Source organism: Melozone crissalis, unplaced genomic scaffold, assembly GCF_028551555.1.
Source record: "Melozone crissalis strain CALT ecotype California unplaced genomic scaffold, PUWL_Pcris_2 ptg000057l_1, whole genome shotgun sequence".
Classification (NCBI taxonomy): Eukaryota; Metazoa; Chordata; class Aves; order Passeriformes; family Passerellidae; genus Melozone; species Melozone crissalis.
In genome coordinates this window covers 9,520,448-9,591,857 of record NW_026535835.1, presented here as the reverse complement: position 1 = coordinate 9,591,857, position 71,410 = coordinate 9,520,448, and the positions used below count along the sequence as shown (strand labels likewise).

Here is a 71,410-nt window from a genome sequence, read left to right as displayed (position 1 = left end):
GCCCATAGCTCAGTGCTTTCTCCCCTCACACGCTGTTTTTCACCCTCCATTGGGCTCTATCAGTGAAAAGAAGCACACAGTAAATTTGGTGTCACACCAGGAGCAAATTCAGGCCACCACCCACTGAGTCTGGTTATCCCAAATTCCCTCAATTTTTGCCTCTGGCACAATGGGAGAAATATTTCCCCACAAGGAACATGCACTCTGAGGCTTGGAAAATATTCTATCAGTTCCATCATTTAGCTTTGTCTAACCTACAAATAATTGTTTAGTCTGCCAACAAGCAGGCATTGTAAAATCCCACAATAAACTGGCTTGTGACAATCTGACAAAAAATAGTGGAATGTGCCAATACACTCTATGTTAGTACACTCCTTTATGGAAAATACCAAATTTATTGAATCACCATTTACTTATGTCATGTTGCCACTGGTAATTTACAGTTAATGGTGATCATATACACATTTGAAACTGCAAACACATCCTTATTTCACTTTTTGCTGTGTATTTGCCAAGAAATATTTAATGGTTTTAATAGACCTACATTTATGCAGACACACTTGCAGTCTGCACAATTTTATTTAAATCACATCTTTCTTTTGGCAGACACAGGGCTAGGTAAGGTTTTTCAATTCTCTTTTTTTTTTTTTTCTTTTTTTTTGTCCTCCAAGCCTGGGAATAGCAGATTTGGTTTTAATCAACCCCTTTGCAGTGTTGAACTTTGTCCTCCTGGAATACAGAGCCATTCATTGAAGGATTTCCCCCTGTCTAATAAACATTAATGAAGCACACTTTACAATTCCCCTGTGATCTTATCTCAGTTTCACAGATGGGGAAAACAGAAACAAATTACAGGGTCTGCATACACCACAAATCAAAGGCAGAGCTGGGGGAAGAACCCAGGAATCCCAGCACAATTCCCTGCTCCAATAACTGAGAAATGTGCTCCCATCCCTGCAGCTGCTCTGGCACAGGGCAGCTTTGTTACCTTCAGGCCTTCCAGGAAAACTAAAATTGCTCTTTTTCCTGAGGTTTAGTTCCCCACAGAACTGCAAATCCTGCGAGGTGGCAGAGGGCTTGTGGCTCTGCTGGATTATCCCTCAGGATGTCTTTATTCCCTTCTGAGCAGAGGATCTCTTTTCTTTTCTGATTAGCAGAGATCTAGCAGGATGTGGGGAATATTCCAGCCCCTGCTGGTACACCGTGGGGTTTATCCATCTTTCCCAAGAGAGAATCCTGATTTCCTGGGGAATTTTCATCTCCTAGCTCTGGCCAATGTGGTCCATTCCACGTGCCTGTGAGGAAAACCACATCTATTAATTACATCCAGCAAGGAAAGGCAGGTAATTGCCTTGAGCCTGGAATCTCTAAGTAGGGCCACTTTTCGAGCAGAACAATCCCAGAGCTGTGATTTCAGCAGAGACAGAGGAAACCAATGTTCCCTGCAAGCTGCACTCCTGTCAGACACCCAGCAGTTTTTCTGACAGCCAGGATTTTTGTGGCACTGGCTGTGAGTCATTATTGAAGAAGTGTTATTCTTAAAACAGAGGAAGAATACTGGAAAAAGGAGGTGTTAGACAGGAAAAAACCCAAACCCCTTTCACACCTCCATCTGCTGTCTTGCAGTGCCTTGCTACCAAACATTTACAAATTGACATGTTTTATTGCAAATCTTGCTCTGCTTGTTAAAAATTGCTTCTTTTTGAAGACACAATCAGACATTTAGCCTTTCTCCCCTGCCATGAATATATTTTCCTTGTGTTTAGCTCCATGGAAAACAACAATTCCTACTGTGCAGCCTTCTGCCAGGACAGCCAGGTTATTCCTAACTGCACTCCCAGGTTTCTGCTAAAAACAGGCTGCAGGAAATACAGCACTGGCAGGAACCTGCTTTAGTTTGTTCCGCAGGTGGGCAGTGTCCAGCCAGACCCAAGCTGGGAATTGCTCTGGTGGAATTAAATATTTTTGTGCTGGAGAGGGATTTGCAGTTCTGTGCTGAGAGCCCATCTCAGCACTGAGAAGCTCCTGAGCCAGGTCTGAGCGAGCCATGGCACGAAGGGTGACAGAGCTGCCACAGCAACTGCTCATCCTCTTGTTGGTGGCCTCACAGCCCTGCCCAGCTCAGCCCAGGCTGATCCATTCCCCTCCAGCTGCTCTGGAGCTGTGTCTGCACATGGACCAGACCTGCAGTGAGTCACAGTCACACTCTCAGGTCTCTGTGCCCCAGTTCTGCAAACCTTTCTGCACAAACATCATTGTAATCAGCACAAGAGACCTGGTGTACTCACTGCAGGCCTCGACTGATGTTCTTACGGCCCTGCTTTCTCTTTAAAGTTGGTCTAGGAAGTGATTTTGTTGATTGACCCCCCTCACACGTCCGCCTGCTTCACCCTTTTTAAATTTAACTCCAGTGTCAGATGTGCAGCTGTTTCCGAGGCCACATCCATGGATGATTGCTGCTCCTGCCAGGTGCAAGCCTGAATAAAAAGGTCACGGGCTGGGGAGAGGATTAAGCTTTGGCTCAGCTGTTTGCATTCTCACACAGAGCGCGGGCTGTCCATCCATCTGTCTGTCAGCCCTCACACACCATGCAGACAGGTGAGGAGCTGAATGTTGGAAACAATTCAGTGACGCTCGTACAAAGCCACTACGCCGTGTCTGTGGTTTATAAAAAGCTCCCCCAGCAATCCCCCAAGCAGCCCTTGGATCAGTGAAATGATCTGTGCAGGAACATAAATGCAGAACGGCATGGGAACAGTCTCCCTGGAGACTGGGGCAGGGCAGACTGGAGAATACCTAAATCTCTAAATGGTGTCTGAGATTTTTTCATGTTAAATTGGAACATTTCCTTCCCACGCTTACCTAAGGAGATGAAGGGAGGCAGCTTATGGGCACTTAGCACATACACTGAGAGCAAGCAGGGAAAAAATCCAGGAGGCGGGGAGCAGATCCATCCCCCTGGATCTCCACCTGAGGCATTCCACTGATTCAAGGCCTTTTGTACCTGCAGCAGTGAAAGCTCTTGGTTATTTTAAGACCTCCTCACACTTGCACTTCTGTTTCAACCCATGGGAGGCTTCCAATCTATTTCTGTATATTAGCAATCCTTCCTCTTCTGACTTCCTTATCAAATGTGCAAAACAATCAATAATCCACTTAGGCCCTCCATTCCCATTAGAGTGCACCCACAGCTGTGATTTAAATATATTTCTGTGGCTGTAGAATGAGCATATACCCTAAAGTGCCCTGGAAATGCCCTCTTACACATGACAGCATCTCCTGCCATGCAAAGTAGTTTTATTTCTCCAGCTGTTAAATCTAGGACAAAATACTACTCTTTTGTTCTATATTAAGACCATGGAATAACAGCAGCTGACTTTCCAGCCTGTGTCCTCATGAAATGGAACAGCAGGATGAAGAATTAACCCCTGGCATGAGCTTTTGTCTTGCTAAGTCATTAATAAAAGCCAGATCTCCTTGATGCTCTCCTGCATAACAGAAAACTGGAGGTTGATGAGCTGGGGGTTGCCTTCCTCCCCTTCCCATGGCCCTCACCACACACTGTAGGTCCAGGCTCACCTGGGATTTCCTTCCACAGCCTTGTTTGGAAGGACCTGAAGTTCATGTAGCTTAATTAAGGATAAAAAAGCAGATTTGAACTCTCCTTCTCCTTAACACAGATGCTGTCACACCTCCCAGGAATGAACTCGTCCCTTACACCCTCATTTTGGAGGGGAGGGCTGAGCTCCGGGAGATCAAGTGACTTGACCAGGGCTCCAGCAGTCACAGGGGGTCCAGAGTGACAGATCCCCAAGTGCCACATCCCCCACACTTCAGAGATCTGTCCAGACCAAACAAGTACCAAAACTTCTTACCTGGGACAAGGACAGAGCCTCTCAGAGCACAAACTCCCCTCATATTTTATCTGGGAATGCACAGCCTCTCCCATTTCCTCTTTAACCCTTCAGTATCATCAGCTCTGTGTGTCCACAACATCCAGCAAGGAGGGCAGAGCACGGGGCAGCCACACACGTCCTGCTAATGACTTCACTCCTTCCACCAGCTCTGGAAAAAACAAAAACAAACCCAAATCCCCGCTCCTGCATAATTGTGGCTCTGTTATTCATGGATCTTAAACCGTACTCCTTCATGAATTTTAATGTGCAGTCCATTTTCTTCCCACTAATCCTACATTTAGGCTGGAAGCCTTTCCAGACTGAACATTTGCCCTCCTTCGCTTTTCTTTCCCGTGGCTGCCTGTCCCCCGGCACTGCCCCTGTCTCTGCTGGGCTGGCGCTGAGCTTCAAGCAACATGAAAGTGTTTTCTTATCAGATCCTCCAGTTCTGTGCATCCCTGGCAGAAGCAGCAGGGTGGCTGCCCTGGGAACTGCAGCTCTTTATTTTGCCCACGATTTGGATTTGGCAATCTCTGTTGTTCGAGGCAACGCCTGTCTGCGAGTCTTTAGCACAAGCTTTTATAAATCCCTTTTGCCAGCTAAAACCTTCTCCACAAGTCATCAGGAAGGGGTGAAAGCCTTTCAGGAAATTCTCCTTTCCAAGGAATCCCCGATGAGTGGCACACAAGAGCAAACCACAGGCGGTTCCACACCACCACAAGCTCTGAGATGCTGAACAGCCCCATTTTAAATGAAATATGGTTAAAAACCAGACAGGACCATGAGATACTCCCATATCACCTTCTGCAAAATGCAGTTTGAGCCTGTTCTTTCAGTACTAAATTTAATAATTTGTTCAGCTGGAGTGATGCTTCCAAAGGGAAGATACCCAGTTTGGATAGAGGAAGAAGCCACCATTTCCCTTGGAGACATCCCTGAGGAATCATTCTGCCCTGAGGAGTGGAATCTACAACAAATTGAGGCAAGATGCTGTGGCTGTGTTAAATTGCTAAGAATATCTCAAACCCATCCCCTCCATGTGTCTCACAGAACCCTTATTAGATGAAAAAGAAATATGGTACAGTTCTCAGCTCTGAACTTCTAAAAATATGAGAACTTTGATATATAAATGCATGTTGAGGACCTGGCTGGCACTGACTACAAATGTTCCCAATTGCCTTTAACTCCACACACTTGCAGAACCAGTGGTGAAATTTCTTTTCCAGGATATCCAGAGCACACCCAGTGCTCCAAGGATTCCATCCCTGGGGACACTTTGTGTGCCATCAGTGCAGCAGGCAGGAATGAATCAGGCTGAAAATCTGATTTGAACTTAAACAACACTGACCTGATGAGGAGAGAGGAGTCTGAAGCAAATCCCATCTGTTCCTTATTTCTATAACAGGCAAGCTAAAACCCTAAATCCACACAGCTCTGAGCTTTGAAGCCAAATTTTGCAGCTTGAGTCCATTACTAGCAAATGATGACTGCTAGCCCAGCTCCTTTAATTGGAGGCTGGGATTTATAAGTCAACATTAAATGAAGGAGACACATTGCATGGTGACTAACAGCTAATCTGGGAAGGCATTTGGAGACAGAAATTCATGGGTTGGTGAATCAATTGGCCCACCTCTTTGCTCCCCATAAAATTATTATCAAAACCCTCATGGTTAATGATGTTCTGAGGGTTAACTGATGTTTGAGAACCCCTCAGATGCTCCTCAGCTGTTGGGGGCTAATAAAACCCTGCACTAACTCTCTTAGTTATTGTATTGTTACAGTTTTTGCTGGGTTTTTTCCAGCAATTTGATGTCAGGAGAAAATCTAATCCATAAAGCAAGCAGCTTTTTAGCTATGTGAAAAATAAAAGTGAGCATATTCAGAGAGAAAAAAAAGTCTGGTCTCTGTCCTTTAATTCCCAAGAACAAAGCTGGAGAAGGCTGGTCCCTGAGTGAGGGTGGAATTTGGCAATTCCATTCCCATTAGTGCAGAGCAAACCCTTTAAATATATAATGGCTCAAGGACAATGTGGATTGGAAAAATATGCTTGGAACTGTTAAGGCACCTAATTATTTTCCATCCATCTACCTTCACATTAAACCCCAGGGTTTGAGGTTTCCCTGGCTGCTGCGGCAGCCACTGAGTTTACTGAGTTTTTGAAGTGATGCTCTGTTTATAGAACTGCAATTACTCAGTCTTGGCCTTTGTTTGGAGAAGAATCCCTGTCCATCCTCACTAATGGCTTCTTCTGATCTCATCCAGCGTGGAGGATTTCCTGAGCATATTAAAAACATTCTTCACTCTGCCTTTTTAGTTTAGCCAAAGATTTAACGACTCCAGCATAAGAACTGTGTGTTTGAACTGGATTTGCTCCCTGACAGCTGACGCTGAGCGCTCTGTTCCCTCCATACAGGCACAAGGGGACTGCTTGAACTGCTCCCATCTGAGATTTTTTTGGGGTAAGAACCTGTGAGGGTGGGTGAGGAGGTGTGGCTGCCACAGCCCTGGAAGTGCTCGAGGCCAGGTGGGATGGAGCTCTGAGCAACCTGATGTTTTTGAAGAGGTTACAATGCTCACTCATCTCACTCATCTTGTAAAATGTGCACAGCAAAACCAGACTTAATTCCCTGCAGGACACATGAGCAGCTCTTGCAGCCACCTCGTCCTTTGGCCAGGGTGAGGCTGGGATGTAATTGCAGTTACTGTTTGCCAGAGTGGGGCATTTTCATGGCAATTTAATTTTACTTTCTATTACTGACCTTACACAGAGAAAACAACCCTGCAGGGCATGAGGGAGGGCAGGCTGGCAGTGCAGGGCATCTTCTCCTCTGCTGCAATTCCTGGAGGAGAGGAGGTTAATTAGCAAATTGTAATCAGTGCCTGGGGGAGATCGGCACCTGAACACCTGTTGGAGGGTGCTGTGGGGCGATTTTGGGGTGCACACAGCTCATTAAACCCATTCTTAAAACATTCAGAGCACGATTTCAGTGTAGACATTAAAAAAGACACCCCACTACCCCTGCCCACTTCTCCAGACTTCCCTTCCCCTCTCAAAAACAAAAAAAAGGGGGGAAATGGAAAAACAAAATAGATAACTCTCACTACTGAACTGCAAAACAACATTTCCCCCCCAATTCAATATCATCCATTAAGCCTAAACTAACATACATCTATGTCGAGCATAGCAGAAGTGTTTACAAACAAACCGCTAAAGCAGCTGTGTGACCAAAATTTCCTTCAGCCCAAATATTTTTCACCCTCAGACTGATCAGACACATCTGAGACACACGTAACAACTCCCACCGGTGCACACTGACAGGCTGCTGCGGATTCCCCATCATTCCTTTTTTGTGCTGTGAAATATCATCTTCTCTATCTAAAGCAAATTGATCTTTTCACCCAATCTATTTGACAGCTCTACCATTTAGTATTCAATTACCATTTCAAGAATAAAACCCGTTTGTGATGCAGACACCAGGAGCTCATGCTGGGGGCTGGGGTCTGCATCAACCCTGAGACCGCCGTTATTTTTTTTAATGAAGATTAATTCAGAAATATGAAAATAATGGAAATAGGCACAAATATGCCAATTTATGCATTTGGCTCTCCCTCTAGCATTTTTGATTTTCCTCTCCTTCTTCTTTCCCCCATCCCCTTGAGCAGCTCAGGATGGCTGTGTGTCAGGAGCAGCTCAAATGCCTGGGAGTTCCTCCAGAGCAGCCTCATAAATTCCCATCCTGCCCTTCCCAGATGCACAACTGGTTTTTTAAGTGCATTATAGAGGTTTATCCTCATTTAACCACCCATCTCTCAATTTTGATCTCTGAAGGCTGAGATTTCAATATTGAATAAGATTATAAACCTTCGTTTTCATGAGCTTTCATGATTTGCTGCCTTACCACTGCACAGGGATCCCAGACCTTGCTGAGGATCAGCTCCTATAAGCCAAGAAAGTTGCTCAACCAGTTCTTTCAGAGCTGGTTCTTTCATAAAACTTTATTTCTAGAATTCTGGTTTGTTTTGGTTTTTTTCTTTTTTTCTTCAGTTTGAATCCTAGTAGGATGTTTTAGGCAGCTGCATTTTAATCTTTAGCATTAATTAGCTTGGTAAAGTATAAATAAATATATATATTTATTTTTATATATTTTTATAAGTATATATAAAGTATAAATAAATAAAATGACGATCCTAACGAATGCCCCAAAAGGCGGCCCCGGTGTCGCCTCCCACCACCACCAACCCCAGCCAGTTTTAATTTTCCCTGGTACCACCCTTCCTCCCATCACTCCCAGCACAGATGATGAGGCTGCAGGGACAGGGCTAGGATTTCCAGTACCTGCTGCTTCTGTGAGGAACTAAAAATTAAAAAAAAAAAAAAAATCTGCTAAAAATACTGAATGATCAGGGGAAAAAATGTTAAACCCCAGAGATCCCCCTGGGCTGCGAGGATTAATTTTAATTTCCCTTTAATCCGGACACAAATCGTGACGTCGCCGCTCAGTGGTGCACGGCTCAGCTCCATGGACAGAGCTGCAGTTCTGCTTCCCCAGCTTTTGGGTGCATTCCAGAGGAAAATGGACACACGACAAGCAGGAGGCCACAGGGTTCAGTGCAGGCTGCCAGAAATGTGTCCCAAATCCCGTGGCTGCAGCTCCCAGTGTGTCCTTCCCCAGCTCCACACTTGGATCCAGGCTTTGTTCCTGCCTGCAGCCAATTTTGGGGTGCTCTGATCCTGTACCCCGCTGTGGGAAAGAGCAGAAAAAGGGTCCAGAGGTCCCAGATTACAGCCTGGACTTCTGAAAAATAAGATTTACCAATCCTCTCCACTTTTAAGGGAAGGAAAACAGTGATTGGAGCAAATTAATTTGTGTTAATTTGTTCCCCTCTCCCACATCCCCACAGCAGGGGTGGGCTGAGCATCCTCAAACAGAAACTTTGCTCCCAGCTTCCCCCCATATCAGATAGATGCAAATATATGCATGGAAAAATTTACATACAGAGCTCAGTGCTGGGAGGAAAACTCCCTTAATTCCCAGGACAAGGCCAGGGTTTGGTGGTCCCCACATGCAGCAGCTAAATCTGGGGGAGAATTTGGGGATGGAAGGAAGCAGGAAGACATTTTGGGGTCCTTGGGCAGGAGGGGTTCAGCCTCAGGAATATTTTGAGCACTGAGGGCCTGCGAGCAGACAAGGGCTCATAGTTTGAGGTGTGATTTACGTGCAGCAGCACATAAACACCTGAAACGGGGTCTGTAAAAACACCTCAGACTCCACCACAATGCTGCTGTTGTGGGGCTCAGCATGGAAAAAAAATAAGGAAAATGAAATGTAAGCAATTCCTTAAAAGCTGCTGCAAATGCGTTTTCAGCCCAGGAGTGATCAGAGAGGCGAGTCAATATTTTCCTGGAGAGGAAACGCCGCTGTGTTTACACCTGGTGCTGTTTGCTCTCAGTCCTGCTCAGTGTTTGCCCAGGGCAGGATGTGGGGAAGAATTCAGGGTTTGTGTGGAGGAAGCTCTGTGGTTTCAGGAGCTGCAAGGAATCTCTTCTCTGGGTCGTGTCCCTGTGAGCCTCAAACAAGGGGCTGCTGTTGGGCTGGGGCTGGGCAAGGTGGATAAACCCAAATATTTAATTCAGGAGGGCCCAACCTGCAGCTCTGGTCTGCAGGACCCTTCCCACGTGGAGGCTTTGCTCTGATTTTTGGGAAGATCCCCCATGGCTGCCTTTAAGATTTCCTCCTCCAAGTGCCTGAATGACCCAAAATTTGGTGTTTGTGCCACCCTCCTGTGGCACAAGTGACATCCCCATGCCTGGCAGAGGGGAACAGAGACACCCATGGGAATGGGAATGAGCCCTGCAGCACCTTCCCTTTGGGGAAAGCTGTGTCTGGGCAGGTTAGGGCTGTGCATCCTGGAGATCCCACCCAAATCCTGCACCCTTGGGTCCCTGGCACAGCCACAGCCCTCCCACAGCATGGAGCAGAGCTCACCCAGCCCAGAGTGGGAATCTCCACCAGGAAAACTGACACCACCCTGAAAATGGTGGCCAAAATCAAAATATTTCCCTGGGATATGAGAGGATGAAGGCACTGCCAGCTCCCTGGTGTGGGTGACATGGAGCTGAAGGTGCCCCCGTGATCCCTTTGCTCACCAGGCTGGAAAGGAGCACAGAGCTCTCCCCTTCCCAGCACCCAACAGCTGCCAAAGGTCAGGATAAAGCTCCACAGACCTTGGCAAGGGTTTGTGCAAAGAAATCCCCTCCAGCACCTCAGGAATGTCTGGGCTGAGCTTCACCTCCTCTCACTCCTTGGAGATTGGGGTGGTTTGGCCGGGCAGAACAGCCAGGGGACGTGGCCAGGCTGCCTGTGCCACCAGGATCTGCTCCAAATCTCCCCCCACGAGCCCTTAATCAGCTTCCACCTGGGATTAGCTCAAACATTCCCAGCCTCTGGTTCAAAATAGCTTTTCTTGCTTGTGGGCAGCTAATCCAAAAGGAGCCCTGTCCCCGTTAGCCAGCAGCTCCACAAGGGTGGGGTTTCCTAAGGCTTGAGCCTCGCCTGGTTCCCAAATAGTTTTGGATTGGGACCCTCGGGCATGGAATGCTCATGTTCAGGGCTGGGTTGTGATGGGGATTCACAGGAGCAGCTTCACTAAACCCAAGCAAAGCCTGGCCTGGTTCAAGGCAGGTACAAAGAGCACAAGAGCCCAGTTTGGGCTGAATTACTTGTATTTTGGGGAAAATTCAGGTTTGGCACAAGGGATTTCACTCAGGAGCTCACAGACCCTCTCCTGCTGACAGCAAACAGAGCCAAAAAACCCAAAAAAACAAAGCCCTGTGTATCTGAGGCCACCAGGACCTGGGGATGAACTGGGTAAAAACACAGCTTCTTCTGTAGGATGGATCCCAGAGCAAAGAACTACTGAAAACCCACAGAAAAAAATCCCCTCCCACAGCACCCAGAGGAGCAGGCAGGTTGGGAAGGGACGTGCCAGCAGCCACATCCCCAAGTGCAGCCGATGACGTGGCTGTGATTTAATAAAGGACATTATTAGTGCCCTGCTAATGGCTCCAGGCGCCGGCAGTGGAGCTGGACGGCCGCTGGCAGCTCCCAGCCCGGCAGAGCTCGTTCCCACCAGGCTGCTAAAGATTAAATTCACCTCCACTAGCCTGCAAAAGGGTTGGCATCGACAGTCCCCCACCACAGCCTCCTCCTGCTGCCCCCATAGCCGGGCACACGGAGCCACAGCGGCTCAAAGCCTGCAGTCAGACAGAAATCCCCGCTCAAATTAAAGATAACACAGCCCCAGCCCTTCAGCCACTTCATTTCCTCCCCATAAAACCCGCTCCCACCTGGCTTCTTCCCACTGAACTGAGCAGCAAAATCCAGTTGAGGTTCCAGCAGCAGCACCACTCCAAACAAAGCTCCCTCCCAGCAAAAATCTCTCCAGAAACCAGCAAAACCTGGGGGCTGCGGGAGGCGCTGGTGATGGGCACAGCTGGTGGCATTGGTACCTCTCAGCCATCACTCCCGGTGTTTCCCCACCCTTTGCCCCATCAGCAGTGATTGGGGTGTTGATGAGCTGCCCTGGGGGAGACAAGGGCCCCTTGTCTGTCAGAAATCGATGCTGACTGCTGAGGTGTTCATTTTTGCGTCTCAGAGCAGGAGTTTTGGCTGAGCCCCCGTTCTGTGCCACGGAGGCTCTGCTGCTTCCCCCTGGTCCAGGCAGCATCTGCACCCCGGTTCATGTCCAGGCAGGAAACTCCAAAAGAGAAAAATCCCTGTGAGGCAGGGATGGAGCAAATCCCCCATTTGCACGGGGTGAGACATCTGCCAGCAAAGGCAAACCTGCGTCAGAGGCTGAAGCCTCCCGAGCTCCAGCTCCTCCAGCACCACGGCTTGCCTGGGAGAGGCCCTCTGGTTCTGTCTGAAACCTCCATAAAAATAGCACAATTATGGGAAAATCCTTGTCCAAGTGGAAAAGAAAACACCAGCCTGGCTTTCACGGGGAAGCAGAGCTCTATAAAATCTCCTATAGCATTTGCTGTTTCTGTCAGGCATCCAAACCTTGCTCAGAGCCTTTCACCAGGGGCACAGCTCCACGGGGCAAGGCCGGGCCCTGGTAAAGGATTTTATGATTTTTTCCCCCTATTATTTCCCTTCACCTCATCAGAAGTTTCCATACATTGGGAACAAACGTCTGCAGGAGCTTTCCCTGTGGAGCAGCGCGGGGCAGCCCCCGCCGGGAGCAGCTGCTTGATCCCGAGCCATGAATAACAGGACAGCCTGGAACAGCTCCATGAGGGTTTTTTTGTTGTTTTTTTTGTTTTTTTTTTCCTCACAGAAGTCGAGCTGGTGATGTCTGTCACCCCCTGTCCCCGCTGTCCTTCATTCTCCCCGAGGATCCCCTTTACAGGCTTGGGGTGCCCTGATGGATGGAGGGATTTAATCCTGGAGAGGTTTAATCAAAGGTGCCCACCCCTGGACAAAGTCTGTGCTCACAGCACCCCCAGATTCCCCAAAACAGAGCAGCACTCTGTGGTTTTTGGGGTCACATGGAGAGGGGTGGCAGCAGGGCTCTGTTATTTCCCCGAGGGGTGACGACGTTCGGGTGACATTTCCCTCGTGCCTGCCCCGCTTCTCTGGGACATTTCTCGGTCAGCAACAGAGAACGGCCTGGGCTCTATTTATACCGCAGCCTGGAGCCGGGTAAAAATATCCCGGGCGTGTTTGGCAGCCTGAAGGCGCTACTGTAAATCCTCCTCCTGTCAGCCAGAAACGCGCTCGGAGGGAGCCGGGTCCCGCTGGGAAAGGAGGCGCTGGGGAAGCCGAGGGGCACCGTGAGGCTGAACCCCGAGGGCAGGAGGAGCACAGGGATCGAGTGAAGCCGTGGAGCAGCAGCTGGCAGCATCCCCGCGTCCCAAAAAGCCGCCTGGGAAGCAGAGCAGGAGTGTCAGATTGCTCCTGAGCCGGGATTAAAGGCCACGGGCGCTGCTGTATTTTTAGCTTCGTGATCATCCTTTGAAAAAAGAAAAAAAATCCTTCATTGTGGTGGGATGGGAGAGGAGCCGGGAGCTGCCCCAGGCTCGGCCCTGCTGCTCTTTATAGCCCGTCCTGTGGCCACGGGGAAGGTCACGGTGACCCTGCAGCGCTGTCACCTCGCGGGGACCGGGGGACCCATCCATCCATCCATCCATCCATCCATCCATCCATCCATCCATCCATCCATCCCTCCTTCAGAGCCGCAGCCGGAGCCCGGGGCTGCAGCCGCCTGACTCAGCTCTATCTCTAATGCCGGGCTATCAATAGCCCCGCTCGGCTCGGCTCGGCCCGGCTCTGATCGCGGGTTAATAGAGCCGGGAGGGGCTGTCCCGCATCCCCAGCCGCGCTGGTCCCGGTCCCTCCCCGCCCCGGGATGCGGGAGCGGCCGGGTCCCGCTGCCCCCCAGCCCCGCCCCAATCGGTTCTGGCATTTTCCACCTCCATCCCACGGCCTGATGGGATCTGGAGGCTGTTCCCAAGGCCAGAGCTCAGGGACAGCCTGGAGTTGTCCCCCTTGCTGTCACTCGGGTGGGAATTGCTGAGCAGGACGCTTTTTCCTGGCGGGATTTTCCCTGCAGGGCTGGGATGGGGAACAAGAAATGTCCCCACATCTGTGGGTCCCCTCCCCACCCCAGGGCATTCCCACTGCCCCAGGGCATTCCACACAGGGTTAAAACCTTCGGGCTTTTCCAGTGGGGCTGTAGGAACAAGCCCAGCGCCAGGAGCTGCCCCACACAGACCCTGCAGGGCATTTTTTGGGATGCCATTGTCCCCAAGGTGAGGACAGTGTCCCTTAGGGACACAGCCAGAGTGTCCCAGGCTGGTGTGGGACCAAGAGGAGCAAGTTCAGGTTTTGGTGAAACCAAGAGCTCTGACCCCACTGCAGGGACTGTCCATGGGGTCGCTCCCATCCCATCTTCCTTGGCGTTTCCCAGTCCCAGGAATCCCCAGCCCCTCTCAGGTGCAGCTTTCAGCTCACTCCCAGCTCAGGGCTCTGAGTTCAGCCCCTGGGCTGTCCCCAAACGGGGTTAAGTGGCTTTTTTGGTCCCGTGGGGAATTAAGGGCACTCAGCAGCACGGGGACAGAGGGCACAGGGACAGGGCACGGGGACAGAGGGCACAGAGGGCACAGGGACAGGGCCCTGCCACCTCCAGCAGTGGATGAACAGGGATTGCACCCACCCATCCCAAAATCCCAAATACAGCACTGCCTTCCCCCTGGCTGTGGAGGTGTCTGAGGTGGAGCAGCAGCAGCTGCTGTTTCCCATCCCCTGGATTGGGATGAAAATCCCCTTTGGGATGAAATCCTCTGGATTTCAGGGATTTGCACAGAATAAAGCAGAAACCTGGAGCAGCAGCCTTAGTACTTGAAAATTTTATTTTCTCAAATGAGCACCAACACATATTGTAAATATGACAAACAATACGCCTCCCTCTAATACTGAAGAACTATATACAATGTACAAATACATGAAAAGGTGAAAACCAATTATTTGAAAACAAACAATCGCATTTATGACTGAAGCAAATGACCTGAAAGAATACGCCAAAAAAAAAAAATTAAAATAAGATCAAAGAAATAAAAATATACACAATTTGTAAACACAAGAGCATCCATAGACAGGCTGGTATTGGAAATATTGTCCTTAGTTTTGTCAGTGGGGAAAGCATTCCCATTTCCTTAGGAAGAACAAAACAAAGGATACACACAGTTGTAACGATGAGAACAGCTTATTGGTGGTTGTACCTTACACAATGCCATTCTGCTTGCATTTAAATATGTTGATTTTTGATTTTATATGTTTTTTTTCTGAATTCAAGATGATTTCGTTTCCCCTCTTCTGCTTGTTCTTTCTCACCAGGATTTCTGCAGAAAACCTCTGTCTAACCTGATTGTTTCTGAGCACTGAGAGCTCCTTCCCACTGAGCTGAGCTTGGTGTTTGGTGTCCCCTCTTCATCCCAAAACTGCTTCCCCTGGAAGCTCCTCCCAAAGCAGGGGAGTGCAGTGAAATGCATGATTCACACACTCTCAGAGCAGCCAGAAAAATGCACACACACAGAGAGAGAATTCTCACTTGATCATCACGAGAACAACGGGGTTGGTTTGGCAGGGTTGCTTTTGTTCCTTGGGGTTTGAAGTTCTCCAAACCCAGAGAATTTTTAAAGAACCTGCAGCAGTTCTTGAACAGCTCCTTGCTCAACACAGTCCAGTGCTTTGTGCTGTTGGTCCACTTTGGATAAACAAGAGACCAAGTGAAATAAAAACAAAGGAGGGAGAGAAGGGGGGAGATTAAAGACAGAAAGGAGAACAAAATAAATGAACTTCACTGCCAAGAGAGGTAAACTTTTACTCTAATTTGTTATGTAGCAGCTTGGTTAAAAAAAAAAATAAAACAACAACAACAAAAATAAAACCTCCCCTCAAAGATAAAAGCAGGATCCAAAGATTTGTGGTTTAGGTTAAAATTGGGTTCAAAGCTCCATCCTCCATCCCTGCAAACCTGAGGCTGCAGCTCCTGCCCAGCCCCAGAGCTTCTCACTCCAGCCAGCACTGGTGCAAGGGAATCCCAGGCCTGCATTCCACAAACCAGGAAAGGGGGAGCCCCAGGGGCTCTGGGGGTTCCTGCTGGGAGCAAAGGGGCTCCAGGAAAGGCAGGGGGGAATGGAGCCCTCCTGATGCCAGCCCACACATCCCCCTGTCCCAGCCCAAATCTGCCACATCCACAGGAAACATGGATCCACCTCAGAGGACAACGTAAATCAGGAGGTTTTGTTTCCCTTTAAACATATTTTCCAACAAATACAGAAGGAAACAGGATCATCATAAACAACAACAACAACAAAAAAAAAGTGCTCTCAGGGAGGGGCTCTGAGAAAACAGCACCAAATATATTATTTCTTTAAAAAAAAAATTAAATATTATTTACAAAAGTATATTTCACAAGGTAACGTCTGGGGGTTATTTTTTTTTTTTCTGCTTTGTATATATTATCATCTGAATATTTCTTACAGGGGTCAGGATTTCACACCAGAGCAAAAACAATTTCAAACTCACTCAAGTCTGAGCTTTGGGGGTACGGGGGGGGGATGTAAACTCAGGGGTGCTCACGGCTGCCCAGGCACAGGCTGGGCACCAAACAGAGGAGGGGAGCTCAGGGCTGCCCGTGCTCTCCTGGGGCTGCTGCCCAGGGAAAGCAGCAGCTCCCCAGGGCCACATCTCCCCTTCTCCTGGGCAGAGGCCCCACCTGGCTCAGCTCAGCAGGGAAGTTCTTTGGTTTTCTCTGATCCCAGATTCCAGCACCAGCTGAAGCTGCTCCTGCTCCCTGGGCACTCGCAGGGGCTGCACGAGCCCCAGTTCTCCCCTCAGCCATCACAGGCACTGCCCAGGAGCTCTCTGGGGGCTGGGGACAGGCACAGCCTCGCTGGGCTGCCCCAGGGCTCAGGGCCAGGCTCTGAGCACAGACTCAACAGCACAAAACCAATTAAAAGCAGATTAACGCCTCGCCCTATTCCAGCTTGGACTGGTTGCCATTAAAAGCCAACACCTGTGACCAGTAAAAACCAGCCAGGTCTGATGGGGCATCGTCCTTTTGTGTCCCAAATGAATGGGTAAAACCATTTCCACCTGGCTGGCATTTCTCAGAGCAGTTCTCTGCACAGCCCTGCCTTTTATTTTGCTTTTTGACCAGCACTCACTCCAAATACCAACATCAAACCACGAGCCCTGTGTGCTCCTCTCAGCCCCACAGGATTTGGGATGATCCCTCACCTCTCCCAGCTCTTTAAAGGCTCTGTGCAGAATTAAGAGCCCTTTGAAGAACAGGAATTGCTTCCCACTACTCAAAACCCCATGAACTGCCATGGATCCTCAATGAAGGGACAGGGAAATGGCACCAGGTCAGTGCCAGCAGGTGCTGTGGGAGTTCTGATTTTTCCTGGATCTGTCACTGAGGGAATGTGGGTGGCAGAAGCAGAGACAATCCAAACCAGAAGCTGAAGCAATTGCTGCACAGCCAGAGCAGGAGGGTGAGGGCAGGAGCCACCTCTGGACAGTCTGGTCACCAACTCCATCCCCTGCAGGGGCCCGGCCAGCTCCACCTCAGCTCTCCAAGGCTGTCAAGAACAGAGGCTTGAGAGACAAAATAAACAACCTTTGCTCCATCAGGTTTGGCTTTCAGCACAAGGATCCAGCCCTGAATTCCACCCTGATCCTTCAGGAGAGTCTCTGCTCCCGTTCCCTGCCAAATAACACCAAATGAGTCCTGCACAGCCCCTGGCATCTCCAAGGGCTGGGGGCAGTGATTGCAGATCACAGCTCCAACTGGAGCTTCTGTTCCATGAGGAGCCACCACCCCTGCACAACTCTCACTCACTCCTTCCTTCTGCATTAAGGAAGATTTCCCCCCATGGATTAACCTACTTGAAAGAATTCTGCCAACAAAAAATAAAAATTCACTGGGGGAGAGACAGAATGAGCTCAGCGCGATAGTCCTGGGTGATGCACCAGATACTGGCTGGATGCTGCAGAGGAAATTTCTCATTTTACTTTTACTTTACACAGCTCCCCTGGCACACAGGACACCCTTCCCCGCCTTGGGAAGGTGCTCAGGAATCACCAGGGGCAAACAAAAATGGGGAGGACTCGTTGTGCCTGCAGTTCTGACACCCAATCCACCCCTCGAGGCATGGATCATTCCAGGGCTGCTGGAAGATGTTTCATTTCTTTTTTTCCTTTTTTCCTTTGCCACTCTCCCCGTGCCTGCACTGGGCTGCTGGGAGTGGGGAAAGGGGGGAGGATACCTCAGGGATGAAATATCCACCTGTGCAACACAACTGCCCCCACTCAGCTCCCTCCTCGCCCCATTTCTGTGCATTTTCTGAGCCTGGCATCCAAGGAAAAGGTTCTGTAACAGCATTTTCCTCCTTGCACTTGTGAAAGATTGGTGAAACACCACCAAGGGTGCTCAGGGGAGGCCAGGAAGTCCAGGGGTACCCTCTGCCACTGTTTGTCCCCATCCTCCTCTATGGAATTTCCCCCTCCTTGCCTCACACGTGCCTTTTTTCACCCCTCCACATTCTCTAGGCTGCAGCTCCAGCCTCCTTGTGCCTGGAGTGGTTTTCTCCTCCTCTCTGAAGCGCTCACAGGTCAGGGTTTGGTTTCCCCAGCCTTGGGGGTGCTCAGCTGGGACCTTCAGCCTCCCTACCCTGAACCAGCGAGGAAAAGGAGAGGCAGGAACCTCCCCTGCAACAAGGAGTTCATAAACAGCAACCAAAACACAGACTGTGGGGGGAACTGGCTCTGCCTCGGGCTCAGGCTGAGGCTCCACTGATGGATTCAGAGAGAAAACACAGCCATGAGGTAATTCTGTCCTTCCACACAAGGAGATATTCCCGTGTCCTCCTTAGACAAGTGGATATTTCTCTATCCATTCAGACAAGTGGATATTTCTGTATCCATTTACACAAGCAGGTATTTCTCCGTCCATTTACACAAGGAGATGGTTTCAAGCCTCGCTTACCCAGGACTGAAAGGAGCAGCACAGCATCACCCTCTGATGGTTCCCCACCCCTGTCCCACCTTCTCCTGCCCAACCTCGGGGTTGGCACCTCGGGGAGGTGCCAGGGGAGCCCAGGCCAGGCCGGGTGGAGCTCTGGGCACGTGGAATGGCTGTCGGGCATTCGGTGCATTCTCCGAGCCAACACAACAGAGAGAGAAGCAGCCAGGGTCAACTCACAGACAGATACAAAGCAAAGAGACAGAGAGACAGAAATTTAGAGGCCAGTCACCAATAAAGATGGAGAAGGGTGTGAAGATGCTCCCGGGTTGCAGAGCCTCTAAATGCATGGAACCAAGCGTTCAGTCACTCTCTCACTCTTGGGTACAATGTTGGGCTGGATGGCATCTCTGGCACTGCAGGGCTGGCTCTGCTCAGTCCCAGCCGTTGTCCTTGATCATGTGAGCTAGTTCAATGATGTATTTGCCTTCTTTATACTTCTGGCTGCTTTCAAAAGCGTGTTCCTGCAATGGAAGCGGGAGCAGAGGGAGACTGAGGCGGTGCTTGGTGGGAATCAGGTCATGGATCAGATTTGGGAGTGCTGGTGCAAGTCTGAGCCCTGCCCACAAAGTCAACTGCAGGTCTTCCTGTGGGCTCTCAGGAAAATTGTGAGGGAAAAGATCTTAAATCCTGCTTCTGGAATCCCAAATTCTGCTTCTGGAATATTCAATCTTGCTTCTAGAGTCTGAAATCCTGCTTATGAATCCTAAATCCTGCTTATGGAATCCTAAATCCTGCGTCTAGAATCCCAAATAGTGAGTCTAGAATACTTAATCCTGCTTCTGGAATGTCAAATTCTGTTTCTGGAATATTAAATCTTGCTTCTAGAATCTGAAATCCTAGAATATTAAACCCTGCTTCTGGAATACCAAATCCTGCTTCCAGAATCTCAAATCCTGCTTCTGGAATCTTAAATCTTGCTTTTAGAATCCTAAATCTTGAGTCTAGAATACTAAATCCTGCTTCTGGAATCCCAAATCCTGCTTTCTAGAATCCTAAACAGTGAGTCTAGAATACTTCATCCTGCTTCTGGAATATCAAATCCTGCTTCTGGAATCTTAAATCTTGCGTTTACAATCCTAAATCCTGCTTCTGGAATATTAAATCTTGCTTCTAGAATCCTAAATCCTGCTGCTGGAATCCCAAATCTTGCTTCTGGAACATGAAATTCTGCTTCTGGAATCCTAAATCTTGCTTCTAGAATCTGAAATCATGGAATATTAAACCCCGTTTCTAGAATATTAAATCCTGCTTCTAGAATCCTAAATGCTGCTTCTGGAATCTCAAATCCTGCTTCTACAACCCCAAATCCTGTTTCTCGAATATTAAATTCTGCTTCTGGAATCCCAAATTCTCCTTCTGGGATATTAAATCCTGCTTATGGAATCTTAAATCTTGCTTCTAGAATCTGAAATCCTGGAATATTAAATCCTGCTTCTGGAATCCTAATTCTGCATCTCGAATCCTAAATCTTGAGTCTAGAATACTAAATCCTGCTTCTGGAGTCCTAAATCCTGCTCCTGGAATATTAAATCTTGCTTCTAGAATACGAAATTCTGCTTCTGGAATCCCAAATTCTCCTTCTGGAATATTAAATCCTGCTTCTGGAACCCCAAATCCTGTTTCTAGAACCCTAAATCAGGAATCTAGAATACTAAATCCTGCCTATGGAATCTTAAATCCTGTTTATAGAACCTTAAATCCCACTTCTAGAATACCAAAGCCTGCTTCTAGAATCCTAAATCATGTTTGTAGAACCCTAAATCCCACTTCTAGAATCCTAAACCCTGTTTCTAGAATCTTAAATCCTGCACCAGCTCAAGCACTGGTGAGAAACATTTGGACAAAATGATGTGGGCCTCCAGAAGCAGGAATTAGGATGTAACATTGGATTTTATTGGAAGGTAATTGAATTTTTGAAGAGCAAACAGATAAACTCGTGTTCAACAGCATTTCCAGTGGGGAGGACACAGGATTAATGGAGCATTCTGTTATTCTGATAACATCTACCAGAATAATAGAAAAAAGACAGTGTAAACCACAGGGCTGAAATTATCCTCATTTATGTTAAATGTCACTGAGGGGCACCAGGTGTAAATAAAATAAAATTAGTGAAAACAGAACTATTAAAGCTGATTTTCTAAATGCAACACACACAGAGGCAGGAGGAATCCAGATGGCTACGGATGCAAACCTGCATTTTGGGCTCCCAAAATGACCTCCCCACCCCCTCAGCTGCAGCCAAGCTGCCCAGGGGCACAGGCAGCGACACAAATACTCACATATTTCCAGCCCAGCGTGGTTTTGCAGTTTTCACAGTAAATATCTGCCACGGCGTGCAGTCCTGTTAACAACACCCGCTCCTCCGCAGGGCCACAGCCCACGTTCACTCTGGGACAAAGCACAGACGCTCCATTAGTGCCCCTCCACCTCAAAATGCTCCAATAAAGCTGACAAAGATTTCGCTGCAGTGTTTGAAAACACGAGCAGGAGGTTCTGAATCTCCCAGCTGTGCCCAGACAAAGCTCTATGGCAGCTCCAGAGCAGAATGAAAAGGTAAAATGGGATTTTTATTCAACTGAAAAACTCAATGAAAGCTTTGAGAAGGAGATTAATAACATTCTAGTCACTTTGCTAATTAAGCATTTGAGAAAGGTTTTCATTCTCAAATTGATAAAATGGTACTTTTACTTTCCCAAATGGAAAGTTGAAAAATGTGAGTGAAATCAGCAGCTCTGCTGAAACCAGACCAGCAGTGACCTCCCCAAAACCATTTCCAGTCACTGGGAAAACTACACTCAGTTTTTATGAAGTGCATATTTAGATATCATCTATCTCCACATTTCCAAACTCTGGTTATGGTCCCACTCCATCCTGGGACAGGAGATGACTCAGCCATCAGCTCTGATTTCTCAACCCAATGACGAAAAAATTCACCTTTTCCTTGCTGCTTATCTGAAACCCCTGCACCACTCAAATATGAATCAGGGGCTATTTCTGCCTCTTTCTCCAGCCATGTGCAGGAAGCTCCCCACCCCCAGGCAGAGGTTTTCTGAAGGAAATCGGGGTTTTTGTCCCTTTTTCAGGATGGTTTTGTTGGGTACTCACACGGAGTTGAAGAGGTAAGCTCGTCCTTGGCTGCCCTGGAAGGACTGCAAGGCAAGAAAACAAAGCTCAGTTGGCTGCTTGAGAGCAAAGAGGCAAATTTCTCCATCTCCAACAGCTGCCCTTTTCACAGGACACACCTGGAACTCCCACTGATTTCATACTTTTGGTGTTTATGAACTTCACTCCTCAGCCTCACCTGGAGGCTGCAGAAATGGGCTTGTGCAGCCATGAAATTTTCTGAAAAATCCTTTCCTTAGGTTTTTTCCTCCTGAGAAGCTGAGAGGCCTCAGGAACAAAATGTAAACATTGATTATCTGCTGCTGTGGAATGCAACAGGTGCATCTGGGATTGCTCTCATGTGGTTGTTTCTAATTAATGGCCAATCACAGTCAGCTGGCTCGGACAGAGAGTCTGAGACACAAACCTTTGTTATTCATTATTTTTTTTTCTATTCTTAGCCAGCCTTCTGATGAAATCCTTTCTTCTATTCTTTTAGTATAGTTTTAATATACCATATATCATAAAATAATCATCCTTCTGAAACATGGAGTCAGATCCTCGTCTCTTCCCTCATCCTCAGACCCCTGTGAACATGGTCACAGGTTTGAATCTCTTTTCAAACTGCACTTGTGCATGAATTTTGGATCTCTTTTCAAACTGAACTTGCACACAAATTCTCCTTGGGAATTGCACAGTGAGCTCTGACCCAAGCTGAGGGACTGGGATGTGTCTGTGCCAGGAGCTGGGCACACAACACAGCTCCAGCATCCCACAAAAGGCTCAGCCCTGAGGTGTGGGCAAACCTCAATTCCCACTGGGAGAGCCTCAGGAACTGGGATTAATCCCACAGGAGATGGAGATGGCCAGGAGAAGCACAGAGCAGCCAAAGCAGCCCAGACAATGCAGGCACATCCTCAGCAGCACCGTGGAAAGGCAGAGTTTTGGGGGATCAGGGATCAGGATCCAGCCTGGCAGCACACTGCAGACATTCCCAGTGTGCCACATCTGTGCCACCACCCCGTGACAGCGCCAGGCTGACAGGCACCAAGTGCCACCTGCATTTTTAATGTGCTCTGACAGGCACACACTGAATTAAACATTTGGTGCTTGTGAGCTGGGCTGGGCTGGGCTGTCTGTACAGGTTACCTTGTGGGACACCTCAGGGAACGGGCAAGTCAAAAATCAGCTTTTCTGGACCATTTACTGCTTCACTTTGCACCTCACCAGGAACCTTGGAATGTTTAGTGGTTTTCTGAAAACCTCAGCTGATGATTTCAGACCAAAACCCTTAAAAAGGAGGGACAGAATTTTGTGGGAAAAGAGAAACATTCATGTTTTACATCCAGGCCCTCTCAACAGCCATTTATTGGGTCAAGAGCAACCTCACACCACACAAAACCATCTCTGGGGGGTTTCGTCCCCCCTTCCATCACCTGCCCAGTGGATTGGCAGCCCAAGCCCTGGCACTCCTTGGGAAGATCCCCAATTTACAAAGGGATCCTTCCATGGAGCAGAGGCACCTCAGAGGGCAGAAATGCCCCCAGGGCACCGGGCAGGGAGCCCTGCATGGCACAGGGGCTCTGCCAGCTGCAATCCCTGCCTGGCACACCACCCCTGCCTCCTGCAGGGATAACTCATCTGCAGAGGGATCTCAAGGCCAATATTAGCGGCCACCCAGGGCACAGAGGAGCCCCTGTGGATGCAGAGGATGCCTGAGGCTCTGGGGTATCTCTGACTCACACAAAAGCAGTGCCCTGAGGAATTCCTCTTTTCTGGGGGAGCAATTAAACAGGACACACGGCTGGAGCGTGTTTGTGTAATTGCATTTATGAGAGAATCAATCCCTCTGCAGACTCTGTGTTCTGCTGCTGTCAGAGCCCACCCTGAGCCAGCCTGCAGCATCCCACTGGGCTGGGGGCAAAGTGGGATCCCAAGGGATGATTCCCTGCTCAGGAAGGAGGGGCTGAGCAGGAGACACTGCCTGTCCCTGCTGGGATAACTGGGGAGGGCTCAGGGATGAAGCACAAAATCCCACAGCAACCAGAGCAAAATGCAAGCAGATGAAGCTCTCTCAGCATCCAGTCCTTGCCTGTAAATACTTCTCCAAAAACACCAAAAAGTGACTGAGTTTGCCAACAACAGCAACTGTGGGAGCAGAGTTTTTACTGGTACAGAAATAGGATTTTCTGTTCCTGCTGTACAAAGGTCTGTCTTTAATCAACAACAAACCCAGCTCCATCAGCTGTGCTGGGGCTCACTGGACATTGCTGCATTGCCTGTCCTTCCTCCCAGCCCAAACCAGTGCTTGAGGGTATCTAAGGGTGGTCACTGGAAAAAAAATTCACATTATTTACCCCCTGCCCAAGCAGAGTTTTCAACAAACCACTGCTCAGCTTTCAGTGCTGTCTCCACAGTCACCCTCCAGCCAGCACAGGATTTGGCAAAACACATAAAAAGAAGGGATGAAAGTCTGGTAACCACAAATTCCCCAGTGCATTTGTCCCCTGCAGGACTGAGCTGGCTGTGTCTTTATAAAGGTGGCACAGGCAGCTTTTATCTGGCTGCTGCAACCTGAGCATCTCCTGGAGATGTTCCTGCTCCTTGGTACACCAGAAAAACTGGCACACGCTGTAATGGGAACTACAAAATCAGAACAAAAAACCCCCAGGTGTATTTATACACAAGCAGATGCTCTTGTGTTTGTTTTTGTTGCTTTGTTTGTTTGTTTAAGAGCCACACAAAGATTTCCACAGCACCCTTGATGTGCACCGAGGTGACAGCCAGCAGCCAGACCTACTTTCTGTGCTCTGCATTTTCCCTGTGCACATTCAGAGGTGCAGCTCAACCCCCCTCCCACTGAAACCCAGACTCTGAAACAGCTCCTGGCATCACTTTCCAGCTGAGAGAGATGGAAAGGATTCTCTGTGGTTGTTTCCTACTGGAAGCTCCACAGATTTTTCCCTGCTCTGTTCACGCTCAGGGTCTGGCTGGGAACACATCTGGATGTGGCAGCAACACAACCCAAGCTCCCCATCCTGCCTGGGCCCTCTAAAAACCACCTGAGCTGCTGGGATTGGAGATGCACAACAGCTCAAAACAGCTCAAAACAGCTCCATCCTCCTGAGTCAGGAACCCTCTGCACCCCTGGGTGCATCCCAAAGCTGCAGGGCCCAAGGGATGCTGCCTGCAGTGCCCAGGTGGGAAGCAGAGCCTGGACTCAGCAGTCTGGGGCAGTTTGGAGCAGTTTGGAGCAGTTTGGGGCAGTTTGGGGCAGTCTTGGGCAGTTTGGTGCAGTTTGGGGCAGTTTGGGGCAGTCTGGGGCAGATCTCTGCTCTCACAGCACAAGCTCCATGCTGAGATGCTTTGGCAGCTGCTCTGGTTTAAGGAGCTCCTGCCACCCCATTTGCAGCCACCTTGCAGCCCCTCAGCTGTGCTGGTCCCAAAGCAGAGCAGTGAAATCAAATCATTCTTTTAAAAACCAGATGTTCTTTGAGGGAAATGGCTCATCCCTCTTTGCCCTGTCAGCCAGTGACAGGAGAGCCCCAGGGAGTGCCTGTGGGGCAGACAGAGCCCTGGGGAATGGGGAATTCTCTAAATGTGCTGGCAGAGCACAGAACTGCAGCTCTGCTGGGACACTCAGCCTGCACAGAGGCTCCTGGGCTTCCACTGATGCTGCTGGAGCAGCCACAGCCTGCAGGACCCTGGATCTGCTCTGCTCAGCAGCCAGGACCTTGGGAGCTGTTGGGGTAAATCCATTTGTTATCTCTGCTCTCAGCCCCAGTGCTGAACCCACAGCTCTGAGCACACCAGGAAAACTGGCACACGCTGTAATGGGAACTACAAAATCAGACAAAACCTCAGGTATATTTATACACAAGCAGATGCTCTTGTGTTTGTTTTATGTTGTTTTGTTTGTTTGTTTAAGAGACACACAAAGATTCCACAGAGCAGAGCCATGCAGGCAGGGCTGTGCCTCTCCACCACCCCTGTCCTTTGCTCTGGCTCATTCCCCTCTCTGCTGGTGCTGCAGAGCCAGGAGGGAGCTCTGACATCCCACCAGTGATTCCAGGGAAAGGCACAAACCCTGGGAGCTCCTGCAGCTCCTCAATCCCAGCACAGCCCACTCAGCAGCTCCACTCCCTGCACAGTGACAGAATCAACACCCCAAGCCTTTGTGATGCTGTCTGACAATGGGCTGAACACAGAAAGAGCTGCTGGAATCATCTGGAAAAAGAGGAAGCAGCTGCCAGGGCTGAAAGACTGCAGGGTGATGGTTGTTCCCTGCAGATGCAGCAGAGAAACCCTGCTCACCTGTACCCAGCTGTGAACAAACCCTGCTCACCTGTACCCAGTTTGAACAAACCCTGCTCACCTGTACCCAGCTGTGAACAAACCCTGCTCACCTGTATCCAGCTTTGAACAAACCCTGCTCACCTGTGTCCAGCTGTGAACAAACTCTGCTCACCTGTACCCAGTTTGAACAGATCCTGCTCACCTGTACCCAGTTTGAACAGATCCTGCTCACCTGTACCCAGCTGTGAACAAACCCTGCTCACCTGTACCCAGTTTGAACAGATCCTGCTCACCTGTACCCAGCTGTGAACAAACCCTGCTCACCTGTGTCCAGCTGTGAACAAACTCTGCTCACCTGTACCCAGTTTGAACAGATCCTGCTCACCTGTACCCAGTTTGAACAGATCCTGCTCACCTGTACCCAGTTTGAACAGATTCTGCTCACCTGAACCCAGCTGTGAACAAACCCTGCCCAGCTGTGTCCAGTTTGAACAGACCCTGCTCACCTGAACCCAGCTGTGAACAGATCCTGCTCACCTGTATGCAGCTGGCAGCTTTGAACAACCCCATAAAACAGGAATGAAAAGGCAGCTGGTCCCAAAGAGGTCCAAGAGGGGAAGGGAGCAGTGTGTGCCCCTTCCCAGGCTGCTCCTGCAATAATTCCCACGGCAGGGATGCACAGGGAGCTGAGGGCCCTGGGCAGTGAGGGGTGGCAGCGTCAGAAGCCAAACAAGCACAGGAACCAGGATTTTCCCAAAGGAACACGTTCCCTGTGCCATCCCCACAGGGCAGAGTGCTGCAGTGAGAGAAGGGATGGTACAAACCCTTGGGCACTGAGGAACCCACACGAGGAGCTCTCCAGGGAGATTTGGGAGCACCGATTTCCCAACTTTGGATCTGAGTTCCTGCAGCCACAGCACAGCACTGACTGCAGATTAATCTATTCCCACCGACTGTAGGTTTATCTATTCCCACTGACTGTCAGATTCATCTATTCCCACTGACTGTCAGATTTTTCTATTCCCACAGCTGATCTAACCCTAAACACCCAAGGAGGAGAGGTTCTCACAAAATACAGCCTGAACAGGGAGAGGAGACCTGTAAGTAACACAAAATGTGCTGTCAATACAACCTGACACCAAGATGCGCCCCAAACCCAATTTCCTTGTGCTCATGCATTAATCCCAATTCTCACCTACTGTTTCCAACATCCCACACCAAGCTTGGCTATTATGACACCTTTCAAGCCTGATTTGATTTAATTCGATTAAAAAGATGAGCCCTGGGATGTGCAGCAGGGAGAAAAATGGAAAATAAAAACTGTGCAAATTCCTGCAGCAGATTCCAGGCTGTGCCCAGCCATCCCAACATCACAGCCAGCATTTCCCAGGGGAGCAGCAGCTCAACTGCTTGGTCTGAACCCACAGAGCCCTCTCAGGGTTCATTAATTCCTCACACAGGGGGCAGGCCATGATCACATTAAACAGATTCAATTTTGCTCTGATGCCACCAGACATCAGAACAGGTTCCATTATTGCACCTCGTGCCCAGATGTGACCTTCCCCTGCTCCAGCTGCATTCCTGAGCTGTAATTGAGTTTCACCACGGGTCCTTAATGCTATTTAAAGCCCCAGGTCAATATGGAATTAGTGGACCAAACTCATCTCTGAAATAATTCAATTAATTCAGCATGGCCTTTACTCCCCTGCAGTTGGTGCTGCTGTGCAAAAACTCAGGGAAAAACCAGGATCTGCTGCATTCCAGGCCCAGAACAGCTCCAGATTTTGTGGCTCAGGTTGTGCAGGAAGATACACAGATTTTTGTCTGGTTTTATTCAGATGGGAATTTCATTGCAATTTTTTATTCTGCCTCCCAGGTGTTGATGCAACCCCCAGCCCGTGTCCAACCTACAAGAATCCTTGTGCTCTGAAATCCCAGAGTTCCAGTGCCATACAACACCTCCTGATCCTAAAACCCTTGGGCAGATTGAAGGAATCCTTAAAGGGCAAATTTAAGGAATTCTCATTTTAAAATTCTTTTCAATAAGGACATTTTTGGTCCAGTTTGGTTTGGTTTTCAAAGGGAGATTCTCTCCTCCTCTCACATTTCTGGTTGTTGGAGCCAAGAAAAATCCAAATTTTCAAATGATTCCCAAATATGCTGAAATATCATGCAGCACAGTGGGTATCCCTGGAATGTCAGTGCTGCCCAGGAAAATGGAGGAATTTAAATGGGTCAGGATCCAGGGGCACATTCCCAGTTATTTATCCATACCCAGAGGGCAGGGAAAGGGATTTCTCTCAAATGGGAGATTTTATATTTCAGTTGCAGAAGGGAAAAAGAGAATTTCTTCTGAGCCTCTGCAATTAATGAAGAGCAGCACTCAGGGAAATACAAATTCCCTAAAATCAAGGGGGAGGTTTTTCCTCCAGCACTTGGATTTCTGACATGGATAAAGACGCTGCTCTGCTGAGCTAAATCCTGAGCCAAACCCTACAAAAATGCCAAAATTCACAAAATAATTGCAAACTGCTCTGTCCCCTTGTCCCTGCCAGGCTGTCCTGCCTCACTTCAAGCCCAACACTGAATTTTCCTCCTGTTATCCCTGTGCTATTCCCCCTCCTCCCTGAAGCCCTGGGCTCCTCCACTCTGCTCTTATTTATTTTTAAACGAGTTTCCAGCTCACAGACTTCAAAGTGAAATTTCAAAATGCAAATGGCTGAGGGCACAAACTACTGAAGGCAAATAAAAGAAAAACCCATCAGATTTATGACTTCTATAAAACTTCACAATATTTTGGGGCTCCTCTTGTGATTTTTCACAATCTCTGGTTGCTGCTGTGCCTCCAAACTTGACTTTGAGATGAAAAAGGAATGGAAATACTGCGGGGAGAAAGAGGAGATGGAGTGTTTACTTTTAAAAGCAATTACTGCAGTTTATTTAGGGGCAGAGAAAAGCAGGGCAGAAATGTGGGATTGTGAATCCCAGGAGAGGAGGGAGCCTGGGCACTGCCCTGATCCCTGCACCAACACTCCCAGAGCTGGGATGGGTTTGGCACCTCTGGCACTTCAGTCACCATTCACATTTGCCATGAAGAAGGGTAATACGGAGAAAATGTTGTTATTTACTGTGAAAAACCACAGCATGTGACAGTGGAGCCCTTTCTGGGTACACAGGGATGAAAATTTGTAATTTTTGCTGTGGGTTTTATCCCCCACTTTCGAGTGCTGCTGTTTTCCTCCATGCTCAAAGCATCCACCCCAATGCAGTCATTTTGGAAAAGCAGTGGCAGGGGGAGAATAAAGCCTTTTATTTCCACATTAATTATTGCTGCTGCATGGGTTTTGGAGATAAACACAGAGCTGGGATGGAAGATGGAAAGTGCTAATGCAACAAGTTATTTAATTAGCAGCATAATAGTGAGTGTGCACGTATCAGTGGAGCCCTGTTTACCATTAAGGCAGCCCATAATAGCAGCAGTGCTGACACTGAGGGCAGCCTGGCTTCTCAGCAAAAGCAGATTTGCCCAGGGCAGCAGCTCCCCTGTGTCCCTGGGCAAGATCCACTGCAGGGAAATGAAGTCACCAAACTGGCTGAGAATTCCTCCATTTATTGAAATTCTCATTCATTTATTAATCCATCACCTAAATTCTCGATATTTGTGTCTTGTCTAAAGAAGTTTTGGTACTAAAATGTATTTCATTATTAAGGATTTGTCCTCAGAGTTGAGCTGGAAGCAGATTTTAAATCTGATTCTAAATCTCCCAATTCCAGGTATCCAGCCTCAGTTTCTGCATTAGTTGTTGCTGCTTATCCCAACAGCTGTGATTCCATGGTGCATTTTAAGAGAGGAGTGTGAAAAATGCAGGTATTTTATGATTGGCTTTTCGCAAATATTAAAATAAATATTATATGTGTGGTGTTAGAAAGTAATGCTGTATTAATTCACTTAAGTAGTGTATTAAATATAGTTTTAGGTTATAAAAAATGTTAAAATAGAAACTGTGCTATGTAAGATACCTTTTTAAAAGAAAGGACTGGCAGTGAGATAGCAGCCACAGGACACCTGAATCTTTCAGAGAAAAAGAATTTATGGCTCCATTATCAGGAGAAATGAACTTCTTCCTGCCTCAAGGTGCTGTTAGGATTAGAAGGAAGAAGTTGATGGTGACCAGGCAGAATCCTGCATTTGAATGGAATTTATGCATCATGTGTGAGGTGTATGAATATGCAACAGGTTATTGTTTTTAAGGGTTAATCCTCTGTTGACTTGGGTCCTTTTTCAGCCTTATGCTGCTCAGAAAAGGTACCTGGACATCTGTAACTCTTTGTCTCTGTTGTCTCATATTGTTCTAATCCCAATTGCCCAAATTATTATTACTCTAATTGTATTACCATTTTTATAACTATTTAATTGCTATTAAACTTTTAAAATATAAAACCAAGTTACTGGTGTTTTCCACAGGAGACTCTGGGCAGAGTTCCCTTTTCCCTGAGCCTCAGCCCTTGCCCATTCCACCCTGCTGGATGAGGGGAAATGCAGAGGATTCCTGCAGGGCTGTGCTGCAGCCCGCCACACACAGCAGCTCCCCCAGAGCCCTCAGACAGCATTTCCTGCTGCTCTCAAATGGAAATTACCCTCAGACACTCCTCAGGGCCCTGTCCCCAAAGGCAGCAGGTGGGAAAAGCCCCCCTGGCTTTGTGTGATTGAATTACAGATTAAACCAGAGCTCTGCGCTGCTCCTAACGAGGATAAATCAGATTAAAACCACACACCTGCAAGGGAAATTCCCAGGGCAGCTCCTCCAGGAGCAGCCCAGGGTTCTGCTGGAATTCCCTCCCTGTCCAAGAGCTGAACTCCCAGGAGGGCTCAGACCTCACCAGCTCCCAGCTCCAGCTGCTGAGGATTTGCACAAAAACCCTGATGATTCAAGTGTCCTTCCTCCCTGGCAGCTCCCTGGATAATAAATGGGAACAATATTTTATTTATGCCCAGGTCATCAATTCTAAGGCAGAGGAAGCAGCAGATGAAAGGAGAGCTGTTTCCATGAAGAAAGTGATGGATTAGAAAAATCCATTTTTACCCCGTTCCTCCTCCTTGACAGGGAATTCTAAACTCTTGTGATTTATTACCTTTTTCCTCCTTCTTTTTGGACCAGAATGAAATATTTTTAAAAAAATCACACAGCAGTTAATTGCTGCATAAACACAATTATGCAAGGAGGTACAAAATTACCTTGGGGTTTTTCTGTTAAACAGCAATATCCTGGCTAAATAAAACAAAAAATCCTGATTTTTTTTCAATCCCATTATGGACAGCAGGAACGCCAGTAGGGTAAAGCCCAGAGGAAGCAATTCCACACAGGACAGAAGGATTAACTGAAGTGGCTGCATTAGAGAATGGGCAGCACAAATTCTCCTTCCCCAGCTCGGGTTTCACATCCTGACTTTTCCCTGCAAAGGGCACTCCTTGTTTGTTTGTTTGTTTATTCCCTCTTAAACACAGAGTTAAGGGACTCAAATAACAACCCCAGACCCTCTGCCCTCCTCAGGCCAACCCCAACCTGCCCACAAAGGGTTCTGGGCATGGATTTGTCTGGAAAACTCGAATTAAGGCTGCCCCTCCTGCTGGAGGAAAAGCCCTGATGACACATTGTTCTACTGAGCACTGCAATCCTCCCGACCTGCATTTCATTTTAAACTTCATGGAAGCCAAGAATTACAAGGTGCTTTTCCCTCCTCACGTTCACAGCACTGAAATGGGAGCTAAAAAATCTCATAATGACTTTTCCCGGAGCTGCTTTGCTGTTTATCACTCTCTGCTTGAACTCTTAATATTTGCAATTAAGAGCAAGCTCTGAATAATGCCTGGAAGTGGCAAATTCATTAGGGAACAAGGGCTGGAAAGGAGGATCCAAAAGCTGCTGGACAGCTTCTAGAAAATGTGCATAAAATGGATAAATCTGGTGCATGAAGAGCTCCCAGCAAATAAATGAACACAAGATTTCTGTGCAGTGCTGAGCCACTGAGACTGATGCAATTATGAAATGTGGGAGCTGAAAAGATGCTGCTCAGAGTCTAAGGCTGCAACAATGAGAGCAGCTCTGTTTCCATCCCTAAAAAAGAGACTGAAATGCTAAAAATGCAGAAGAGAACCACAAAAATGATGTGAAACTGGAAAAAATCAGATTGCACCATGAATCTGTTTAGTCTGTCCAAAAACTGATCAAGAGTGACTTTGGTTACTGCAGACATTTTATAGGAGAAGAGCGGGACTGGAGATGGATTTTATTAGCCAAAGAAATAAAATAATGGCCAATGACAAGAAGCACAAGTCAGGCAAAACTAAATTCAAAGTCTCTGATTTTTAATAGTAAGGATGATTAACCACTGGATAAAAATGACCAAAGGGAGCAGTGGATTTCCCCTCCTGAAGTCTTCAAATGGAGACTAAATGCTTTTCCTGAAAGAATTGCTGCAATCCTGGAGAAACCCACTGGCCCATGCCCCAGAGGAGCTCAGGTGTGAGGATGATGATGGGATGGCTCCTCCTGCCCTTCAGAGCTCATCACTGTTATAAATAACTTTATTTCAATTACTGTGGAGCTGGGAGCTTCATATTTGGGAAGGAACAAAATCTGCTCTAAAGCAAGAATAAAACCTGCGTAATGAAATCCAAGAACTTTACCCGTGAGAAAGGAATACCCCTCTCACCTCACACACTGGTTTTTCCTGTGATGGAAATGCAGGATTTTCATCAGACATGCCTTGGACATTTATTAAATGTCTCTTTTTCCATTAGGTTAAAGATTACCTCGTTGTAATTTCACATTTATTGTTCTGCCTTGTGTGCGCGCTGCCCCCACCCAGCAAATACCTTCACATCTTCAAAGTGAACTGAACTACAAATATCAGAGAAGTAAAGTCCTAAAGAACATTAAACACTGCCTTGTACACATGAAAGAAAGGAAAAAAAAGCAAAGAGCCAAACCAAAGACCCAAAACTGCTGCTCCTTTCACCAAAAACCCAAAAAAACTGCCGCTCCTTTCACCAAAAACCCAAAAAACTGCTGCTTCTTTCACCAAAAACTGCTGCTCCTTGGACCAAAAACCCAAAACAGCTGCTCCTTTCACTAAAAACTCAAGAACTGCTGCTCTTTTTCCCAAGAACCCAAAACTGCTGCTCCTTTCACCAAAAACCAAAAAACTGCTGCTTCTTTCACCAAAAACCCAAAAACCCAAAACTGCTGCTCCTTTTACCAAAAACCCCAAACTGCTGCCTCTTTCACTAAAAACCCAAAACTGCTGCTCCTTTCACCAAAAATCCCAAAACCTTCTGCTCCTTTCACCTGCGTGTGGTGCCCCAAATGCCCCCAAACAGCTGAATTCACCCCCAGCTTCTGTGGAAAAGCCTCAAATCCTGCTCAGATCCCCCAGCTGGAAGATGGAGCAGAGTTTGATGCTCTCATCGAGCCATAAATCTCCCCAAGAGCTGCAGAAGCACCAGGCTCGGGCTCCAGCAGCCAGGAAAGAGAGAGGCCACAAGGACTGGGAGGGAATTTTCCTGCTCCACCTCCCAAATCCCGGCTGAGAAGATCAAAAAGAGCTTCCGAGTGTTCCCTCATTAACAAGCCGGCCCCAAATGGGAAAGCCAGGCACACAGGAGTGCTGGATTTTTCCTAAATTCTCAGCCTGGAGGAGCTGCAGCCTTTTTGTGCTGAAGAATTCCCCATTCATGTTCAGCTGAGGTTCCATGCAGACATCAAAGGAAAACATTAAATTTCCCCAGCAAGCCTGGGGCTAACTTCAGAGGATACATCACTGAGTAATGTTGAGCAGTTGGATCACAGTTAATTCAGGGGAAAAAATGAAACTGCAGGACGCCCACAAGACATTCTCCACATATTTCCATAATCAGGGACATTTCTGCTGAATTACTGCTCACAAAAAATCAGCACAAAAAATCAGCACCCAAGACACTCAGTGGCATCTCTGGCCTGGATCTTTCTGCTCTTGTTCCCATCCTCCTGTACGGGCACCAAGAGGATTCCAACAGAAAGAGCTGAAATAACTCAGAGTAGGTAGAAATCAGCATCACCCCTGCCAGTTTTAAACTTTGTTTAACTTTACTTGGTAAATGCCTATTTTGTTGGCTGTTCCCCTCAGGCCCCAACAGAAAATGATGTAAAAGAAAAACTCCTGTGTCTCCTTCCTGGAGACATTGATGATGGAATAGATATTTTTCTCAAACATTCTAAAAACCATGGGATGTTGTGCCTGTAACAAGAAGTGCCTTTCACTTACTTTTTTGGCATTGAAATATGATTTTTAAGTACAGTTGCCTGGCACTGTGATATTGTTTTTACATTAAAACCAAAGAGGGCTGGGACAGCCTGTACTAATTTGGAGGAGCAGACAGGACCTGCTCCAAAACCCTCCAAGCTGCATTTATCAGGTGGGGAGAAGGAGGAACAAAGACATCCAGTGACTTCCTCAAGGTCACACAGGAATCTGTTGCAGGGCAGGGTTGAGTTCCCAAAGTCTCAGCCCACTTAAGCACTGGAAAAAGCAGTGAAACAAGAGTATGTACTAAATTTGGCACAGCCTTTTAAATGATGCATTGCTCCAAGGGAACAAGAACCTCCACTCATGCTAAGCCAGACACCAAAGGAACACAGAAAGGAAAAACTGCTCACTCCACCCAATTTATCCGATCACCTTAATATTTCCTAAGTCAATAAGGCCTCTCTTGGCCAGACAGTCCAACCTACAATTTAGATCCTGTTACAAAATCAGACACACTGAACCACTTTCTCCCTCAGGCTGCAGGAGATAAAAGGCCAAGTAAGCAACATTTTGGTAACTGGCTTCATGTAACAGCTTTGGATTTTCTTAAAAGCCTCAGCATCGATTGTTTGCTTTAAATAACAACGGTTTATTGAGAAACCTTCCCCTCCTTTAAAAGCACAAAGTTTTCCTGAAAGAGAGAAAGGAGCAAAAACCGCCCTGCCAAGGCATATTTGTCTAAGAGTTTTGGATACCTGGTGCTGGCAAAACACTTAGAAACCAGAGTTAAGGTAACACTGGTGCTGAGAGAGGAAACCTGGGAGATGGAATGAAAGCAGAACAATCCCGGGATTCAGCTCCAGCTGTGTTTGATCCAACAGCTCCAGCCAGGGCTGCAGCTTGTGAGGAGCATCCAGAGGAGCTGAAAGCTCCTGGAGTGCAGAGCAGCCCAGCTCAGGGCAGAAGCAGCACAGGAATTCATCCATGGAGGCAAATCCCCAGCACCCTGCTGTTACATAAAGCCTGTTTGGTGGGGAATGCTTCCAAGGATGGAGTCATTTGGGCTGCCTGGATCCCATGGCACAGCCAGGCTCAGGATGAGCTGCAGCTGCTCCCATTTCTGCAGAGTCTCCCACTCCCTTTTCCAGCCCCGTTCCTCCCTTTTCCTCTGCCACGTTTCCATGTGGGAAACCAGCACAGCAACTGCAGTGCCTGCTTCAGGGATGGGAGCATAAGGCTGGGATGAAAGGACTGAAACATCTCCCCAAGCCTTCCTCCAAACTGAGCTCCAACAGATAAAAAAGCCACTATTTCAGTTTGCCTGGGAAAGTTCCTCCACATTTGGAAGCCCCTTGAGGCAGGGACTGCCCTTCTGCTCTGTCAAACACCACTTGTACAAGCCACGATTGCACAACTGCTTTTATAAGGTTCCCAATTATACAAAGAATGTGTTTTTATTCATGTTTACAACCCTGAGAAACAAACCCTGAAACCCCAAACCCTTTGCATTCAAATTCCATGACCTGCTGGTGGCTCCACCAACTATTAATTCACACCTTGGTCCAGAATGAACTTTTAGAAGGAGCACACTGGAATTAACACTTCCAAAAGTCACATTGTGCTTCCCTTCTTTCCCTCTCCTGTTCATATTTTAGCAGTCAGCATTCCTGGGCAGTTTCTGGGCTAGCAGCTCAAATTCCAAGCACTTGGCAGCTCTGGCACTGCCCTGCTGGAAGCTCCTTAACCTGCAGAGCTGCACTGGAGCATGGACCTGGAACAAGGAGGGGAAGGAAGCAGCAAAGGTGAAAGCACTGGGAATGTTCAGCCTTGTTTTTCCTTGGCTGGGGACCAGCTGTATCAAGAAACAAAAGCAGAGCACAAACTTTAATCTGCTGTAAAAACAGCAAGTAAAACAAGCCTCCTTCCTCAGCCAGTGAAGCACTTTCTGTGTCCCAACACAACATCCAGGGCACCAAATAAATAAAAATCCAATGAGTCACTGCCCATCCCAGGTGGGCACAGGAGCCTGGAGTCACCCAGCTGGCTAAAGGGTGAAGCAATTTCACCTCCAGGGCACAGATACTGCTGCATTTACGTTTATCTACATTTCAAACCCCTTTCCAAGGGGCACAGCCCTTCTGCCCCTGGGGATCCACGAAGCTGAACTGTTCAAGCTGCACACAGAGAGCTCACAGCACCATTTCCACTCAGCCCAGCTCATACAGCTCTGGCTGGGGCTGTTTTTTCTGAGCACAGATTTTATAAGCTGAACAAACTTCATGGAACAGTTATTCCAAGGCAGCTGAGCCCTGGGACTGACCACAGCCAGGGAAGGTTTCATTTTCCCACCTCAGAACAAGCTCCTCTTACTGGCCTGCATCAAAACTCTTACTGGCTGTGAGAGCTTTTAATTCAGCTTATCCCAACACCCCTCAAGAGCTGGAAGGGACTGATCAGGATCACTGAGTCCAACTCCAGCACAGGACCCCCCAACAATCCCATCCTGGGCCTGAGACCAAACCCTGGGGAGCCCCTTTCAGTGCTCCACCACCCTGGGGATGAAAACCTTTTCCTGATACCAACTAAAGCTGCCCTGACCCAGCTCAAGCCATTCCCTGGTCATGGGAGTGAAGAGATCCGTGCACTTGTGAGGGTGGTGAAGACTCCAAGCAGTTAACACAAAACCACAGCTCACAAACAGATCCTCTGAGATGAGAGCCCATTTTCCAAGGGAAAAGGCAGCTGGGAAAGTCCAAGCATTTACACAGCCACTGATGTGCATTGTTATAGTATTTGCAGGGAGATATGATGCATCTGACTCCATCTTATCAGAAGGCTAATTAATTACTTTATTATACTATATTATTCTATACTATATCACATCACATCTAAACTGAATTGCCAAGCACTCAGCTCTGCACACAACTGTCCTGATCTTGTGACTGTCACCCAACAGTCCTGATACACACACACCTGGCCCTGACAGGCCAAGGAAACAAAAACCATCACTGTGGGTAAATAATCTCCATATTGCATTCTAGTTTTGCACAAACACGGGCACAGCAAATAATAATGTTTTTTCCTTTCTCTGAGGTTCAGAGAGTGTGAAACCCAGAAATATTCTTGGGAAGAATTGTGCCTTGCTTTTCTCTGTGAAGAGAAATGTGGGGCTACACACGAGGCCCTGAACCAAGGAACCAAACCACCATCAGTCTGGGTAACCAATCTCCATATTGCATTCTACTTTTGCACAAACACAGGCACAGCAAATAATAATGTTTTTCCTTTCTGTGAGGTTCAGAGAATGTGGAACCCAGAAATATTCTTGGGAAGAATTGTGCCTTGCTTTTCTCTGTGAAGAGAAATGTGGGGCTACACACTAGGAACCAATCTCCATATTGCTTTCTATTTTTTCACAAATGCAGGCACACCAAATGAGATAAGAATTGTTTTTCCTTTCTCTGAGGTTCAGAGAATGAGAATCTCAGAAATATTCTTAGGAAGAACTGTGCCTTGCTTTCCTCTGTGAAGAGAAATATGGGGCTACGCATTTGGCCCTGAACCATGGAACCAAACCACCATTACTTTGGGTAAACAACCTCCATATTGCATTCTAGTTGTGCACAAACACGGGCATAGCAAATAATAATAGTTTTTCCTTTCTCTGAGGTTCAGAGAGTGTGAATCCCAAAAATATTCTTCGGAAGAACTGTGTCTTGCTTTTCTCTGTGAAGAGAAATGTGGGGCTACACAGTTGGCCCTGAACCAAGGAACCAAAACCCCATCACTGTGGGTAAATAATCTCCATATTGCATTCTACTTTTGCACAAACATAGGTACAGCAAATAATAATAGTTTTTCCTTTCTCTGAGGTTCAGAGAATGTGAAACTCAGAAATATTCTTGGGAAGAATTGTGCCTTGGTTTCTTCTGTGAAGAGAAACGTGGGGATACACACGAGGCCCTGAACCAAGGAACCAAAACCCCATCACTGTGGGTAAATAATCTCCATATTGCATTCTAGTTTTGCACAAACTCAGGCATAGCAAATAATAATTGTTTTTCCTTTCTCTGAGGTTCAGAGAGTGTGAATCCCAAAAATATTCTTGGGAAGAATTGTGTCTTGCTTTTCTCTGTGAAGAGAAATGTGGGGCTACACACGAGGCCCTGAACCAAGGAATTAAACCACCATCAGTCTGGGTAACCAATCTCCATATTGCATTCTAGTTTTGCACAAACACAGGCACAGCAAATAATAATTGTTTTTCCTTTCTCTGAGGTTCAGAAAATGTGAAACCCAGAAACATTCCTGGGAAGAATTGTGCCTTGCTGTGAAGAGGAACGAGGCGACACAACGTGAGGGAACCGTCTGCTCCGGGGAGCCCCTACCTTGGAGATGAGCTCATCGTGGTTGGCCAGGTGAGCCCTGCAGTGGATGCAGCTGTAGGTCCTGTGGCAGGAAGGCAGGTATGCCTGGAAAGTCTTGGACCTTGTCATCTTCACCATTGGAGCCACGGAGCGCTGGCTGAAGTCGGGGGTGGCCCAGGAGGCGCTCCCGCAGGAGGGGTCGCACGGGAAGCAGCGGAACACGCAGGTAAAGGCCGTGGTTTGGCAGGGATGGGGTGTGTGGGGCGGGCTCCACACGCTGCTGACGCTCCAGACGAAGGGATTCGGGCACCAGAAGCAGGGGATTGCACAGAAACCTGCGGTGGAAAGCAGACACAGCACTCAGCTCGCAGCCCGCAGCGGGATTTAGGGCTGGATTTAGGAGACAGGAGAGATGCCCAGGGATTAAATCAGTACCAGAGATCTTTATTCATTTGCTGGCTGCCCTCACACCTCCCTGCTGCAGTTATCTGCACCATTGTTCCAGCCCTTGTGGCTCTGGAAGTGCCTGCAGAGGAATGGAGGTGATTCCCACATAGCCTGGTCCCAGGGTTTAGAAGCAGGAGACAGGAGTGATGCCCAGGGATCAGATCAGCAGCACAGATCTTTATTCACTTCCTGACTGCCCTCACACCTCCCTTCTCCTGTTATCTGCACCATTCTTCCAGCACTTGTGGCTCTCTCTGGAAATGCTTGCAGAGGAGTAATTCCCACCCAGCCTGGTCCCAGGATTCAGGGCTGGATTTAGGAGACAGAAATGATGCTCAAGGATCAGATCAGCAGCACAGATCTTTATTCACCTCCTGGCTGCCCTCACTCCTCCCTTCTCCAGCTATCTGCACCCATTCTTCCAGCATTTCATGGCTCTGGAAGTGCCTGCAGAGGAATGGAGGTGATTCCCACACAGCCTGGTCCCAAGGTTTAGAAGGAGGAGACAGGAGTGATGCCCAGGGATCAGATCAGCAGCACAGATCTTTATTCACCTGCTGGCTGCCCTCACACCTCCCTTCTCCCGTTATCTGCACCATTCTTCCAGCCCTTGTGACTCCTGCAGAGGAGGGGAGGTGATTCCCACCCAGGCAGGGACAAAGTGGGGAGCAGAGCCAGCCCCTGTCCCCTGCCTGACTCACTGCCGTGACACCTCATGGGAAAAATGAGAGCTGGACCTGGGTTTTCTAAGGCCATGAGTCACCAAACCAGTTTTTCTCTCCATTCTGCCCTACTTTCCCCATGGGAAATGCAGGATTCCTTCATTATACTTTCCTTTAGAACTCCCTGCAAGCTCTGAAGGTAGAAGCTACTCTATAAACTGCACTCCAGTATTTTATTTTTTTTTTTATCTGAACATCTGACAGCAGCCAAAGCAAGGCACAGCCTCTGAAGACTACACCTGACAGCAAGAGACATTAAAAACCCTATTCAGGATGGAAACACCATTTTACACTCCAACATCATCTGACAGCACCTGCAAGGCAGCTCAAGTCTGGGTCTCTTTTTGCTGGCAGAAATGGAGTTTTCAGATCCCACACCTATAAAAGTCTTAGAGCTACAAGTGTTGCTTTTGAGGATGGAGAAGCACAAAGGAAGCAGCAGCAGCTCCCCTCCCTCCCTCCCGGATCCACGGCGTGCACGCACGCTCTGCAAATTAATCATGAACTCTGGCTGCTGCTCCCAGGAGGATTTTCCTTTCCATGTGATTCTGCTCAGTCTCTGAGCCTGCACTTTGTGGGTCAAACACGGAAAAACACCAACTTCACCCCCAAAATAAAAAAAACAAGGAATAACATCTCAGGCATCAGGAGAACCCGGCCTCCAACACTTCCCCTAAACCTCGCCATGGTTGATAAAGCAGATTTAAGGTGTCCAAGCCATGGACGCTGTCCCAGGGTGTCCAGAGCTCTGTCCAGCCTGGCCTGGACACCTCCAGGGATGGAGCAGCCTGTGCCAGGCCTCCCCACCCTCACAGGGAAGGATTTTTGGGTGATCCCCACCCCAAAGCTCCTCTCTATCAGTGTGAAGCCATTCCCCCTGTCCTGCCACTCCCTGCTCATGGAAATATTCCCTCTGCCTGGTACCAGAGGGACCTGACCACATACAGAGCTCAACAGGAGCCAGAATTCTGCAAAACAACAGGATACCCATTTTTTCTTCTTTTTTTTTTTCTGAAATATTTTTCTTCTGCTCTCCAGGAGGCAGAAGACTCCCTCACAATGAAACAAGAAAAAAAAGCATCTTGCTCATCAGGCAAGCTGCTGATAAAGCAGATCCATCATGATCATAGCAGTCAGCTCTTCCACAGCACTGCTCACTCCTAAAGCTTTCTGCAAATACCAACTAATCAGATTAACCTTTTCCAATTAAAGTTACAGCCACAGCTGAGCAGGACCCCTCTGACACAGAAAGGTTCATTTCCCAGCTCGTGAGGAGCTCACCCCTCTCCTGCCCAGTCCAAATGAGGTTCTGCCAGGGATTTACCTGGCCAGTTGCTAAAGACTGTTTGCACCACAGCTGCAGCTCTGGATTTCAGCAAAATTTGTCTTTTACACTCATCAGAGAAGGAAGATAAATCAGGAAGATAAATCAGGAAGATAAATCAGTCTTCACCTGTATCCTGCCCCAGTTCTCTGTGTGCACCAGAATTTTGTCAGAACTGAGTTCTGCATTAGTCAGCATTGTTTTCCCATCCAAGGTGAGAGGCACTCAAGGACTGCAGCCTAAATTAGCAACAGGGCAGAAACCAGATGTAAACCAAAGCAGAAAATCCTCATTTTCAGCTGCCACAAAACCATCCCCAAATTCCCTGGGGCCTGATTGAGCAGCTGTGTTTTATCCCAGATCCTGCAATCTGTGAGGCTCCAGGGAAACAGGAGAACAAGTGTGCCCTTCCTGGGGCTAAATGCAGCTGGACACAGATTCCCTTGGAAAAGTTGGGGGAAAGCACAAGGAAGGACTGGCAATGACTTCAGCTGATTCCTGAATGAGAATCCAGATTGTGTCTAAACCTCAGGCTTGATCTGCAATGAAATGCAGCCCCCTCTCACCTCCACTCCAGCATGGATCAGTGAAACAATCCATCACCACTTCCACCACTTCCATCCTGCCCTGCCAAACCTTCCCTTCCCCACCAGCTGCAGAAGGCAATCCCCAGGCACCCCCAGAGAGAGATAAATAAACCCCAACCAGAACAATACCCCAGCAATCCTTTAATTTGCTGCTTGCTGACCCCTCTGTCCAGACCTGCTCAGCATCAGTGCTCCAGAACAATGAATAAAGCAGGAAATCCTACAGCTGCATTCATCTGACACAGCAATGAGCACACACACAGGAATTATCTGCTGCACACAGCTTTCTGCAAAAGCAGCTCATGAGCATTCATTTATTTGACCTCATAACACACTGAACATCAGCAAAAAAACATTTGACCTTTTAAAAGCAGACCAAAAAAAGAAAATGTTCAGGCGAGATGGTATCAGAGGAACTGCAATTCCTGTCTCAGGGCTGTGCTGAGAAAGCAAACTCCATCTCTGCTCCAGGCAGGGCAGAGAATAAAGATTGGTGAGCCAAGATCTTGGTGGGAAGCCTTGTTAAGAAAATGCCTTGAATAAAAACTTCAGATAAGCTCAGCTATAATTTATCAAGACACCACTTTGACACAGTCTGACCACACGTGCATTGTCCACCTAGAGCTCTGTCCTCACCAGTGTGGGAGAGGAGGTAAAACCTACAGGAAATGCATCCTGACATTCTACAAGCACAGCCAGCAGCTTATAAGGACCAATTTCTGTCTTAAATATAATTTTGAAATGTATTCAGTGGCTCCCAGCAATGCAAAACCCAACCCCGTGGATTTTTCATGTCCTAATGACAACTACATTTGAATTAGGAGACAATTACCAGCTAACAGTGCATTTGTTCTGCTGCAGAACAAAGGCACCAGGATGAATTTGGGCTGTGCCTCTGGTTTTCAGAATGATGAGCTCATGTTCATCAGCATCACAGGCAGTGGGCAGCAGTGGAATCGTTGCACTCACTTTAAAAAAGAACAAAAGAAGGTTTGTTCACTTTATCATGGTGCCCAGCACTGTCAGAGATGAGTATCTGTCACCACCACCATCATCCATTATTGTTCTTTTCTCATTCAAGAGAAATTTATCTCTGGGATGCACTCACTCGATTCAATGGAAGAGGAATTTGTGCCTATTAATTAATGCCCACCGAGTCAGGAAGTTGGTTTAGACAAAAGGAAAGGATTCTAAAGAAAAAATAAAAACTTGCAACATCATTTATTGTGGGTTATCAGTGGGAAAATCAGCTGAATGTTTGGTTTGCCTGCCCTGGGTGTGTTGGGCTGTCCTGCTGAGTTCTGGGCAGGTATCAGCTTCCTGATGGAAAAACCACCACACACTTTCTGCCATTTGGGCAGCTTTGGTTCAGAATCCACCCTCCACCTGTGGGAGTCCAACACAAAGCTCTCAGCAATTCAGAAAACACAAAAAAAGGAGGAATTCTGTGCCAAGCACTTGCCAGACAAGGCCACTGTGAGTACAAGTCCATATGCCAGGGAACAAAACCATCACACACAAGCCTGATTTCAATAAAATCCATTTGCAATGCAGCTCAGATGCAAATGTTCGTTGTGGCAGGACAAACAACAGGTTTGTTTGGGCTGAGAGTTTTTTTTTAATGATTTATTCAATTTTAAGATCAACTTCAGCCTGTGAAATACTTATTAGAATATAGCAAATGCTACAGAAAGCTGCTTGCAGCAGCTCTGAAATAATCCAGGTATTTGGAAACCCAACCTTTCTCCTTTGGTGGGTCTCTCATTAATACAGAAAGAGTTTGAGATGTGCTGATTCCCAGAGCAAGGAGAGCACAAGAGGAATTGGGTTTGGAGTTTTCTGTGCCTAAGCTGGGTTGCTCCAGGCCCTGAGCAGGATTCTAAGAAAATTTCAAGGTAAATACAGCCACTTACCAGGGTTTTCTTGACAAAAAATGCCTCAATATTCCTCAATGCAGCTTGGAGGAAGGCTGGTCTCTAATTGGAGCTGGGGTTTGATGCCCTGCTCTGCTTCCCTATGGATCAGGAGTTATCAGAGCCAGGTGTGGGACACTCAGAGACACCTGGCACTGCTAAAGGAGCATTTCATACTCTCATAGTGACAAAATATCCTGGTCTGGGGCAGTTCTGGAGAGCCGCAGCTCTGGGAAAGCTGCAGCAGATCCTCTGAAGGTGGGAGGGAGGGTGGGATGTACCTTGAGGAAGGATGAACATCCTGAATTCAACCAGGGAACAACACAAGGGGAAGCCAAGAGAGGAGCTGAAACAGCAGATGGGTGAACACAACGTGCTTCACTCCTTCAGCAGCAAGTCTCTGAAATGCACCACTTTCAAACCCTGCCTGAGGTGACCCTGCAAAGAGCTCAGCACTGACTCCTGAGTGTCCTTTAACACCTCAGCTCATCCTCCAAACCCTGCAAGCAGGAGAAGAACACGAGAAAATGTGGAAAGCAGCCAGCAGGAACCCTCTGCACTTTTATCAGCCGCACAGACATAATTACAACACAAATAATAATAATAATAATTAACCCCTTCTCCTCCTCTGGGTGTCTCCTAGCAAGTGAGATCTCCTCATCACCGTGAGGAAGCACTGCATGCTGCTGGGGAAAAGGGGATGGATGGAGGTGATGCTGATGGCAAAGAGCATCCCGGACACCTGCCAGGGAGCCACTAGAGGGCATCGGGAGGAGCTGCAGCGAGCAGGAGGCAATCCCAGCCCCAGGGAGGCCGGGACGGGCACGATGCCAGCCCTGCTGCACCTGCCGTGCTCCACATTCCACAGCCAGCCCGGCGGGAGAAACCCAGCCCCGCCACACTGCTGCTGGTAATCACCTCTCAAAGCTGGGCTTTGGGGGCTTTTCCTCCTCTTTGAGATCATCACTGTGTGTCTATCACAATTGTTCTGGTCACAAATAGATACAGCATCCCACAGCAAACCCCCCTGGTGTCTCTGATGGACAGGTTCCTCTAAAGGCCACCTGCAAAGCACAGGGAAATGAGCTGAAACTGAAAAGGAACAAAGAGCAAATTTTAAAACTCACTTCAGGTTAGAATTTTGTGTAGCTTTGTCGCTTAAACCCAGTAAAAACCCATTAAACTTATTAAAATTAAAAAACACTCTAAAATCCTTATTTACATAGCTGATTTAGGTTCAGTCAATTTAGAATTTAAATCAAATTTAAAAGTCTCACTTATTTTAATAACCCACACCAGTGCATTTTCAGGTTCCCAAATGCAAGAAGCAAGTTCAAAAGGCTCCTGCATTCCAAGCAGGAATCCTTGTGTGAATTACAGCCCTCAGCCAGCTGGAAAGGGAAAGAACAGGTTAAAATAACTCACTGAAGATCATGCAGAGGTGCTTCTTTCTGGCTCCTGACTATAGAGAGCAGGGCACAATGAGAATTTTCTGATTTCTTTACAGCCTAAGGCTGGGCTTGGAGCATTCAGTGTCAGAACTGCTCACTCATCCCTCCCCACAACCCAGAGCACCATCAGACAGCACTGGGAAGGCAGGGAAGGGAAACAATCCTGGATATTTTAATCAAAGCCTTTCCTTTCCAATTTCATCTCCAAAAGGCAGGGCACAAGCTAGGACAGACATCACCTGGCTCAATGGTTTATTACAGAAGGTTTTGTTAAACCTTTTTTATTTAAAGGTATTATTAAAAGATTACAATTTATTACTTTTTCCATGCCTGCCTCTGAAACCACAGGAGCAGGGACTGCAGGATCCAGCCTCTCCAAGCAGTGACTGACACCTCTGGCTGAATTCTCTTCCCACTCTCCCCAGTTGCCTGGCAGCGATATCTTTGCAATGCAGAAGAGCCTGTGCTGCTGATAAGGAGCAGCAGGGCGAGATTACAGCTGTGAAATGCTCACCTCCAGCTCCTTGCAGCCAGATCCAGGGCCCAGCTCCAGCAGAGGCCACTCCAGAGGCACCAAGCAGGAGAAATCTCCTGCAGAAGCGGCGATGCCGAAGCAGGCGGCGCTTCCGCCTGCTCCCACCAGCAAATCCCACTCGTGCCACAAATAAAAGCTGCAGCCTGGGCTAATTTAACACACAAGTGACTCCATTTCCTCCTGTACATTCTGCAAAGCCCCAGCAGGCCCAGGAAGGGGTAAGAGTGCTGCAGCTGAATCAGCTGAGCTGCAGCTCCTCAGTTTCAGAGCCATCCCTGTGCTGGACAAAGCCACGCTCAAGGTGAAGGTCAGGAGCCCCAGACAAGAATTCTGCCACATTCACACTCACACAGAGTTCTACAAAATGAAACAAGACCCATGCCCTGCTATTCCAGCACCAACATGAACTAAAACCAGAGAGGAAAAACTCTTCCCTTCCAACTGATCATTTACTGACAAAATGGAAACGCTTTTCATCATCCCCACTTCTCAGCTTGATTTGCTTTAATTGCAAAACAGTCTGGCTGTCCAAACAAATCTCCTATCCCTGCATTTTCTGTGGTGCTCCTCAGATCACTTTATTATCTCCCTCTCTGGCACACGTAGGTATGAGCAGGATTCAATTACCTGGGTCTGCAGGACGGATCATCCATTTCTCCTGATAAAGGCAGGGAACACGGCGAGAACATTTATCTGCTGCAAGGATCACTCCAATATCCTCAGAGACATTAAAGAAGGGTCTGCTAGAGCTGCCTGTCATGACTCACTACTACAAGCTCCTCTTGCCAAATTCCCAAGTTTTCACTGCCCACAAACCCCACCTGCTCTTCCCAGGAAATCTTTAACCCAGCAGCTCATCTGCCACAAGACAGGCAGCAGCTTTATTTTCTACCCTGCTACATCTGATTCTGTTCTGAGTAAAGCTGAGGATAAAATGGTGAATTCTGACCCACCTCTGCCAGAAACACTTTAAATGCAACAGTTCCTGCATTAACAAGGGACAAGCTCTGTGTTGTTCAGCCACAACCCCTCTCACTCCCCTTTAGTGTGTCAAGGGGGCAAAGCCAGGTGAGCATTTACAGCCTGAATCTTCCCATGGCAGATACTCTATAACTGAATCTAGTTTAAGAAGGTCAAGTCAGCTGTTACCTTGCCAGGTTTTGTCATTAGTTCCTCCTGGATATCCTCTCAGCCTGCCAAGGCAGGTGCACTGACTCACCTGGCTCAGTCTGTGACAGAACTGACGCACGTCTGAGCTGGGAGTTCCTGGGACTCTCCTCAAGTTTTCTTATTTCCCCACAGTTAATGATTAACCCCATCTTTTATTTTTGTTTGCAATGCTGGCAGTCTGTTTTTAGTAACATCTTGCCCCAGCCATATTTAATCAGTGAAACCTCAGAGGTTTCCTCTGGAGCTCCATGGCTGGGGCTGGGCAATGCCCAGGTCACACCATGCCACGTTCTGTCCTCCTGGTGCCAATGTGAAACAGGAGAAGTGACACCACTCTGCACATCAAAAACTCCTCTGAAGGACAAATTCAAAGCATCCTCAGCTTTTGGAACTTTCAGGAGCCTTTGCTCCACTGCAGGAGTTTTGTTTCGTACAAGTCACGACAGCAGTGAAGAAAAAAAAAGGAGACTAAAGGAGATATATTTTTGTGAGTTAGCAAAACAGCTCACATTTTAACATCCTCTACCTGAGCAGGTGTAAAAAACCAATCTCCAGATGGACCTGTTGGTGAGGAAGGCAGCTCCACCAGTCTGCATTCCCATAACTCCCAGTGACTCACAGAGCCTGGCACTATCATTTGTTAAAGCAAGAGTGAAGCAGGGATAATAGCTATTTACTAAAAACAGAGGAGCGTGATTAGCTTTAATTAGCATTGTCAAGTGACTTGAGATTGTCAGGTACAAGATGTGGGAGAACTAAGTCTCATTAATTATGTTATTTCCTGCAGCCTTAAGTGGCTTGGCCAGTCCAGCGAGGCTTCCGGGGATGGAGCTGCTCCCCATGGCCAGCACACCCCACAGCAGAGGGTGGAAAAGGTGGAAAAGCTCCCAGGCAGGCTGGGAGATGTGGCTGTCCAGTAAAAGGTGGCAGAGGAGGAGAAGAATCAGCCACACTCAGTTTATGTGCAGCAGGACAGCCACAGAGCCTGGCAAACGGGGACAAAAAGGCAAAATGACACGGCAGAAAGCAGAGTGGGAGATAAGGCACTGCCAAAATCCAGGGAGATGAGGAGCGGGGATCAATGGGGGTACAGGGAACAGGATTCATGGCACAGCACTCCCAGAAAAGTGCGGTTTTGTTCTCCCCAAAAAGACAAACTATAAGAAATCCACATTCTCAACCAGCCTCACAGACACTGATTTAGCAGCTGAGGATCTGTACCAAAGAAATGAAAAATCCTGGGGTCAGGATAGTGCCTCTGTTCCATGGACTGGAAGGAAAAGGAAAGCTGTCCTCAGCCATCAGTTACTGTGACTGGATCTGAAAGACAGGAGCTGCAAACAAACAGGCACAGAAAAGAGGGAACACCCTGAAGGACCAACCCACAGCTCTCCATCAAGGAGTGGGCAAAGACAGCTGTGTGTCCTGGTTCCCAAGCAATGAACAACTCTGCTGCATCCTGGACATCCTGATCAGCTTCAGAACAGCCTGAACACGGAACTGAACCCTCAATTTCCTCATTCCTGACTCCACTCTGTGATCCCTGTGCTCCAGCACCCCACAGCTGACCTCTAATGAAGACTCTGCTTAAGCTCTGCCAGTTAATGACCAAAGCCCAATGAAAGCCTGGCTTTATTGGTGCCTCTTCTTCCACAAACAGAAGCAAAGGCAAGGCTGTGATGCAAGAACAAGAAATAAATGGTTTTTTACTCCTCTGCAATCCCTGCAATGCTTTTGTAGTACCACAGCACATGAAGGAGGTCCCAACTCTGTGAACTGCCAGCCAGGACCTACACCAGAGTGACCAGTTCCTTAATTAAATTCTCTCTCTCAGCAACAGGTTTCAATCCATGAGTCAAGGAGCCTTTGAGGGAATGTGGATTTACAGGTAGGGATGCTGTCTGCTTCAACACAGCCCTGACTCAACTGCACACACCAAGCAGCAAGGAAAGGAAATAATTTATTCAGAATCTACGGATCCAGAGGACACCAGGGAGCTCAAGGACTGTTTTGCCAGTTATTCCAATCCTGGCACTGGGAAAGAGACACCTGCAAAGAAAGCTAAAATAATAAATATATAAGGGAAGCACTTGACACCTCCATCACAGTATTCCCAACCTCAGCTTCAAAGCCCAGCCCTCACTTTTACACAAGAGGAAACAAGAGGAAGGAGGAAACAAGAACCAGGGAGGAAAGGAGAACATCCCAATTCCCTGTTCCAGCACTGCTGTTACACAGCAAACCGTGTTTACAAGGAACCAGAGGCGTGGATCCAACACGATGAGATCTTGAACAGAATCAGTGGGAGTGCCGTGCGAGGATGAAGTCACAGAACACATCCTCTCCAGGCAGAATCCTCTCACGGATTACAAGGCAAGCTCCCCTCAGTATCTGCTTGTTTACAACCCTCTCACTCAGCACAGGCCTCCCTGCGCTGCCCAGCTTTAAGGAACCATAAACGCATTAGGAAAAATCCTTATCTGGAGCGGGGAGCGGGCGCTGAGGGAGGCAGGGAGGGAGGCAGGGCAGGTGCTGTGCCCTGGCCCGCCCTGGCCCAGCTGCGTGCGAGGAACTCTGACTGCCCTGACAGGCCTGGCTCTGGCTGTTTTCTAAGACAGAAAAAGGTGAGGACAGAGGCACTCCAGTAAATTGCAGGCTAAGGCTGTGAGGATTCCACTTCTGTTCTTCCCACCCCATTTTAAACAGGAGGATTTCAAATCAGCTGCACTTCAAAAATCAGCATTAAAACCTGAAGCTATGAACCCAGGGCTAATTCTGTCACCTCGAACTTTTCAGCATCAAACCCAGGAGTCTCTATGGAGATGCAGAACCCCGTTAGCATTTCAAACCTCAACCCTGGCCCTCGGCGGAGCTCTGCAGAAGAGGAAGCTGCTACACCCTTATCAGGGATGACAGCAACAACACAGAGCAGCTGAGCAGGGACACAGCAGCCGAGATACAACACGGAGCAGCTGAGCAGACATCCATCCCCAGGCTGGCCCGCAGTCCCTGCGCCCCCCGGGCACGATGGCAGCAGAGGCACAGCCGGGCACGGCCGGGGCTCCCGGGACTCGCAGCGCCGCTGGCACTCGGAGCCGCCGGCCCGGAGCCCCCGGGGAAGCTGTGGTAACTCCGCGGGGTCACGGCCCGAGCCCCCCGCACGCCGGTGCCACCAAGGCTCAGGGCTTGCGGTGCGATCACCGCCACAGCCGGGTGGCTGCCGAGGCACGACCACCTCTGCTCCTCCTCCTCTTCCTCGCCCGGCGTTTCCTCGCTGCTCCCCGGCCCGGTGTCACCGAGCCCCTCCCGGCTGGACCTGTTGCCCCCCGCCTCCATCCCCCGGCCCGGCCGCGCACACAAAGGCCGCCGCTCGCCCAGCCCGGTTCGCCCACCGCCAGCACCGGGGGCTCCCCCATCTCCTCTAGCGGCGCTGACGGAGCCCCCCGGGGATGCTCCGCGGGCTCCGCGCGGCCGCGGGCCGGGTGCAGGGGGGGACGCGGGGACACACGGACACAGACGCGGCTGTGGCGCAGCTGCGCGCGGCCGCCCAGCCCCGGCCCCGCCGCGCGCGGGCCGGGACGCTTCTCCTCGGCGGCCGCTCGCCCCTCACGCCCTCACGCTCTCCGTGCCGCCCTCACTCACCGCGGCCGCACCGAGCGCGTCCCGGCGCGGACCGAGCGCGGCGGCCGCCGACGCGCACAGAGCCCGCAGCGCCTCCCCCGCCCGCCGCCTGCTCCCTCCCCTTATACCCTACCGGCGCTGAGCGACATCGACTTTAACCAATCAGCGCACGCCGGCACATAGCAACACGCCGTGGATTGGCTAGCACCGGCCGCAGCCCATTTTTGCCCAGCCACTCAGAGCGCGGCGCTCCCGCCCCTCCCGCGCGCACCGGCGGTTCCGCACGCAGCGGTGCGGCGGGCGCAGCCAATGGAAGCGCGGCTCTCGCCGCCGCAGCCAATGGGAGCGCGGCTCGCGCGGCCGCACAACAAACACGGCGCGGGCTCTTAAAGGGGCCGCGCCTCCCGCGGGATGCGCGCAGGATGCGCGGGGGATGCGCGGCCCGGGGGTGCCGGGGGTTTCGGGATCACGGCGCAGGGAAAGGGGCGGCTGCGGTCACTGGGCCAGGGCTGTGCGGTATTTCCGTCTTTATCCGCGCAGGTAATTAGCGCGCGTTAATGAACGGCGGCAATGAGCGGTGTCTGTGCGCGGGGTGGGCGCTGGGGATGGGGGAGCAGCGGCAGAACAGAGACACAAAATGCACGAATTGAATCCCAAAATACACCAGTAGTAACCCCAAAATCCATCAGTGCTAACCCCAAAATTCACCAATATTAACCTCCTAAATCCATCAATACTAACCCAAACATTCTCAATATTAACCCCAAAATCCACCAGTGCTAACCCCAAAAATCACCATTATTAACCCCCAAAATCCATCAATACTAACACCAAAATCTACCGGTACTAACCCCAAAATTCACCAATACTAATCTCAAAGTTCATCAATATTGACCCCAAAATCCACCAGTACTAACCCAAACATTCTCAATATTAACCTCCAAAATCCACTATATTAACCCCAAGCCCCACCAGTACTAACCTCAAAATGCATTAATATTAACCAAAAAATTAACCCAAAATTAACCAATATTAACCCCCAAAATCCACCAATACCAACCCAGCTTCTCCACCACGCCTCAGGGCTAACAGCAGAGCTGAGGATATTCCAATATTCCCTATTTCCCCTGCAATTCTCCATCCATGAATTTTCCAGCAGATTTGTGCCCCAGCAGTTCAGGTGTGCTCACATCCCCAATTAAATCCAAAATCCCCTCAAACTCTGTAATTAACACAGAGAGCTCAGGTCAGTTGAAGGCTTCTCCCTGTTTTTATTCCCTAATTACAATAATTCAGTGTATAAAGTACAGGTTTAATATCCCAGAAGGGTTTGGGGTGGAGGGGAACTTAAAGTCCATCCCATTCCACCCCTGGTGAGTTATTATTAAATAATATTATTATTAAAAAATAATATATTTAATATTGGAAATGGCCAGGGACTCTTCCCACTATCCCCTAGACATTTCCAAAATTAAAAATATTTAATTAATATCTAGCTGTCCATTTCTCACATCCATGATTAAAATTCTGCATCTTCAGGGCTGAAATATATTTGTTTTATGAGATTATTCTTGTTCTCTCTTCTGCTTAAGGAAATTCTTAATATTTTATTGCAGAATTCCTTAATTGGTAATAAGAGCAATATTCTGGTTCAAAAGTTAAATACATGGAATAATAAGGCAAAATTTCCATTAATTATGATAATTTTTAAAAAATAACATCCTAGCTTTTCCAGCCCCTCTCCCCAGTGCTAAAAACTCTGAATTTAACAGATCTAGACGAGGTTATCAGCAGGAAGTGGTGACAGAATTTACTCAAACTTGAAATCACCCAGAAACCACAAGAAACCATCAGCAAAACAAATTGACACCACCAAAGAAGGGAATTTTTTTCTTTTCACCCCAGAATTTTTCAGTACATTATTATTATCATTATTATTTACAAGGTGAACATTAATATTGTTTATATATAAAGGTTTCTGTTGTTTATTGGTTAAGGGTGATGAGATATTGGAATTATTTTGCTTTAATTCAGCATCACTGTGGAGATCTGGGGGCTCACACAGCTTTGAGGGTGTAGTAAAATATCACCATAAAAAAGCCAAAATTTCTTCTTTATGTTTCGTGATTTATAAAAATTGGAAGGTTTTTAGGGATACCAGTGTTTTATAAGGAGAATTTAACTCACTTTTGTAAAACAAAACAAAACACTGGTTGATTTAAAGGCTGCTTATTAAAGCTTTAAATCCCATTTTCACATTTGATTCTGGGTTAGTTTGGCTGCAAATTTTGCAGCACCATGAAAAATCTGCTGAGCTGAGCTTTAGGAAAACCTATTTAAAAAAATCTGAATTTTGGCTCTACAATAATCACAGCTTAGCTTTAAACTGAACACTAACCAGGATTTTTAACCTCACTATTTGCAAACACTCATTTTTTGGAGCCTGAGCACCCCAGTTAATGTTTTTTCCCTGCTCAGTGGCTGATATCAGTTTAAATAATAATTATTATTTAAACAAGCAAAGCCCAACTGCTCCAACATCACTGCCTGGGGGAAACTTTTGTCAGGCAATTCTGAGAGGGGAGAAAACTCCAGATCACCCATGGAGGTATTGCCTCAGCCCTGGGAATTAAATTTGTGTTTGGAGCTGATAAAAATCTCCTTTTCTTGGCATTCCTGATTTTATTTACAGCAGCTGTTAGTGGCCTTGGAACCAAGATCCCCCCCCTGCTATTGCCTGTTTTCTCTATTTGGGAAGGGCTTTTTTTGTCTAAAATAGGAATATCTCAAGTTTTTGATGGCAGCAGCATCTTTCAATGTTTCCATCATTAATAGAAGTAATTTTATTTCACTATTTTTGGTCCAACAAAAACCCCAGTGCTTCATCCTGCCCCAAAATCACCAAGCCACGACAGTGCAGCTGTAACACAACCCCAAGAGCTGCTCCCTCATTTTCCTTTCTGCAGCAATAATCCAGATTTCACAATTAGGATTTCCATAGGATTTCCATGGAAATCGGTTTTACCATGCAGAAATCGATGGGGAAATCTCCTAATCTGGGGCTCCTGGGCTGCAGCCCCGCAGTGCGGGTTCCCATGCCGAGGATGAGGATGAGGATGATGATGATGGATCCCTCTGGAAAGGCAGCGGGAACCCGCGGGCTGTGGCGGCCTCCGGTGGCAGCACCGAGCAGGGACATGCCGGTTATTGCCTACCCTAATTCATCTCTTCTGCAATGGGAGTTTCAGGGGGAAACCAATATTTTAATAAAAAAATATATTTAGATATATAAATTTTTATCTTATCGATAAATATATAAAATGTATTTATATATTATAAAAATAAGTCTATATAATTTTATGTATATTATATATTTTATATATATAAAATATATAAAACATAAAAATATAAAAATATATTTATATATTATAAAAATAAGTCTATATAATTTTATATGTATTATATATTTATATATATAATATATAAAACAAAAATATATATTTATATATAATTATTATATATAAAATAAGTATTATATATAGTATACAAATATACTTTTATATTAAAAACATAAATGTATACTAAAATCTATACTAATGATAATATATTCTATATGATATAGAAAGTGTATAGATAAAATTATATAAAATATATAATATATAATATTTCTGGATAAAATTATACCATATAATATACATTAATTTATATATTATATAAATAACATAAGTAGGTATTTTATATTATTTACTTATAATAATATAAGTAAATTATAATTATATTATTATAAATTAGAATAAGTAATTATATAATAATTCCTTATTTTATTGTTTACTATGATTATATTTTCAATACATGATATGAATATATTATATTCATATACTATAACTATATTGATATAGTAAATATAATTCTATATTTAATTGCAATTATATACCATATTATATGTAATTTATAATGTAATTATATATTATATTATAAGATACATATAATATGTAATTATATATTATAATAAGATATAATGTAATTGTATATCACATTATAATAAGATATATCACATTATATATATATATATGTGTGTGTATATATATATATGCAATTTTTATATATATATATATATATATATATATATATATATATATATATATATATATATCCTGAAAATTCCTTAAAATAATCAGCACCTCGAGCCTTCTTGCTTTGGATAAATAAATTGTGAAGTTGTTCTGAATATTTTGTTTGAGCTGCAGATTTATGGCAGGTGACAGCACCTGAAGTGATCACAAATAAATATTTTCCATGTTAAAGACTCTGTCATGTCCCCCAGTTCCCTGTTCTGGTTTAGCAAACATTTGGGAAGTGTTTTAAGAAATCAAACAGCACCCAGAGCCATCTGGAGAATCCTCTCACAGTGCTGGAAAAATCCTTTGGAAGTTACTGGAAATTGTAACACACAAACCCCCAGCTCACCTCTCTCACCTAAATATGAACTCTCAAGGCTTCAAAATTACACTTGACCTTAAAACCTAATATTTCATGTAATTTAATGGCAATCCAAAATGTTTCCTCTAGGATTAGAGGAAACTTTATCCTGCTGATCATCAGAAAGGACAGAAAGCTGCTGCAGGTGGAATTCCTGAGAACACCAACTCAAACCAAGGACATTGCAAACACAAAACTCTCAGAAACGAGGTTTTTAGGGAAAGAAGTCACACCTAACAAGCATTCAGTTTTAGACCTTTTATGAGCAAAGATGTTTTAATGTGCCACATTTCCAAAGCATCAAATCCTTCTTGACATGAAAAGAGAAATCACTGCATAGCTTTGGAGCTAGAGAGGTCCACGAGAGTTTCTGCAAATTAAAAGTGCATGAAATCCATGCAGTCATCCTTCATACATAAACAGGGTGGAGAACACAGTGGTAAACAATATTTAGAGTTAAAAGTACCTGAAAAGAATCTCACCTCAGAGAGAGATGAACTGAACATCCTCCTTGACAGTTGTGCAAGTTCTCAACAAAAGCTTTTCTGTACAAGTGGTTTAAAAAAAAATAAAAAAAATCACACAGCGATTCTGGAATATTCCAAACAAGATTGGAAAGAACAAATCTTTGTTTTTTAGAGTTGCCCCAAGTCCATGGTGTTTGTCACAAACAGTTATCACATCCTGGGGCTGGGAGTCACCCATGGGACATTTTCTGTCCCATGAGATCAGAGCTGAGCTCTTGTGTAAATCCCAGAGGTGAGGGAATAAATCCAGCTCTGGATTTATTTCCAGCTTTATTTATTTCCATCTTTTCCAGCTCTGGAGCCTTTCCCTCCCAACCCAATTCCAGATATTGAGCAGCAGATTTATCCAAGAAAGGTCAATGTATAATCAGCACAGTCAGGAGCTCCATCAGATGTAGAACACTGGTGGTCTGACAAAAATAGGGTTGGGAAATGTGTAGAGAATTTTACAAGGCAGAAATTTCCATCTCTACTACTAAATAGAGAATTAAAATATTAAAATTAAATATAAAAGTGTCATTTCAGTGCCTGTGTTTTATCATTCAATGTAGAATAATGGAAAATTGATTATTTATTGAGTGTTGAGGGAAACTTGACACAAAGTAAGTCAGAGATCAAAACTGGCATTTTAAAACTTAGCTCCTCCTAACTGAAACAAATCAGTTTTGATGTGGTTTTGATATAACTTTCTAAAACCATAATTATATCTGCATCTTAATATTGGTGCATGTGTTACAAATTCAACAGCAATAAAATTGAATTTAAAAAACCCACATTGCATAAAAACTTATCTGGAGCTACAAACTGCTAATAAACGCAGATGGGGACAGAAAGGTGGAATTTTTTTTTAATTTTCTGAGCTGCATGTGGAACATTTTCTATAACCATTCTGTGGCTTCTAAAAAGCAGGCAGAGCTGTGACTTGACTGATTATTAGCACTTATGTGAGCAGACAGAGCTGGTCTGAGAGGGAAACAGAAAGCTTTAGTAGCTAATAAATAATTTCATCCTTTCCCCCCATGAACAGTTAGGAAGTTCCATTTTCCTCTCTTCCATTCAATAAGCAACAAGGCTGATTAAATTAGAAGGAAATTGAATCTGCAGTCATCCTCAGCAGGCAGATATTCCAAAGGACAACATTAACTCATCTGCCCCCAGCAGCACATGTTCACTTGAATCCTAAATGCTGCAGGTTTTTTCCATTTCACCCAGACGTATTCCTCAGAAAGGAGCTGTGGTGCAGAAACAAAGCCTCTCCCTGCAGATAGGTTTGGCATCCTCACAGCCTCCTGACAGGCAGTGGAACAGCAAAGATGCTCCACAATCATAAATATGGCACAGCAGCCAGGGGGGGCAACAAGAACCTCCCAAATCTGAGCTACCAAGGGGGAAAAAATGACTTCAAAATCAGTTTTTAGCACAGTGGCTGCTCCTTGCTGTAAAAACACATCTGATTACTGTGTTTATTATTAAATCTATTATTTTCACAGGAAATCCCTTCAAGAAACAGACACTGCTGGACCCAAACTCTTCTTTAGAGAGAGCATCTGATGATTCAGTGCCTGAGCTCTGGACATTGGGGGTTATTAAACCACAAAATCAAAGCCCTGACGGCCCAGCCATGCCATGAGCACCCCAAGGGCACTGCAGGCTCCAACCTGGCTGACACTGGGGTAACTCCTGCTCACAACAGCATGGAAGCTTCCAGAAATACCTTCCTGCCTAACTGGGCTTTCCTGGCTGTTGCCAGTAGTTCCCACATCCATGCACATAAACATGATGGATATTGAATGGATTTTTGTGGAGAGAAAAGACTAAAATCTGTACACATTAGATTGACACTTCCTCCCCTTATAAATACACAAAAATCTGGGTGAATCATTTAATAGGAACATTTTCATTTGTCCCTGAAACTCCTGACCAAATTTAAAAACTTCTTTGGTCCCTCACCCTAAACCACAACTTCCTGTTCATCAAGAACCACAAATGTGCAAAAGATTTTTAGGGCATGGTGGAAAAGCTCTTCAAAGTGAGTGGAATCTGTACCAAGTGCAATTTTCCATCCTGGAAATCCAGCCCCTGCCATGAGAGGCAGCCAGAGGCAGGGGCAAAGCTGGACCCTGCACTGGAACTTGGTGTCAAACCCAGATCCTGATTTAAATCCTGGAGCAACAGGTCACAGTGTTGCCATCACCTCAGAGAGGCTCCAAATCCAGTTCCAACTCAAGTTCAACATTATTGTCAGTGAGAATAATGGAATAAATCTGCACTGAGTTAATTTTGGCTAAAAGTGACCACCTTCACTGAGTGCACTTCACTACCTGGCCAGCCACAGAGTCTGCTTTGCTGTTTCTCCTGTGCCTGTTTTTCTTTATCTTTTTTTTTTTTTTTTTTTCTCTAGAAGTTACCTGAAATCTAAAAGCAACACAAGAAATGCAAACACACAGGCTACACTTTCAGAAATTCTTCAGTTTCTGCTCACTAGAATATAACTGGAATAACTGACATGTCTGGACAGCTGCTTAGGAACAATTGTGACAGGTAAAATGATGCTTATTATCTACAGGTACCTTATCAGGCAACTCTCTTCCTAATCATCATTTGTGAAGTGTGCTGTTACTAAATGAGCTATTTACAAATGTAAACTATGTCATTAAAGTTTAAAATAAATAGACAACCTTGACATTAGGTAGTGATTTGACAACAAGGAAACAGATCATCAGTTACATCTTTCCAACAGAAATGATCTGTGCATGCTGCCCCCAATTATTTTTGTTTTTAGTGAGGAAAATCCTTGGCTCACAATCTGTTCTGGAAGGACTTTCTCAGTTTTCTTCCTTCATGCTGGGTAATTATGTAAGAACTCCTTCAGTTTTGTTGGATAGTCTGTCATCACTCCAGTGGCTCCAAGATCAAATGCTCTCTTGTATTCTTGTTCTTCATTCAGTACCCAAATGTACACCTAGGAAATGGGGTACAACAACCAAGTTATTACAGGAAATACTCATTTTCTTTTAAAAGGGACTTTTAACCTAAATTGTTTGATCTGAGAGAGATATTGCTGCATATTTAAAATGAGAAATGATGACACTGATGCTGGACTTTTCTCCCTCACCTTCCAAAAGGGACATTTTTTAATGGTGACTCCAATTCCACTGCCTCAGACTTTGTATCCTTCTAGAAGTCAGTGTTATTTTGTGAAAGCCCCACATCAGATAACTGTTTTATAGATTTTATAGGCTTAATTTTGACTTCAAGGGATTAAAATGAAAAAACTCTTTTTCCCCCAGGTGTACAAATGTTCCTTTGCAACCAGAGCACTGCAAATATAACAGCAGCAGCTTTTGCTCAGGAGCTAAACAGCAACTCAAGGTCCCAGAAACACAAAGAACTTGTGGGGAACAGGAACCTCCTTCAAGGCTGGGTCTGTCTGTTTGAACTCTCACTTCAGCTTTGCCCACTGTACCTGGATGCCCCGAGCTGTGAGGTGATCAAACAGTGCCTTCCTCATCAGCAGCCTGAGAAAGGAAAGGAGATTAATGAACAACTTCAGGTATATTTGGAATTTTCAGTGTCTGTTGATGACCTGCAATGAAGTTCCCATACAATGGGTAGAGTTTTCCACAAGAGAAATCCAATTTTAGAAATTGTTCAAATAATTCAAGTATCAAGATTAAATCCAGCAGAGAAATCCTTCACCCTGCAGGGACCTTACACCTTGTCTGGTGAACCACTCTGCTTTCAGGTGAGGTTTTATCCTTCCCACCCAAAGACATGAAAATGTCCTGGAGAAATTAAATTATCAGATGTCAGAGGCAGGAGACACTGCAGGCACTGAAAAGCTGTGCCTAAATCCCTTCTGAAGCACAGATATTCTCAAAATGCAAAATGTTCCTTGTAAGGCAAACAGTGCCTCTCCTCTGACATTATGAAACAGTCGCATCCACAAAATCTGCATTCTGCATCTAATTGCATGTTAATTAGCTATGCATAATTAAGGACAGGAGCTTAACAGACACAATTGGAATAATTCCCACTTTAGAAAGCTCCTGTGTATGGAAAATAAAAGCACAGAGCACACCTACATAAAGTTTGAATCTGATTTATCCTGCACTGACAAAAAGCTGGAAGGCACTGAAAATATATAATGCATAGATACAGCAATAGCTAATCTTAGTTGTTTGAGTCAAATGTTTATAAATATAAAAGCAAAATATAAATAAAAGTCAGACAAAAATCTTACGTGTCAGCCAGCCAGATAACAAATCTCTGGCTTTTTGACATCTTCTCTGGTTCTTTCAGCCTGTTGAGGAAAAATTAGCAGAGCACAGATTAAAATCTTCGTTGAGATGTTGCAGCAAAAGGAACAGAAAGAATTAATCTTGCTCAAATTAGAGCAGTAATTTCACTGCTCAAGACAGTGACGTAGAATTGGGTTATACAAGAGAAATGAGCTACATTTAAGAGAAGCAGCAGAGATGAGAATTCTGCAGCATTTTGAGTGAAGAATGAGAAAGATTGTGAAATCTCATTTCCACTCTATTGCTGGCTTGTCTCTTGGCCCTATCAGATAAATTTGTTCTCAAGAAAAGAGGAGAAAAGAGCAAGAATTTATTGTAAGTACAGAACTGCTGTGTATTACTGTGCACAGAATTCTCCCAGCAATATCCAAAAGTGCCTAAGCCAACAGAAAAGGAACCTCAGCCCCAAAAACCAGCTCAGGGAGGCCTCAGGGATCAGCTGCTTTACACTGGGGCAGCAGTGGCTGTAACTCACTTGAGGATGATGGAAGGCATGGGGATCTCAAAGAATTCCTCCTTGAAGGGAACAAAGGGCAGCAGCCCAGTGTAGAACAGGCCAAGGAGCAGGAGGACACGCTGGGCACAGAAGATGGTGGCAATGTCAGAGTTCTGCAGGAACCACAAAAGAGATTCTCAGTTAGCTTGGTAGATTTTAACTCTGCTGCAATTCAATTTACTCATCAATGCATGGCTGAAGTTCAGCAGTCACACCTGAGATGAAGCTGTTTTATGTGAATAAATTTAACTGCTCTTCAGGTAGGAAATGGGGTGTTGTCCTGCACAGATAAATTGAAATAATCAACTAGACTGAACTATCAATAAGATGGATTTCACTCAGGTGCATAACTCCCTTGGACTAAGCACAATTGTAATTTAATTCTAAATTGTAAAATTCCTCAGCAGGAGGAGGAAAATGATAGCTGTGAAAGAACAGCTTTGTGCTGATGCAACTCTGTCCACTAGTGGCCACATCCATTATTTTCATGCAAAGAAAGAGACAATCAGCAATCCTTGGGAAAATTGCTTTTTATCAAATGAATGATGTGCAAGGCAGGCTTCTAAGAACTCCTGGCATAAAACTGCAATGCCCTATATTCCATAAAACAAGAATAAAACATGACTAAGCTGAATTCCTGAAGTATTTCATGGCAGGGTAGAGGAGTGTTAACTGTGCTTGTCTTATTTTAGCAGAACAATCTGAGCACAGAATTTCTCACCACAAGTAGAAGCCTGGCTTAGCTGGTTAAATCTTGATTTGCAGGGTGTTTTTCTGTAGTATTTGTGAGCACACAGCACCAAAGCTCAGCTGGACTCAGCCTTACCTCCTTGAAACACTTGCAGACAATCTCATAATTGACATTGCCCCACACAGTCAGGTGCTCTCTCTTGTACCGACTCACCAGCTCTGAGACCTGCACACAGAAAGCACAACCCTCACCTGGAGCCACTGGAAATAAACGCAGAATTATTCAACTGAAACTCTGCTTGCTTTGGAAATCATTGCAGGGAAGAGTTCTGTACTTTTTCCCCATCATGAGCTGGTTGGGATGCTTTGATGGGTTCAGGACAACAGATTATAGCTACAAAAAAACCTTAAAGAATTCAAGGAAGCTAAATGACAAAATAATATTTTCTGGAAAGATTTCCCTCTGTGTTGAACACATCTACTCAGGTTACTTTCTACTTTCTTACCATCTACACAGGGACTTGCAGGTTAGGGGTGGGTTTTTGTTTGGGTTTTGTATTAAGGGCACCAGGCACACTCAGAGCCCCCTGCCCACCCCACAAATGCACTTTTCAACACCCCCAGCCCATTTTCTCCTCAACTCACTGAGTATTTGAGGTCAGATACATTGACATCATCACTATCTACACAAAAACATCATTTTTTATGCTGCTTTGGGGAGCAACAGTCCCTAAGGAGATCCTTCCCATGAGGTACAAACCAAACACGTCTCCAGCAGTGCTGGAGATGTTTCTCTTCCAGATGAAGGGTCCTGAAGAGCTTTTACAGAATATCTTGCACAAGATCCCTTCTCTGTCTCCTCTGTTACCTCACACAGAGAGCAGGACCCAACATGTGAAGGGTGAAGCAGTCCAAGAACACAGATCTGGCTATCACAGACCGCCAGAACTCCAAAAATCCTCAGGAATATCAGCAGCACTGCCCTGCCCTCACTGTCAGCTCAGCAGGGCCCATGTACCTTTCTGATCAGCACATCATTGTTCATTTTGATGTCAATGTTGACAGGAGTCTCTGGAAATGCCTCAAACACCTCCTGCAGCAGTGGGATTCGGTTGTCTGTCCCCTCACACTGACTTTCTGGGGAAACAAGAAATTTCTCACTGCTGTGGCCACTTTGAACAAACCACAGATAGAAACAGAAATGGCAGAGCACTCATCACCTTCAAACTTTATACTTTTAATAAAGTTCCAAGGATAATCACATTTTTAAACAAAAAATGACTTCATTCAGCTGTAATTAACTATGACAAGCTCATTTCCATCATGAAAATGCCCTGAGCATGTTGCACATTCAGGTTTTAACTTCATGAAATTCACTCATTATTTAGCAACAGTAGGAGTGCAGGCAACATTAAAATCCTGAAATAGCAAACACAGGCTCAGTTACCACACACCAAATGCAATGAGATTCATGTGAAAAAGACAAAATGAGAACAAAATTTCCTTCTGAACTCCAAGTGATACCTACAGGAACTACTGCACTGGTTTCTACAGCCAGGGTTATATTTTTCTTTTGAAACTTCTTTTGTCATGATATTGAGAGAAGCAAATGCACTTTTCTACTCCCTTTGCCAAATGGAAAATTGAAACAGCAAGAGACAAACATCTCACCTTTCTGAAAGGTGACATCCAACTTGCAGAGATAGGGTGGAAGTTCCTTAAAAATAAAGAGGAATGGAACATCAATTCAAATGCAGGGATATAATCATGACCCTCCTCCCAAAAGACCAAAAAAATCATAATTCACAAGCCACTTATTTCCTCATATAAAAAAGATTTAGTAGTATCACTGTCAGTGTTAATTGAACTACTGGCATTCTTAGATTTGTGTCAGCTGTAATGGAACAAAGCAAAACTTTCCCAGATGTCTGAGAATTCTGAAAATTCCACTGTTGAGGCAGAGGGGATTCATCTCCCACTTTTCACACTAAAAATCTGGTGACACCAGGAAGAGCTTTTGTCACTCTGCCATCGGTGTGACAAGACATCCCAGCAGCAGAGCCACTCACCCAGGCTAATCCTGAGGAGTGAATCCCCCTTTCAAGTGTGAATGTGCCAGGTGTGATCTCCTGACTGCACAGGGAGTTTAGGGAGGGTGGTTTAGGTTGGGGTGGGTTTTTGTTTGGGTTTTTTATTGAAGTGGATCCTCCCCTTTGGTTTTGGGCACCAGGCACACTCAGAGCCCCCTGCCCACCCCACAAATTCACTTTTCAACACCCCCAGCCCATTTCCCTCTCAACTCACCGAGTATTTGAGGTCAGAGATGTTGACATCAACTCCTGTTGATCTCTTCAGGTTCTCATCATGGGACACAACCACTTGCTCATCCTTTGTCAGGTGACAATCCAGCTCCAGCATGTCCGTCCCCAAATTAACAGCACTGCAAGGAAAGGCTGCCCTGAACCACTCAGGTGCTTTGTGCAGCTCCAAACCCAAAACATTCCACAAACCAACCCACTGGAAGGGCTTTGGAGGCTTTAGTGGTGCAAGGAATCCTCACAAACTGCTGCAAAGCAAGGAGCAAACAGGAATCCTCACGATCTCTGCTGCAGCTGATGCAAGAATAAACAACATCTCTGGAAGCACAGATGGGAATTTTGGCTCTGTGTCCCAGAGGATTTGGGAAGCTCACCTGAGGACTGCAGCCTGCCAGCCCAGGATTGAGAAACCTGCTCCTAAAGATTGGGTCAGGATTTGGAGTGGGGTGTTTAGGAGCAGCAGCACATCTGGCACTGCAGGAAGTGAGGTTGTGAAAAAAGAAATTGAATTTGTGGTGAGAAACAATAAATGACAGGGGTGTGAAGCCTGTTTTTTTTAAACTTTATTTACATTAATCAGGAAGGGATGGATCAGGAAAATAGCAGTGGGACTTTCAGGCTTTTGGCTGTTTTATTGGGTAGCAAAACAACCTGAAATTATTGTTTTAATGAAAAAGTTTTAATTTAAATTAAAAAGGAAAGAAACCACTAAACATCCAGTCACAGTTTTCAAAGCAAAATAACTATTCCTGGTCCAAGCCACTGCTTTGAAAAGCTCTAATCCAATCCCAAATGCACTCCATGGTAGTTTGGTTCATAGGAGGAGTAAGGAAAGCAGAAAGTAATGATGATATTGATGGAAATAAGAACAAGAAACCTCACATCAGAACAGAAAAAAAGCTGCAATGAGCAGTGAATTGCTCATTTGACCAGAAAAGAGGTGCCATTGCAGCAGACAGATAAAAGTCTGAACTCATCCTTCAAAACCTTTTGATCCCACTCTGAGCAAACCCATAGCACCTGTGAGCTCTGCCCACCTGGGACCCAAAGCTCTGGAAATTCAGTCACAGCCTTTTCCTTCTGGGCTTTATTGGCTACTGAACACAGCCCATGGACATCCACTAATGTGGTAACAAACCAAAAAATAAATCAGAACACACTCCCCAAAGTGGTTAACACAATTTCTGGTCCAGCTGGGATAATGATCAAGGAGGGCTGTCAAATTAAAGCCAATTTGTGAACTGTTTGCCAGTGCTGCTAATTAAGAATTAGGAGAGGAACAAAATCCTGTTACATATGGAGGAATCACAGGCTGTACTGGGTGATTTTTTCCTCCTGAGGGAAAGCAACTCCAAATCTGCTGCAGGAGATTTGCCAGATCTGTAGCTGTTCCCATGTTTTATCATTGCACCAGCAGATTTTATTAGCAATATTTCTTGCTTAAGAAAGTCAGGGCTGCTGCTGCATGGAAAGGGGAGAACAACAACTTTCCTTGTTCACAGATCTGAGGCTTTGCCAGGCCCTTACAAGCAGCTCAGGGCTAAATGAGCTTCCTCAAGTGCTGAGCTGGAAATCAGTTTGTTCTGTCAAACCCACACTGCTCCAGAGAAGGCTCCAGATTCACAACATCATTGTGGATTCAGATCCAACTGCTCCAGAACTCAAGCTGTGAGGAAGGCTTGCATTTGTAAATTAGGGTGAGAGTGCTCCTGCTTAAAATCTGTTGTTTTATCATCTAAACCCACCACAGAAGCATTTAAATATGGTAGAATAAGATTATAGCCCTCCCCCCATACATTTTACCCAGTAAAACAAAACTAAAAAAATATTGTCTTTGGTACAAAGAGCTTCTCATTTCCTTCCAGGATATTTGTAAATTAAACAGTATAGAAACTGAAATTGCCAATAAATGTCTCCTCCCCCCATACAAACATTCTCCTCTGGATTCAACTACAGCAACAGGCAAATATTCCTGCTTGTGCAAACCTGCAGGAACAGCTCCTGCAGACACACCCTGTCTGGCTTCACACAGAATCTGATGGATTCTGATTGATCAGCTCTTTGAGCCAATCCTGACCATTCTGCACCAGCCAAAACACTGATTTTCTACCCCATTCCTTTTGCTGCTTTACTTGTGAGGATGGGAATGAGCAAATGGGATGGACAAAGCTTTTATCCCTTCCCAAAAGGAGCCAGAAAATTTCTACTCCTAACAGGAGGAAATTGCTTCCTGCAGAGCTACCCTGGCTCTCCTTGATGAACTTTGCTACTGGCAGCTGCTGTGGGTTCAAAATCTGCATTTGTCCCACCACAGCTGTAAAATAATTAAAATGGGCAGAAGAGAGTCAGAAAAACTCATCACAAAATGTATTACTCCCAGCACAGTCCTTACTTTAAGTATTACTGCTTATTTCTGGGAATAAAATAAAAATAGATTATTTATGGAATTATTGATTATAATGGAGTAACTTCCATTGCAAGAGCTCTTTGTGTACAGAATGATTATGCATGATATGAAATGAAAATTAAGAAATGGTTAAAAAAAAGGAAGAAGCACTTTCAGAAAGTCTGGTAGCAGACTTGAAAAAAGGCAGGCCAGCAGGGAAAAAAACCAAACAAAAAGCCACAGAAAACTATGCTGAGCTTCCATGGAGATAGAAAATAGTGCAGGACTTTCTTTTCTTTGCTTGGGAGAGCTGGCACCCCTCAGGCTGCAGGGACACAGCAAACTGATGAGGCTCCTGAGCACAAAGCAAATCAGAAAAACCCCAAACAAAACAAAGAGGAGCCCACAGAATGTGGTCCCTTCTGAGCAGCAGCTGGAGTTTTAGATTTGCTGCTTCTCCAAATGCCTTTGAGAACCTTGTTAAAATTCACTACTTAAATGCTAAAATTCACTACTTAAATGCTAAAATTCACTACTTAAATGCTGGAGGCTTTAGAGGCTTTCTGGTCCCAGCCCCATTTTAAACCCCTGAGTAAGAGGCTTCCACACATTGCATGAGTGCAGGGAAAACCATAAACAGCAGCATTTTCTGCTTTATAGTGATAAATTAATTAATAGCAGTAATCACCACCAGGCACAGCATTGTTTGCTGGTTTAGCACAGCTCAGGCCTCAGGGGTTGTTTCCATTTGTTACTGAGCACAGACCATAATTTGTGGTATCCCAACTCCTTCTGGTGGAACTGGAGTGGATGTTTGGCAATCCATAGGGTAATCCAGAGGAGAGCTGATTTCAGAAACAGGACACAGGGACCCCAAAGAACTGAGGAATTCCCACCTCCCTTGGTGGCTTCACTCACTAAAGACACTGAGAACACCTAAGTCAGAGATTCTCATCCTTCTGTACTCACTGGTGAAAGGCTGCCATTGTGTTCTCCAGGTTCTCCCCAGCACCTGCAGAAACAACAAAAATAAAACTTACACAAAATCCTTTTCCTCCCCTCAACCCCACTGAAAATAGAATTTAAAACTAACAGGTTTTAAAATATACATATTTTGAGAAATGAGATGATATCCTCATGAAGCAGAAATCAGAAATCTCTTTTGCCACCAATGTCCTGGACAGACACAACCTTCTCCAAGTAAAATGATTTTAAAAAAGAACTTCTCTTGGATTTGTGTAACATTTAGAATATTCAAACCAAAGTGTTTGTTTTACCAGAGGTATTTAGCTGGGACAATAAACCCCACAGGCACAGGGAAAGTACATGCAAAAATGGAGTTGAGAGCTGATGGGAAGAGTAACAAGAGAAAAAAAAAATACAAAAAAAGCAATGAATTAAAGCACCCAAGACATTCTAAAGCTGACACTCCCTAAATGTATAACCCAGCTGGGGTGACATAGGTCACAACCTCTTTGTTCAGTGCAAAGAGCACAGATCTGTCAATACAGGTTTGTGCTGCAGGAGAAGGGAGCTCTCACTCACAAGGAATCAAACACATCCATTCAGTTAAGAAATGAAAGGACAAGCAAATTTAATTTTCTCTCAGGCAGGATTAAACTCTGCAAGTCCTAAGCCAGCAATCTCTGCATAAAAATCTTTGAAAATCAGCCTGATTAGGGACTGGAAAAGGTTGTGCCTTTTCCTGAGGTTGTGCCTCAGAAAACAGGCAACATTATAGACTGGCAAACAAAACAACCTCAGGAGGATACCCGTGCTGATGAAGATATCTGTGCAAATTTCAGCTGCTCTCTGACAGCAATGAATGACAGACTTTGTAAACAGCAATTATAAGAGCTCCAATTAAGGCCTTGCCTATTAACAAGACCTCACCAGGACATACTTACCTAAACCTGTGCTCAGTTACTTAATTAAAGCAATGCACAAGCACCAATTTAAAATTGTTGTTCTCAGGCAGGTGTGCAAAATGGAAGACTTAGAAGCTGATGATGACAAAAATCTGCAGGGTTTAATGTAAAACAATATGGTGAGCCCACAGCAGCTCCTGTGATCAGACATTTACCATTTTATGGGATTTGATTGCAGAACTGGGAGTTGGCTGAGCAGCAAAAGTGAATAAGAGACAAAGGAGAGCAGGAGAACCTCATGGTGCCCATCTGGAGATTGCCCAACAAATGGGAATCCCCTGCACAGGGCCTGGCTGATCAGTTACAAATTAACTGCAATAATGTTGAGGTTTTTAGATAACTTATCAGCTGGGGCAATCCAGCCCATACATCCTGAACAGCGAGGGAAGGGCCAAAACACCCGAGTCAAGTCTTCCATTTGTGAGCAAAGCAAGAGCACCCTGACATTCCTGGGCAGAAAGCTCCAAAGATAAAAGTTTCAAGTGGCTGATGTGACAAATCACATGGCAGGGAGGTGGTCAAGGGCCAGGGATGGTGACAGGTCAGGGGTGCTGAGTCAAATGCCTGACTTGGAGCATTTCAGGGAAATGAGGAACAAAGTTGAGAGATCAGCTGAAAGAGGAATTCTAAATCAGCAACCACACGCAGAAAGGGGAACTACACGAGTTATTGGATAAAAGTAATTTTCTCCCAGAAAAGTGAGAAGGCTGGGCTGACCAAAGGGCTTCTGACACTTCCTCAAAGACATTTCCAGCTCCATGGGCTCAGTCCCTGTGAGGAACAGACCTTCCCCAGCCCAAATGGCACAGCCAGACATGAGGAAGGCACCAATTCCTTCTCTGCAAGCACCACCATGGCCAAGAGGGAGCCAACACCCAGCACTGCCTCAAGGAGGCCCTCAGAAGGTTTTGGGGTCAGCACATCAAGGGAGGTGATGGTTCCCCTCTGCTCAGCATTGCTGAAACCACCCCTGGAGCCCCACATCCAGTTCTGGGCTCCAGAGCACAAGACTGACCTGGATCTATCAGAGTAAATCCAAGGAAGGGCTGTGAAAATCAGGGATGAGAGGCTGAGGGTGCTGGAATTGCTTTGTCTGGGTCCTACACATGCAAATACTGGATGGGAGGGAATAAAGACTCAGCCAAACTCTTCTTGGTGGTGCTCAGGGAAAGGACAAGAGGAATGGGAACAGGTTTAAATACAGGAAATTCAGCTTATAAATGTAAGAAAAAAAACCTTTTTTGGTGTAAGAGTGAGCAAACTTTGGAACAGGATCCCTGGAGAGGTGGTGGAGGCTCCATCCCTGGATATATTCAAAACCTAACTGCACCAGGTGCTGGTTAGCCTGCTCTGGTCAGATGCAATCTCCAGAGGTTCCTTCCAATCTGAATTATTCTGTGTAAAAACCATCCTGCTACCCTCTCTGAGGGACCCTGCAACCCAGGGCTGCTGGCACTGACAGAGGACTCCAGCACAGAATATCAAGACTCCATAACTGCCCTCAGAAATGATCATTTTTAAAATCATGCAGATACGAAGAAATAATTCAGGCATGATTCTACAAAATGAGGTGACAAATTTCTGAATGAAAAAGCAAGATAAATCAAGACTTAAAAACTTGACTGCACAAGGTTTCATCCCAGAGAAGAAAAAGCCAAACAAGTTAAGCTAATTGGAGTAATGCAATAGGAAACCTGACACTGAGTCTAAAGCTGCAGCGTGACTAAAGCCGGGAACTCGAGTCCCGCAGGAATTTATGTTGCAGGGTAAACACCGAGGACAGCAAAGCACGAGGGATCTTCAGCCTCAGATGGGCACAAGCTGCTGCAATATCCAGGGCTGCCCTCCTGCCTCGGGTGGATTTCACAGGAACGATTCTCAGACCGTGGATTTCGAGTGCCTGAGGAATAATCCTGCCTTAAGCGAGGCTTTCCTGCAGTTCCGATGGAGCTCAGAGCGACCGGCCCGAGCCCTCGCATTCCAGGCTCGGGGCTGCGGATCTTAACTGAGGTGCTTGCAAAGGAGCGAGAACAGAGGATTAAAGGATCATTCCAAGTTCCAACAAAGTCGCCTGCAAGTTTTTAACAGCTAACAAAAAAACCCCCACACAACAAAAAACTAGGAACCCTTAAAATTAAGAACATTTTCTTTCGCTGAAAGAAAAATATAAATACCAAGTAACAGATAATATAGATAGTCCACACAAAGAGCTACATTTTAAGGTATACTTAAAGCTATAGTTACAAAGAAACTTAAACTGCCAAATGAAGTTAATGAAAGAAGCGTCAGGAATAAAATCATTACGAGATCAGCTCCAGTTTTTATATTTTGATAATTCAAGGCAGCAGCATTTGTTAAGGACCACTGGATAAAACTGTGATCAACTCCTGCATAAATTGGCACTAAGTTTGATGTTGAAAACTGTTTAAACTCAGCACCAGACATCTCTGACACAAAACATCGAAAAATATTTACTAGCAAACTACCTATTTCAAAAATTAGGTGAGGCAGCAGTGAAGAGCACAGAGCTGATCTCTACACAACAGGAAGACACACCTTATTGCATTTCACCCTCCCAATGCTTTGGAATATGTGGGAGAAACTTAAAAGCCTATTTTGGACGGAATCAACGTGCCTGACTTCCAAATGCAAGAGGGTTTTACCAGGACACTGAGCCATTCACTGTCTGCCTGCAACACCGAGGGGAACAAGAACAGAGTCACAGCAAATTCTGCTTCCCCTGAAAGCAGCAAGCAAAGCAAACAGGAGGGCAGAGGCAAGAAAATTGCTCTCTTGTACCTGACCTAAGCAACAGCCAGACGCCCATCTGGTTGGGGAGAGAAATACCAGGATACAGAATCGTCAGAAGGAAAAAAAAAAATAAAAAATAGACGTGTTTGAGAGGGAAAACATCACGTCCCACAAAAAAAAAAAAAAAAAAAAAAAAAAGGAAAAAATAGGAAAAAAAGCTGATTTTCGACTGGCGCGGTTGGACTTCGGAGATTAATTCCGCGCTGAAGCGAGGCACTGGTCAGCAGGTGGCACCTAAAATTAGGCTGAGGGAGGAAGGTTTAAAGGGAGCCCCTGCAAGGCACGGGCACCGCGCAGCCCCTCACGAGCCTCCCGCGCCCGGGGGCCCGAGCAGCGCCCCGGGGTCGTGAGGGAGCAGCGCCCGCGGGCCGCGGAGCCCCGAGCGCCGGGCTGGGACCGTCCCTCAGGAGCGGCGGAGAGCAGAGAGGCTCCCGCATCCCCTCCCCTCCATCCCCGCAGCCCCTCACTCACCGCCGCGGTGCGAGATGTGCCGGCAGCGAAAGCGCTGCCGCTTGGGCCGGTGGAGCAGCCCCGGGCACTTGAGGAGAAGCGCGGAGGTGAGGACGTATCCACCCAGCGTGGAGAGCACGTAGAGCGTGGCCGACATCCTGCACCTGTCACCGGCCGCCCCGGCCCGTCCTGCCGCGCTCCGTGTCCGTGTCCCAGCCCGCGGGCGGCTCGCAGCGAGGCGGAGCCGCTGCGGGACGCGGAGGCTCCGAGGCAGCGGCGGCGGCTCTGGGGGAGCGCAGCCTCTGCGCCCGCGCAGCCGCCCCGGCGCCGCCACCAGGAGCGCAGCGCGCAGGCGCGGCGGCCCCGAGCCCTTCCCGCCCGCCCGTGAGGGGCTGCCCGCAGCCGCCGCTGCTTCACAATCGCTCCGCGGGTAATTCCCAATTAAACGCTTTAATTCCCAACCGAGCCGTGCCGGCTGTCTGCTGGCAGGTGGAGGGATGTGTGTTCCACACCCCCGCCCAGCGCCCGCCTCATGGGCGGGGCTGTCTCGGTCAAAAAGCGCTTCGCAAGTGCTGTGGGGAAATTCTCAATTATACGCTTTTATTTTCCACCTGGCTGTGCCGGCTCTGTCCTCACAGGTGGAAGGCTGAGTTTCCCACACCCAGTCCCCCAGAGAAGTCGTATTCCCAAGGAAGGGATGTGTTTTCCCCAG

At 46.5% G+C, this 71,410-nt stretch overlaps 2 protein-coding genes across 2 annotated transcripts; both read right to left on the bottom strand.

Moving 5' to 3' along the window:
• Nucleotides 1-18,262: 18,262 nt before the first annotated feature.
• Nucleotides 18,263-50,392, bottom strand: YPEL2 (yippee like 2). Its single transcript, XM_054287107.1, has 5 exons — nt 50,334-50,392; nt 38,564-38,877; nt 21,597-21,640; nt 20,771-20,879; nt 18,263-18,952 (listed from the first exon to the last, which is right to left on the bottom strand). The coding sequence occupies exons 2-5, from the start codon at nt 38,678-38,680 to the stop codon at nt 18,863-18,865; spliced, it is 360 nt and encodes a 119-aa protein (XP_054143082.1). The 5' UTR covers nt 38,681-38,877; nt 50,334-50,392; the 3' UTR covers nt 18,263-18,862.
• Nucleotides 50,393-55,480: 5,088 nt separating this feature from the next.
• Nucleotides 55,481-70,979, bottom strand: GDPD1 (glycerophosphodiester phosphodiesterase domain containing 1). Its single transcript, XM_054287400.1, has 10 exons — nt 70,720-70,979; nt 66,479-66,521; nt 63,110-63,245; nt 62,477-62,522; nt 61,824-61,942; nt 60,942-61,031; nt 60,095-60,228; nt 59,562-59,621; nt 58,785-58,836; nt 55,481-58,280 (listed from the first exon to the last, which is right to left on the bottom strand). The coding sequence occupies exons 1-10, from the start codon at nt 70,853-70,855 to the stop codon at nt 58,158-58,160; spliced, it is 939 nt and encodes a 312-aa protein (XP_054143375.1). The 5' UTR covers nt 70,856-70,979; the 3' UTR covers nt 55,481-58,157.
• Between the last annotated feature and the right edge of the window lie 431 nt (nt 70,980-71,410).

Bases quoted from the DNA above. Each gene is read 5' to 3' on its own strand.
- GDPD1 (XM_054287400.1), bottom strand. From the start codon at position 70,855: ATGTCGGCCACGCTCTACGTGCTCTCCACGCTGGGTGGATACGTCCTC. The intron at 66,522-70,719 runs GTGAGTGAGGGG...TTGTTTCTGCAG, and splicing joins GCACATCTCGCACCGCGGCG to GTGCTGGGGAGAACCTGGAG. The intron at 63,246-66,478 runs GTGAGTACAGAA...CTTTCCTTGCAG, and splicing joins ACAATGGCAGCCTTTCACCA to TGCTGTTAATTTGGGGACGG.
- YPEL2 (XM_054287107.1), bottom strand. From the start codon at position 38,680: ATGGTGAAGATGACAAGGTCCAAGACTTTCCAGGCATACCTGCCTTCC. The intron at 21,641-38,563 runs GTAGGGGCTCCC...CTTGCCTTGCAG, and splicing joins ACGATGAGCTCATCTCCAAG to TCCTTCCAGGGCAGCCAAGG. The intron at 20,880-21,596 runs GTGAGTACCCAA...GCTTTGTCCCAG, and splicing joins GCTTACCTCTTCAACTCCGT to AGTGAACGTGGGCTGTGGCC.